At 46.5% G+C, this 70,900-nt stretch overlaps 3 long non-coding RNA genes and 1 other non-coding gene across 5 annotated transcripts; all 4 read right to left on the reverse strand.

The window, feature by feature from the left end:
* Positions 1–18,682: 18,682 nt before the first annotated feature.
* LOC120705192 lies at positions 18,683–21,797 on the reverse strand. Its single transcript, XR_005687830.1, has 2 exons — positions 21,652–21,797; positions 18,683–19,009 (listed from the first exon to the last, which is right to left on the reverse strand). It is a non-coding gene; the product is annotated as an uncharacterized LOC120705192 (long non-coding RNA).
* A 5,497-nt stretch (positions 21,798–27,294) lies between these two features.
* On the reverse strand, positions 27,295–33,329 carry LOC120703757. Its single transcript, XR_005687221.1, has 3 exons — positions 33,101–33,329; positions 30,414–32,681; positions 27,295–27,501 (listed from the first exon to the last, which is right to left on the reverse strand). It is a non-coding gene; the product is annotated as an uncharacterized LOC120703757 (long non-coding RNA).
* An 8,913-nt stretch (positions 33,330–42,242) lies between these two features.
* LOC120705193 lies at positions 42,243–43,141 on the reverse strand. Of its 2 annotated transcripts, none has more exons than XR_005687832.1 (3): positions 42,991–43,141; positions 42,669–42,739; positions 42,243–42,377 (listed from the first exon to the last, which is right to left on the reverse strand). It is a non-coding gene; the product is annotated as an uncharacterized LOC120705193 (long non-coding RNA). The 2 variants fall into 2 exon arrangements; XR_005687831.1 differs by having other exon boundaries at positions 42,248–42,438.
* Positions 43,142–52,386: 9,245 nt separating this feature from the next.
* LOC120705379 lies at positions 52,387–52,493 on the reverse strand. Its single transcript, XR_005687959.1, has one exon. It is a non-coding gene; the product is annotated as a small nucleolar RNA R71 (small nucleolar RNA).
* Positions 52,494–70,900: the final 18,407 nt, after the last annotated feature.

Consider the following 70,900-nt stretch of genomic DNA (forward strand, 5'->3'; position numbering starts at 1 on the left):
TCCCCATAATCTGCCAGGGGCTAGGGCGTAAGACAGTAAGACATACTCGTGCTCTATCTAGAAGACATGCCTTGTGCCATATTTTCTCTGTTCCATAAAAAGTGCAATTCTGTAAAAAAAATCCACAAAGAGTGCAATTCTAGAAATCGAATCTCAACTACCTACCTAATTAAGGGGTCAGATTTGATTTGCATGCTAAAACTAACTTTGTTTCTCTATTTCTCTCAACACACAAGTTATCCATATCATATAGGAACACATTATTTCTGGCGCCATATCAACATCCACTAGGACAATCTATTTATATTTTGAACCAATTTTCTGTGAATGTTACCATGCAATCACCTTATTGTTTTTACTTTCAAATTTCACGTTAAAATTTTGTTTAAAAAATTCCGCAGCAACGCGCGGAGTATTACATAGTTTAACAAAACTGTAAAACCAACTGAAACCACACGTTACCACAGCCCGAATATCTCGTCAGACATTAAATATTGCATCGAACGATCGGTCGGTATAGTGGTGTCGATCGGTATAACTTTATACCGACGCTAGTTAAAAACGACCTAAAGGACCGGTACGGGCGACCAGAGAGGGGGGAATGAATGGGAGCCCTTTAAAAAATTCTTTTCGATGAGCACAAGGCCTATGTCCCAATTGCCACTCCAATACACCTCTCTTCTAACCGCCAATGTGATACAAGCTAACTCGTGACAAGGTTATCCTATGAACGGTTAGAAAAAACTCGACGTAAACCGACAATTTACCAAAGCGCCGAAGCAAGGATTCACCAAAATGCCGGAAAAACGACACAATGAGGAAGCAAACGTACTGTGAATCACTTTAGCAAAGCTACCAAGAAAACTTCATTTGATCAAGCATGCGAATAGCAAAGCTCAAACACACGCTAACGCAAAGCTTGTCCAAAAGCCAATTAAGAGTCTCACCAAGAATACTAGCACCAATCACTATAAATGAGACAACTTAGCTAAGCATGTAAAGGCCTAAAGGTACTTAGCAAGATCAAGTAGTAGTTAGCTAATTTAATTAAGCATGCAGCACCATTGAGCATTCGTGACAACAACTAATTAAATAGTTAAAGCAATGACAGCAGGAAATAAATGTGAGTGGAAAAGAAACAAGTCATACTGAGTAAATTGCTATTATAGAACTCCAAATAAGTGACTTCGCTAAAATAGAATCCGAAATATTGGCACTTCGGAATAGATGACATTTTGGCTATTTTAATCTCATTTGCAATACTAACTGCATGCGCTGCAAATTTCTTCTTGGGCCACGAGCCTGTGAGCTGCTCTTGCCTTGGGCTGCCGTGGCGCTCCTTCACAGGCCCTGCTGGGCGCGCACCGGCTCCTGGACCACGTGCCCTGCTGCACTAGTGCCTCTCGCAACTCGCTTTGGGCCGCGGGTCCCTGCAACGTCTCCCACTTGGGCTGCCTGCCCCGCAGGCCGAGTGGCGCACCTCCGTAGTGGGCCGCGAGCTCGCTGGCCCAGCACCTCCCGTGCGCGTGGCCGTGAATCTTATATATCTTTCGGTAAATTTTTTCTACTTGTTTGAGATTCGTGCAAATAACTGTAACCATTGGATCCAACCAAAACTTAGCTTTCTCTCCCTCTCCCCTCCTTCTCCTTCCTCTCTTCCCAGCTCCTCCCGCGCTCCGCGCGGCACCTGCAACCTGCCGCCACGCGGGCCTTGCGCACCGCTCGCCCCGTGTGCTGCTGCGTGCCCCGCTGGCCGCCGCGTGCGCCACGCGCCCCCGCAAGCCACGCGCCGCTCGCGCGCCCCTGCGCCGCCGCCGCGTGCCCCTGCGCCGCTCGAACGACCCTGCCGGCCACGCGCGCCGCCGCAGGCCACGCACGCTGTCGTGGGCCCCTGCGCCGCTTGCACGCCCCTGAGTCGCCCCCCATGCCCTACGCCGCTCGCGCGCTTTAGAGCGGTCGCCGGTGCCGGGGAAGAAGGTGAGAAAAAATATTGATGTTCAACATTTTCAAACTACTAGTTCAACATTAGAAAATACTAGTTCAACATTTTAAAACCTTTGTGTGGACTGAAGGCTACTGTTAATGAGCTTTATTGGGCTTTATAGATGGTTGGCTTATCTACATGCCGAAAGACATATACAGACATATAGGGACCCCCGCGCGTGGCTGCTCGCAGCTCACCGGCTGCTGGCCGCGCACCGCCGGCGCCGGGACTGGCTGCCTGTACGCTGCGCGTGGTGCAGGCTAGCGTCCCGAGTCACGTCCCCGGCTGAGCTCCCCACCACCCTGCGCAAGATCAGAGAAAGGAAAAGAGGAAAAAACGAGAGGAACTCCGGATCTTCAATTCCAAATTACTTACTCAAATCACAATGAATCGAAACGAAACTTGAGCAATAAATTCGCAACCTCAAGAATTGACAGATGCAAATAGAAAATTGCGAAGAGACTGAGTATAGTCCGCGAATCGAAAATCACAAGAAAATCCACCAGAAAATAGTGAGAAAAAATGCTTAAGATTGATAGGATGAACACACAATTCAACTCAAATCAAAAGCCCAGAGGCCACGAGGAGGGAAGAGCCTCATTTCCCAATAATTCGTAGCACAAATCTCTCAAAAATCCATCTCAAATCTCTAACCTAGGTGGAGAAGGAGAGGGGAGAAAAGAGAGGAACAAGAGAGGAGGAAGGAGGGGAGCCACCGTGATCTGTTTGGCCGACCAAGTTGAATGATTGCCTATCCCCCTCTTCTTATCCTCCAAGTCTCCTCTAGAAGACAAAAATATCCCTACGCTATTAATTACAATATAGAAACACGGGAAGAACACGCCGTCTTCATGACTTCGCTTCGTCTCGACGCAAACTTCGTGATGGTGCCATGTGCCCTCTGCTCGGACCTTGACCGCGCCATGTCCACTTCCGGTTTTGAGGCCGAAACCAGTCAAACCTGTCTCTCCCGGTTTTGATGCCAAACCGGTCAAACCCTCTCTCACACTGCCACACGACATGACTGACTCTCCGGTTTTGAGGTCAAACCAGTCAAACCGCCAATATCGACGTGTGTCCGACCTCCTGCTGAGCCTTGACGCCTTCAAGTCGTTCGTGCGCGCCCGCCGCACGGGCCGCCTATGAAACAGACCGGGTTCCCGAAAGACGAACCCAAACCTCTGTATCGTCGTGATAGTCCCTGTATCAGTAGCTATCACATACTTAACCCATTTCATTTGAATATCACAGACATAACTCGCGTTTACAACATCACATGAGTTTATTTATTACATAATCCGAAGGATTGTATTACGAATCTCAGAGTACAAGCCCCTTGGGCTAAAAGAAAACAATCAGAAAGCGGAAACGATATCTAGTCTTCTGGGCAAACATCATCTTCACGAATCCTTTCCACAGGCAGCTCGGAGTGTAGCTCGGGCCATCCTTCACATCTTCTTTCTACATCGTCCTGTCGACTCCTTCACTCGGGTCCTGCATCTATCAGGCTATCCCCAAGGACGGGATAGGTTGACGTCACCATCCGTATGCAAGCTTTATGTGGATGCAGATGGTATAAAAGATAATGCCAAGGATAGGCTATGGTTTCCTATGCAAGCAATATAAGTCATCCAAAACACCTTTCAACACGGGCAGCTCCAGCATCCCGGACTCCCGGTCTCCTATCTTCCTCTACCAAGTATCTCAACCCTGTTTCGGTGCGGGAACTCCCTCTCCCCGCACCTCAGCTGCTATCCGAGCAGGAAAAGTAGACTAGAGGGAGGTAGAAAAGTATATGTGGATCTACCTACAGTGTGGTGCCAGATCCAGAGTTGTACATGACCGAGTACGCGGCTATACGTATAGTTTTCACCTTGCAGGGGCTGTACACCTGTACCCACTCGCCCCGAATCTAGCCGGAGATCAGCCGACTTTCTCCGAGGCACCAGTCAACGAAACTAACGGTTACGGCACCATCCTACTCCCGGTCTGGGGCGCGTCCTCCCGCAGTAGGTCGCCCGGGGCTGTGAAGCTATCTAGAATGGAATCTCCATGGATCTTGCGATCGGGGGCTAAAGGGTCCTACCCACTCCCCCTAACACTGAAACACTCTCCTCCTGCAGTAATGGTGTCGCGCGTAGCTAGCTCGGGCTGGGTCCCCCCTCATAAAGGATAAGTGGTGTGCACATTTGACATAGTTTCATCACCAGGGCCACAAAGTCAAGTCCTTAATCCCGCAAGGGCGAGCTTCTTCGTCCACAGTTTGCATTCCGTAAACACGGTTCGCGATCGGCACCCATTACATGTATCGCCACCTCAACTCCTCAACTCATGTTCCCACGGGAACAGCCTTGCACTCGCCACAGGTGCTCGTCACCCATCACAGGTGCTCACAGGGTTGTGCCCAACACACAACCCCCAGCTCCCAACCCTAAGGTCGGAGAAAGGGTCCGCTCGCCCCGCTGTAACCTATCACCAACTCCCATATATGTGGAGGCATCTTCCAGCAAGCAAGGACTATCACATCATATATTCCCATACCCCAATTCTCACTCATAGTAGCAATAGCATGCATCAATCAAAGCTAAGTACGGGAAACAAGGAATACAGAAAGTAAATGGCCACGCAAGCTCATCTCATCACTCAATTTGGGAGCGTAGCGTATCTAGCAAGCAATGCCTAATAGGTATTCAATCGTGAATGGGCATGAACCTGATAGGTCTTCGTAGTCTTCCTTGATCTTTGTCGTCTTCTAGTCGTCCGGTACGTCCTTCTGGGTCCTTCGGGTGTCGAGGTAGTCCTTCTGGATCTTCTGGTCATCCGGGACGTCGGTCAACTCCTCCACATCAGGACCTAATCGTAATTACATATAAATACAAGGGCCAAAGTGCAAGAATGCACAAAACTGATCAAATAAGATCCAACTCACAACAACAAAACCTATTCTAACGCGTAGATCATGATTTTAGAAGAATTATGAAACTGGTTTCATAATTTTCGGAGCCCCGGTTGAATTACTATGATTTTTTCTATGATTAATCCATTTTCTAAAATTAATAAATGATTATCGGAGAAAAGAAAATACGTAGTTAGCCACGTGGCAGCCTCTGGGCATGCCACGTGTTGGGCTTATGTTAGCACGACGTCAGCACGGAAGTCAGCCACATGCTGACATCATCATGGATGTTGATGGCATCAGCATTGACTTGGTCAACGTTGACCAGGTCAACAGGTCAACTAGGGCCACGTCTAGGGGTCAGCTGGGCCCACATGTCAGCCATGCTGCGTTGCTGACTTGTACGGCCCACACGTCAGGTTGGGTTTAAAGAAAAGGAAAGAGGCTACAAGGGTTAACGGGCTCAAAGGTGGATCTGGTCGGTTCTCTCGACCCAACTTGGTTCGGCGGCTCGGCTCGATGAACTGGGCCGCAGAACGGGTTTCGGCCCCTCTTTCCTTCTTCTTCTCTTCTTCCTTTCTTCCTTTTCTTCTCTGGCCGACGACTTGGGCCCACGTGGCGATGTCTTCCTCTGATTGACAAGTCGGGTCCGCTTGTCGACGACTGCTGGATATGCTGTAGCTCCACCCAGATCCGGTGTGGTCACTAAGGCATGTGTGTGTGTGTGTGTCCGGAGGAGTGTGTGTATGGGTGTCGCTAGGGTGTCTGACGGGACAAGGCGGCAGTAGCGCAAGGGCGAGGACTCGGTCAAGGCAACACAGAGACGGTCCATGGCAAGGATAGGACATGGCAAAGGTACAAACAGAGTGGCTCAGATCGTGTGTGTGCACATGCGGACTCCGGCACTTGGGAGCCGTGGCGGGACCAGGTCGCACACGCAAGCACCGGCATTCCGGGCTACGTGGCGCTACGGTAATCGGTAACTGGAGCTTGTGGTCTAGGCTGGAACGGTGATGGTTTGGTGGCGTGTACGGTCACGGTGCCACGACAAGGATGGGGCATGGCGACGGCGTCGAACTTGGCCAAAGGGTCCAACTTGACGACAAGGCTCGAGGGACACAGGCAAGCAAGAGGGGCTTGTGAACGTCGCGAACGTGACATCGCGGTGGTGTTTGCGATCACCGGGCAGGGCCACGGTGAACGACGACGTTCAACAGCGAGGGTGAAGCCGAGGTCGAGGCGAGACATGACCTTTCGGTCGGCAAGAGCTAGAACGGGGCAAGGACAGGGTCAAGGCTTGGTCCGATAAGGCTTCGGTGTGCGTTCACAGGCAGAACGCGGACGTTCTCAATCCGTGGATGCGACAAAGGCAGGACAAGGCGAGAGCAACGACGAGGGTGGTAACAGGGTCACGGCTTGATCAAAGCATGGGAACGGGTCGACGAAGCGACGGCTCCGTGGGCGGTGAAGGAACACGTCGAGCAAGGAAAAGGGCACGACTAGAGGATCAGCTTGGACGTGCGGTGGTGAACCGAGTTCGTGCCCACACTGACTCTCGGGAAGCCGAGACGTGGCGCGGCGAGACAAGGGCCAAGCGGGATCAACAGGCTTAGTACTGGTGAGGCTCCAGCGCGTGTTCACGAACGAAACGCGGGCGTTCCCGGTCCATGGCGACGTGACGGGTCGGAAGTGGCACAAGGCCAGAACAGGGCAAGGGAAACGAGGCGGAAGTGGAACGCGACGGTGGCTCACTAAGCGTGGGTAAAGAGAGATCAGGGAAAGACGGTCTAGGGAATGCGCGTTCGTGTGTTGTGCTCAGCTAAAGGCCATATGGACATGGGTGTGACGCGAACGCGACATCGTGTTCGCGTCGGGCGGTGACCGCGGACGGCAAGCCGGGACGCGGCGGTCTGGCTTGGGTTAGGATAGCACAAGGGTCCAGGGCGAAGCCTTTGGTCGTGGAACGGCGTGAACGAGTTCGGAACACGACGTTCGGGCCAAGAGCGTGTGCGCAAACGTGTGGAAAGGGTTGCCCCCAAGGTGTTCGACATAATGCCCCAAAGGGCCAACCTTGTCGCGAACGTGATTGTGCGGCGACGTTTATGTCCCAAACGGTATGGCATGGCTAGGCTCATCTACAGCTAGGCGTGTGCGTGCCAGGGTGCTGGAAATGGTGCGGCCTTCTGGCCGGGACGTCACTCGTGCGTGTGCGCGCGGCCACCTGGCGTTCCAGGACCGCGACACGACGCCGGCGGGGCAAGGTATGGCGACGACATGGCTGCGGGTTTGGAACGCGGCGCGTCGGGCTCCTGCACAAACATGGGATAGGTGGTCCTATGGCTCGACTACGAAGGGTTCATCGACGGCGTTCGCACTCGTCGGCAGCACACGGGATCGGCGAGGGGCTGAGCAGGCGGGGCTCACCGTTCGGGCTCGGAGGAGGACGACGTGAGGCAGCGGAAAGGCAACGCAGCGGAGATGCGACGCCGTGTCGTGCCGTGTTGAGTCGTCAACGTCGAGGTACGACAGCGGCTTGGCTCAGACATTCCCTTGAACAGGTTGCAGGCGCTTGGTCTTCTTCTTCTCCCTCCTCATCTTCTTCTTCCCTAGGCTCCTTCCTCCTTCCTGGGCGCAGCGCAGGGGTCGTGGGCAGTCGTTGGTGCTCAGAGACGCGCGGGGGCGCGGCCATTGGCGCCGGCCGGCGGCGAGGCTTCCTCTCCTCTTCTCTTCTTTCCTCCCTCCCTCCCTTCCTTCTTCTTCTGCTCCTCTGTTCTTGGCGCAGGGCGACGACGACCACGGCGTGCAGGGGCGGCGTCCACGGCGGACTGCGCGGTAGGGCCGACCGGCGGCCACGGGGAGCGGCCATGCGGCCACGCGAGGCGGCGGCGAGGAGGCTCGGCGGCCTGGCTGGGCGACGCAAGGACGACGGCGGCCGGTGCGGGGTTGAAGGGCAGCGACGACGAGGTCCAGCGGGGCGGTCTTTGGCTCGCGGTCCTGGGCGCGGCCGCGCGCAGGGGCGCACGCACACCGGCGCTGGGCGGCGGCGGCCACACAGGGGAGGCAGGTGGCAGCTGCTGCTGGACAGGGAGGAAGGGAGGTAGTGGTGCGGCTTGGAGCAGGGCTCGGTGGCGGGTCCTGGCGGCGCTGGTGCGGCAGCCATCAGTCGCGGGCCCGCGCGCGCACTCGCGCGTGCGAGCGGGAGGGCGACGGCGTGCACAGGGAGGTGAGGGGGAGAGGTGGCGGCGGCTGTGGGGTGGGAGAGGGATTTGGTTAGGGTTAGGGTTAGGCTTAGGCTTAGCTTTATAGGGAACAGATTGGGCCGATTGGGCCGGATCAGGCCGAGATGGGCTTGTCGCTGTGCTGGGCCGGTTGGGCTGGTTTCCTTGGGCAGGTTTTGGTCGGGCCAACGAGTTAGGTATTAGTATTTGAATTTAAATTGAAGGGCTCACTTCAATTTAAATTCCACACAAGTTCAATCAATGAAATAAATCCGAAACGAATTAAACAAGATTGATGCAATAAATCCGGGTAACTCCAAATATTTCTCACACTAGCAAAATATTTTCCTTAATTCAGACAAGGTTTTTAATTACTAGGAATTTTAGAGAGGAATAATTCTTACTTATATGAAATTATTACAGCACTGCCACAATTTTTTTTTGAAATTCACATTTTTTGACTTATTAACATTTCGGAAAAATCCGGGATGTTACAGCCTTCTTGACTCGCCATCGTACTCGTCGACTTGGCCGACACCGTCTTCATCACCATATACTCTTGCTCTTCCGTGCACCGTATGGACCGCCCATAGCTTGGCACGGCCTTCTCGGATTCCTCGGTCCAGGCCTACTCGCATTCACCCTTCACTGTTTTGGTCCCTCGGCATGAACCTTTTATTTCTCCGAGCCTAATGGCGTCCATCCTTCACTACAGTCCTTCAGCATGAATATTTCACCCGATCTTCACCTCGCGCCGTCGACCGCCATGCCGTATTCTACACCTGCACATCACAAGCTAAGAGATATATCAAATTCACATAATATTGTCAATCATTCATCATTCAAGAGTGACCACTATTGGTCCTCACGACCTATAGCATGGGTCATATAATTTTATATCGACCACTAATGTATCGGTATAGAGGCTTATACTAACCTTACAGTGTCTGCGACGAGGGGCTGTGGTACAATGCCATCGGAGTTTTTTTAGGGAAAACCCATCGGAGTTAGCGCAAGCACTTTTTTCTGAGTGGGGGTTAGCGCAAGCACTTGAACGATGATGATGAGCGCAAAATTGAACGTAAGGGAGGAAGAGATGGTCTTTGCTCCTGATGGACTGGGCCCATACTCAGACCTAGATGAATGAAAATGACCTCGGGGGCCAGAAGAATCTGCCAGACCACATGGGCTTCCCAGTTCCCACCATTTGGAAGGCTTTTTGATCGAGCCACATGGAGCCTCCTAGCAAGATCGTTTTGGAGGCTCAACATGGAGTCTAAGCTAGTCGACAAAGAAAAATTGTAAGAGCCTTAGAAAAAGAATTTGACTAACATACAACCGGCCGTACAGCTGTCCTGCTTTTGCATGGAAAGCCTGGAGTACACCGCACAACTCAAGTTTCCTTTTTCCATAATAACAAGTTGCTGCTACTTTTTTCCGGCGCGTGGACATGCACTGGGCAGAGCGCATGCTAGCTGGATGGCCTTTTTTTTTCTACTAGAACAATACTGTCATCCATCCTGTTGTAAAATGCCACTGCTTCACTAAAAAGACAAAATTGCCAACTCCATTCATAAACAACAAGAATAAGCTATTTTGCCAAACATTTTTCAAAACACCTTCAACTTCACCGGAGAAGCTGCTTCAAAAGCCATTTGAGGAAAAGGTGAAGCTATGCCAAATGGGCTCTAAGAAACCAAACCTCACACAGTTTTAAAAGCCTAAAACAAACACCTAGAACTAATGGTTATGCAGAGACGGTCACATGAGCACGAGCATCACTCAAAATGAATTTAAAATGAGGAATTTATGGCTAAAACAAGGTTTCGGGGGCTTATAGAAACTAAACTAATAAGAGCTAAGCTTAAAGAAACCAAGGGCTAAAACATAAATAAACCTTAAACTCGAGGTGTAGCTTGAATACAGAGAGGCTAGGGACTGTGGGTTCAATTTTAGAAAAACTCAAGGGCTAAAATAGAAAAAAGGACATTTTGTAAATACTTTTGGACGGGGTTGGATTATGGGTTTATTTTCACAAAATAAAGGGGCCTTTTGTAAAACAGCTAGGACTAACAGGTATGGGATTGGTTTGACTCAGTTGGATCAGATCTTATATGTTGGATCAAGATATGACGACGCTAAGCGTGTCGGAGGGTCGGGCGTCAGTGGCACCGACGGCGAGCTAGCACGATGGCAGGTCGCCGGAGTTGGCCAAAATCGATGCTCCGTCCACGGTTTGAAGCGGGGTTTGACCGAGGAGGGAGAGGTGATTCCGGTATGGTTCTGGTGGCGCTGCGGCGACCGGAGGGAGGTGTGTGATGGCGAGGGGCATTGCGGTTGCTCCAGCGAACAATCGCCGCGAGATAGAAGAAGAGAGAAGGAAAAGGGGAAGGTGAGGATGCACACCATGGCGCAAACCTCTGGGACTGCTCAAAGACGGCGAAAAGGTCGCGTAGTGGTGGATTGGCAGCGCGGCTGAGAGTTCGAGCGGCGACGTTGTGCAGTGGTGGAGGTGTGAGGAACGGGGATTGGGGAAGAGGCGAAGCAAGGGTTGGTACGTGGCTTTTATAGAACAAGAAAGGTAGAGGAGAAGCCGGCGGAGGAGGGGTAATGATGGAGCCCGATCATGGCTGGCCATGATGGCCAAAATGATGGCGGCGTCCATTTGCGGTGGGAGAATAGGAGGTGGGAGGTGGAGCTAGTGCTCTATTGAGCATTGAAGATGAGTAAGGGAGGAGTGCTGCACGGAGGGGTAATGCCGGAGGGGCGCACAATGTGGATGGGAGATGGGCGACTGGAGGGAGTGCTACACGGAGGTAGGGGATGACCTTGACGATTGGTGTTAGATAGAGGACAGGGAGGCGGGAAGGCTGCTATGGTGTGCTGGGCCAGGGGTTGGGCCAAGCAGAAGGAAAAGAGTGAGGGGCCGCCAGGTTGGGCCAGAGAGAGAGAATGAAGTTGGGCCAGCTGCTGGGCCAAGCGAAAGAAAAAAAGAGAGAAGAAGAGGGGGAAAGGGAGTGGGTGCGGGTCAACTCAAAAGGGAGGGTCTGTGCTGCCTGGGAGGTAAAGGAGAAATAGAGGGTGTGCTGCCTCGGAGGGAAAGGAGAAACAGAGGGAGCGAAAAAGAAATTTTTGAACAAAGAAAATGCAAACAAAAACATTTAAAAAACTAAATCAAATTAACTCAAACAAAACATATCGCAACGGCATGAGTGCAATCAAACACTTGTTGATGCTCGAATTATTTCAAGTATTGTTTTAAATTATTTAAATGTCAAAATTTATTGCTAAATTTATTAAATGCTTAGAAAGAAAATCTAAACCGGCAACCATGTTGCTTACATTGAGTTTGTGATAGAATTTTGGGTATTAAAGGGGGGAGTTTGAAGGTGGTTCGCCTAGCGCATGAGCACGGGCCCTGCTCGGACACAGATGAAAGGAAGATGCCGGGCAACACGCCTACGGTCCGCCGGGGTTGTTGGTGAGCAGGGGTGAAGCTACGTTGACGTGCCTGTGCACTGGCACCAGGTTCAAACGATTTTTTCCACTGTTAATGCTACTCCCTCCGTTCCAAAATATAGGTCGTTTTGGTTTTTTTGATTCATAATGTTTTCTATGCACCTAAATATTACATATGTCTAGGTAAATAACAAAATATATGAATCTAGAAAAATCAAAACGACCTATATTTTGGAACGGAGGGAGTAGAATTTACCGGTGTTTAGAACACAGTGCTGAGTTGTGCACGATGGTTATTTGGGCTCGAGCTTCGCCCCTGTTGATGATGGAGTGAGAGACAGCTGATTGGAGGCAGGTATGGTACAGGTAAAATAGAGGCAAAGGCAGATTACTAAACCCAGTGGCTTGCTATTAAAGTTAACTATAATAATATGTCTGGACGTCGAATAATAAATTGACTAGAATTGTAGTGTTTTCTTGACAGAATCACATTTTTTCAATAGAGTACAACAAAAGACACCTTCTAATGGACTCCTAAGCCACATTCTTTCCTAGGACTAATTCAATGTGTAGAGTGTTCCTCACGCAAGTTCTGAATTTCAGCCTTTATGGGTCCCACGGACAAGAGAAAACCCGTTTTATTCATCCAAGCCATCCATTGGAAAAGTGGCCTATGACATTATGAGGACCGCAAGCGACACGAACCGGCCGGATGGAGTAATCCGTCAAACAAATGAAAATGTAGTTTATGAAATTTGACCAAAAGTCCTTGATGTACTAATTCCTGTTACAAGCAACAAATCCTACTTGATTTATTCAAGTTTACAGACATGGAAAATGCAATGTCTTTCAAATGTGTAGAACTAGAATGATCGCAAAGGAAACGAGAGTATCTTCTCAAATTTTATGGGGAAAATTCCTTGCATGGCCTTAGAGAAAATAGCACTATTTTGTATGGCCCTAGAAAAATAAAGTTCCTTGCATGGTCTCTGTTTTATTTTCTATCCCCTGTATAGCCTTTCCGTCACTTCCCATTAGATAATTCCGTCAGCATGACGGAGCCCAAGCCGGCCGGCCGATACCTCCGCTTAGCTGCCAATACGCCACCAGGAAAGTCGCCGCCGCAGACGCGGGGGAAGCCGGCCGCGCCGAGGAAAGCCTTCTCCGAGCACCGCGGCCGCAGAATCGCATGCATTCCTGGCTCCAGTGCTTCGCTAGCAGCTCTCCTCCTCCTGTCTAATCTGAGCTCCAGAACAGCGTGTCTGCTCCTCATCGATCTATGTTCCTCTTTGCACTGCTTCCAAATCCAAGCAGCTAGCCAAGCACATGCACCAGAGAGAACCGGACCAGGCCGTTAGTCGCGTGCCGACCGTACGGATGGCAGCAGGGAGATGGATCCTCTGAAGCGTCACGGCGGGCGCGGGTGCTGGGCCACCGTCGCGCGAAGCCTCCGCGGGGCGTGCTTCCGGTCTGTGGCTACGGCGGTGGGGCCAGACGGCGACACCGGCGTGGCCAAGACCAGCCACTAGCGTCGCGCCGGCAATGGCGGCGGCAGTGTGGGCGCTCCTGCTGTTTGCGGCGGGCGGTGCAGCTGCTGCTCCACCTGGCCGCGCGTGCTCGCCAACACGAAAGGTGCGCGCGCCCTCGCTCTATCCGGCTCGCTTGCTTCGCCTCCGAGTTGCTCCGGACTTGGCGAGGGGAGCTCCGGCGCGGCGTGACCGTCGCACAGGTGGCGCTGCTGAGGAGGCAGGCGCGGAGGGCGAGTGTGTGCGCGGCGAGGAGGAACAGAAGGTTGAGGGCGGCGAGAAGCGCGTGCTATGGGCACGGGGATAGGAAGAGGAAGGCAAGGCGGCCGCGGCGCCGAGCACGGCGAGGAGCAGGGCAGCCAACGGGCCTGCATCGCGGGGGCGGGGACTTGGAGTGGACGGCCGTCGGGCTCCGTGCGGTGTTGACGGAGTTTTCCAACAGTAGGTGACGGCGAGGCTAGACAAGGGATAGAAAATAAAACAGAGGCTACATAAGGAACTTTTATTTTTATAGGGTCATACAAGAGAGTGCTATTTTTTCTAGGGCCATGCAAAGAATTTTCTCAATTTTATGAGTTGTGTAGAATCAGGACGAGCTCCCGGGTTCACAAGTGCTAGTGACAAGAACGTGAGAACGGACTGCATGATGGTGGACAGGGGTTGTCCGGATCTGCAATAAAGGTCAAAACCACGCTCGGATTTAATAGATTGAAATAATGCCACACAGAAATCAAGATATATTCCTATGATATAGTTAACTGTAAGAAAATTATTGATGCGCCTGAATTAATAGAAAGGTTTCATCTTTAGGTTCGGCGCCATCCCATGGGCGCAGCTATACATCACCGTGGAAGCGGCATCCATCGCCAGAAGACAGGCTCATGCGATCCACCAATGCTCTCCTCCACCCCCTCGCCACCGCCAAGCTACGACGCCTGCTCCGCCGCCGCCCTCTGCCACCACCGGCCCTAATCTTTCTCTCGCCGCCACGCTGCCTAGCACCGTAGCGCCGCCTTCTCTCCATCCCCACCACCTCGGCGGGAGTGCTGCCTCGTTCTTCGCTGCCCAACCCGCCACCACCAAAGGCCACCCCTGAACCCTCCTCTAGGGTTGGCGGCCATTAAAGCCCTAGCAACCCAGAAATCTAAGTTCCGCCGCCACCCTCCACCACTCCGGCCGCCAGCGACCTCGCCAGTGGCACTAGCTCCCCCCACCAAACACCCCTCGCCAGCCACCCCCTCCCCCTCTCCTAGCTCGTCGCCGCTGCTCCCCCTCCCCTGGCTCGCTGCCGTCGCCCACCGGAGCATGAGGAAGAAGAAGGCCCTTCATGTGATGGATTCAAGTTTTGTTGCGCGAGCGATATATAGCCCTCACGCCATCCCGCATGCAGTTTCCAACGGCTCCGTGACCCAGCTAGATCGGTTGGCTCGTAAGGATAATGAACTGAAATCAAGTTTTCATTCGGAACACCTTGAGCTGACCCATTTGGCTCATAAGCCAAGTAGTGTTAACTTATAAGATCAAATGCTATATTTTTACCAATATATGATAGTTTAAGCATGCTGATAATATTTTAAAAGTATAGCGGATGATGATATTATGGAAATAATAATACAGATCAATATATAAATTGGGATAATATAGACATTTAATTTGGAGAATCAAAATTAATTAGATCATATTTGACTTGCAAGTTAAATGATATATTTATTTTAGACAAATGATAATAATACGAATATATTAATATAAATTTGATCTTATCATATTTATGGAGCCTCATGAACCAATCGAACAGCTCACGAGCTGGCTCGTTAAAATCGAGGCTCGGTTGCGTTTGTTTGAGTGGTCCAGCAGAGCTGAACTAAGCCGAGACTTTCAACAAGTTGAGCCGACTCTCAAGTCTCAATCTTTTTCTACCAGCCTAATAAGAGAGGATAATGGACAGAGATAGGAGTGAGAAGCCAGGAAAAGATGAGTTGAAAAGACAGAAGAGAGGCTAGTTAGTTTTTAGTGCACCTCTCGTATTCAAACTATTTACCGTCGATTTAGGCAACTGGTCCTGAAAATGGTTATAGGTCCAATCCTCTTAGGTGACCGGGAAATGGGTAGTTTTTGGGTCGATCATCTAAGAGGACCAGTTCTGAAAATATGCGCCATTTCTAGATCTAGTTCTAAGGTGTGACTAATCCTTAAAAGAGAGGTGTTTCCACAAATTATTTTTGGAGTATTGGAGTTTACAAAATACCTTTTGTTCTTAGTACTTACCATAGACAGGGGGGCAATGAACTGGTGGGCGAGCTGCAATAAAGCTGCTTCTACATAGGAGTGCCAATAGACTGATGAGAACGGAAATGAGGAGACGAATCCGGCAGGGGCAGATGTGAACTGGGCTTTTGCTGGGATGCTCGGAGGAAGGTGCCTCCGGCCGGTCAGCTCGCCATGTCTTGCATTGCACGGGTCATCACTTCTGACTTCTGAGTTATCTCCAATAATACAATGTAACGTTCGCCACCAGGTCCACGACTCCACGTTGCTAATGACCTTGAAATTTCTGACGGCCGGCACCAAGGCAATGGAGGTCACCGGTCAATGTCTCCTATCCTAGCTCTTATCACCCTGTTCTTTAATTGCACAATCATTTCGCTTGATTATATGCTTTGCTCGCTCTCTTGTTGGCTGTTCAGACTCAGCAAAGGCAACTCAATCTTTGGGAAAGCATTCCATTCACCTCAGTGCCGTAGTCCCCGAGCAGCCTTTGATCATTGCCAATATATAGATCATCACCTAACATTATGGTCTTCAGGGATGGTTCCAAAAGTTACTTAGGAGTTAAGACAATGGGCCTATTTGGATACGAGGGATAATCCTTAGCCCTCACCATTTAGTCTCAAATTAACCCTCATGCATCCAAACAAGTGGGCTAATATTGGGCTAAAGTGAATTACCCCCCCCCCCCCCACCCCAATTCTTAGCCCCTCCAAGGGGTGCTAATGTGGCTGATTTTAAGGTGTATTTAGATCCTGTAAAAATTTGGATGAAATTCACAATAACAATTTTCAACCAAAGATTAGAAGGACCAAACATGATCTAATTATAAAACTAATTACACGAGTGGACGAGAAATCACGAGACGAATCTATTAAGCCAAAATAATACGTCATTAGAGATTTTTACTGTAGCATGACATTGTCTAATAATGGTCCAATTGGACTTAAAAAATTCGTCTCTCAATTACATTCAGAGGTTATGGATTGGATTTTATCTGTTATCGATATTCAATACTCCTAATTATTGGTCAAATATTCAAAATTACTGTAGCACTTGAAAAATTTTGGGATCTAAACACACCTTTACATGGGCTCCACAAAAAGATGAGTCTGCACGCACACGTGTGAACGATAGAGAGGGTGGACATTAGCCCACGGATCCAAACAGCCCACCTTGGACTAATCCTTAGCCTACTAATTCAAAACTAAATATTAGTCCTCAAAATTAGTCGTGGGCTAATATATATTCCAAACAGGGCCAATGTGGTTCTGTCTCTAGGACACTGTGTAGCGGCTGAAAGGACCATGCTACTCATAGCTTCCTCTTTCTGCGCTGGGCCTGCAATGGCTTCATCCTAAGATTTGCAGGGGTTTATTTGTAAGATGGTCAAGACACAAGAAAAAAGACAAAATAGTCAAAATCATCCTAACCAGTCCAACTTCATCCTTGAATGTAACGTGGCACGCCACGTAGGCTACTTCAATCACCACTCAGTCAGTTTAGGGTGTGAAATACCCTTTTTACCCTCCATACAAAAGGCAGGTTTAAAAAAGATACGGCGGGGAGCCATTTAGTAATTTCCAGTGGCTTCTCATCAAAATCAAATATAATAATAGGTCCGATATCCTACTATAACAAATCGATTACAATTGCAGTATTTTTTGACAGTCACATCCTATTATTTGTGGCTTACACATCCGTCGGCTGATTTTCCTAGGACTAATTCAATGATTAGAGTGTGTGTCGTACAAGTTCTTGTAAGGAACATGGCCCTAGGCCATTGTTTTCTATTTTGGTGATTGTGTGGCAATATGATTATAGGACTAACGAGTTTGTCAAGTGAATAACATGGGTCCCAAGGATGAATACAAAGTCCTAGCAAAACAAAAAAAAAATGAAAAATCAACTCAAAAGAATGATTATTTGGACAAGTATTGACAGACTAAATCGGCCAATGCTATATAGGAACATATCATAGATATACTTCGAAGGTGTTTGTTAGGTCCAAAGATATAATGAAAGCCATTCAAATGATGAAGTATGAAAAGACTAGTAAAGAAACGAAGCAAACAAGCAGAACATTGACAGACCTGTCAATGCTCATGCTGCACATTGTCCATGTCGACCGGTTGAAGCATGACAGATGCATTTGACAGACTAAATCTGTCAATGCTCATGCATCGGTTAAACCAGTGTTGGTGCATTGACTGTGCTATTGTCTAGAAAGCTTATTTGTGCTATAGGGGAAGTCTTTGAGGGACCAGTTAAACCGACACTACGCCAGTACAACTGACCATATATGTCAGAGTTTCAATGGTTAGTTCAAGCCATATGTGACCTGTTGAACCAACGCACAGGCACTGGTTTAACCGACGCTACCCGCAGAAAAGCCCCAACAGCTAGTAACGGCTCTATTGAGTTGGAGGGCTATATATATGCCTCACCTCTTGTCATTTGAGGTTGTTGGAGTCCCTAGAAGTCACATACACACCATAGAAACATCTCCAAGCTATCTATTGATGAAACACTTAGGTTTAGCACAAGCTTTGTGAGTGAGAGTGCTAGACTAGCTCAGGTTTGAGTGAGAGAGCAAGGTATTGTGCCTGTGCTGTGCTTGAGAGTCGCTCAAGCTTGTATCTCGGTGTGTCGGCCATTCTTGGAGTCTTTGTGGCTCGCTAGAACACCTTCGACCCTCCAGCTTAGTGTCGAGTGGCATCGATGACTTTGTGCGGGGGACATGAAGACCTCCATTCTTCGTGGGGAAGCTCTTTAGTGGAAAACGGGACCAAGATGACTGGTAACTTGGGTAAGCCTTGATGGCATTGCCTTTGTGGCAAGTCAAGTTGTTCTCGAAAGAGACTTGGTGGCCCGAAAGCTATACTCTTGATTGAGTGCTTCCACAACGTGGACTAGGGGTGGCATTTGCCGACCGGTACCACGGGATACATCTTTGTGTCAAGAGTTTGCTTCCTCTCATCCTGTCTTTACGTTTCCACATTTCATATTGCAATTTGTGTGCCTTTACTTTCTTAGTGTAGATCAAGCTAGAATTGGCTATAGGTTGCAAAACTTTTCTGGGATGAGGGTTTCACATTAAAAGATTCGTAGTTGCACATGTAGATAGTACGCAATAGTTTAATTTTATGTGCAAAATAGTTAGAGCCATAGGTTAAAGTTTTAGATTGCTTAATTTACGCCCTTTTTCTCCTAGGCTACGAGCACCCGATCACTTTCAGTTCTCAAGTTCAGTCTTCGTGGGTGTCCCATGGACAAAAGAAACTTGATTCATCCAGGCCATCCATTGGAGGCGGTCGACATTGTGAGGAGAGGAAGCGACCGAATGGACTAATCCATCAAACAAATGCACTGTTATACATTCATACGTAAGTATGAAATTTGATCAAAAGTCCTTGATATACTAATTCTTATTACAAGAAAAATATAGCCTACTTGATTTGATCAACTTTACAGATATGGAAAATGCAATCTCGTTGAAATGTACCAGCATTAACAGATCAAAGAAAACAACCAGATAGTCTACTCAAATTTTATGCATTGTGTATAGAATCAGGACGAGCTCCTGCCTCCCAGGCTCTCAGATGCTAATGACAAGAAGGTGAGTATGGATTGCACGATGATGGACAATGGTTGTGCGGATCTGCAATGAAGGTAAAAAATTTTGGCGCCAATTTAAAAGAAAAGGAAAAATGTTAGAAAAATCAAGATATATTCCAATGACTAGTAGTTGTTAGCTGCAAGAAAATGATTGATTTGATTGTAGTAATAGAAACATGTTTCTTGTTTAAATAAATCTTTTATTTTACCTGGAGCTATTTTGTGCAATTTCATATAGTGTTCACTACCGGAATCTAGATGTTTGCCGTGTGCCAAGGACACACGACAAAAGCCCAAAATGCACACGGCGAAATTTTCGCCGTCGGCCGCCCACGGCGAAGCCCCGACGGCGAGCAGGCTGACGGCAAACTCCAACTTTGCCGTGTGCCATTTATCGGGCACACGACAAAAAGGTTGCCATGTGTATTCCTCGACACACCGCGAATTAAACTTACTTGACGCCGTCCTCCACGGCAACGGAGCTGACGGGCACTTCGCCGTGTGCCCTAGGGGCGGCACACGACAAAGAGAGGGTTTTCGCCGTGTGCCTATTCTAACACTCGGAAAATTATTTTTGGAAAAATAAAAAAAATCCCTCATGGCCCACGGCCGCCGCGCCGCTGCCGGCTCCGGAGCACGCACCCTGGCCACGTCGCCGCCCGCGCAGCCACCGTTGCGCCGCCCGGTCCCTGATCTGCGCGCTGCCATCGGCTCCGCGCCCGCTGTGCCGCTGCCCCCGTCCGATGCACTACCGCCGCCCGGACCCCGGCTTGTGCGCCGCCGGCAGCTCCGGGCCCGCCGCGCCGCCTGGTTCCCGTCCGATGCACTGCCGCCGCCGTGCAGCCCGGCCCCCGGTCGGTGCGCAGCCTGCCAACCGTCGCCGCCTAGACCTCGGCTTGCACGCAGTCGCCGGCCCCGCGTCCGACACGCCGCAGAGCCCCCGGCTGGCGTACTGCTGCCGCTGCGCAGCCCGGCTGCTCGCTCCGCACCCGCTGCTCACCTTGGCCCTTGGCCACTGGCTGGCACCCGAAAGAGTGAAGGAGAGAGACGGTGAGAAAAAATGAGAGAGAGATGAGGCCGGCAGTTTGATTTGAGAGAGAGTGGGGATCCGGCTCATATTCTTTGGACCAATAGGAGAGCTCCATTTCTATGCTTTGGATTGATGACGTGGCATGCGTGTTTCTTTAACTATTTTCCAATGCATTTTAATACAGTCAAATAAGCTTAAATAAAAAAAATTATAAACTAGAATATTTTAGATCTCATCGAGCACTACAACTTTCATATATAACTTATTTACATCCGAAGTAATTTGAACATTTTAAAATTTAAAATTGGAAAGATTATAATGATATTTTAAAGGACAAAACAATTTCAAATAGAAAATTTTATAACTCCAAAGTTTAAATTCTTGTCGATCTCTACAACTTTGGTATGGAACTTATTTACATCCGAAGTCAATTGAACGTATATAGCTCAATTTCAACGTATATTACTTTATACGGTTTTGTTTAAAAAATTTAAAATGTTCAAAAAGTTACAAAAAATTAACTCAAATTTGGGATAGAACAATTCTGGTTATCTGGTGCACATACAAAAAAATTGATGTATAATATAAATTATAGTATAAATTCAACTAGAAATGTGAAGGACTCATTCTCATCTCTACTGATCTTCTCCGGAGATTCTTCAGTTTGTAAGCAACCTGCGTGACAATTTGTGCGAAACCTTCTCAAATTTTTACCACAACATCCACGTTTGAAATCAAGATAAAGGGCGTACCCAGTGCCGTAGGCTTCCCGCACTGTGCGGGGTCTGGGGAAGGGTTGTTTTTAATTCCCAAGCCTTACCCACACAAATGTGCAGAGGCTGGGGCTCGAACCCGGGACCTTCCGGTTACAGACGGTAGGCTCTAGATTTTTTCTAGAATTTTCAGACTTCATTTGCTTTTTCTAGAATTTTAAAATAATTAGAACACACAGTCATGTTCACAGTTCCTGACTAAGATATTCAAAATTGCTTACTATTTCCTTGAAACAAACTCAAAATGAACTCACTAACATAAATATTATTTTTCAATTTATTTTATTTCACTATTCGAAACACTTACAGTTCAAATTTGCCTTATCGGTAAAAAATTTGTTTAATGAAATAAAATGACTAAATATACTAAACGGATAGAGTAAAATACGAAAACTTGACACGGAACAGCTATAATAGTGTATGTGTAGAAAAAAATGTTAGCAATGGTAGAATTGAAGTTTTGTGCAAAAGTTTGCCGTATTACACATGACAAAATGGCATGCTTTGTCGTGTGCCTTCCTTGGCACACGGCAAAGCACCACCTTTGCCGTGTGCTAGTAGGGGCACACGGCAAACCATGATGGCTGACCAATGTCCGTCGGGTTGTCAGCTATTTGTCGTGTGCTTGGGGTTAGGCACACGGCAAATAAGATCTTTTTGCCATTGTGAGTGTATGCCGTGTGTTTTATTTCTTAGCACACGGCAAAAAGGTTTTTTACCGTATGTTTGTAGTGCGCCGTGTGTACCACGTTTGGCACACGGTAAAAAGTGGATTTGCCGTGTGCCCGTGAATTTGCACATGGCAAAATCGCAGGCACACAGCAAACTATCGATTTTCGGTAGTGGTTACAACTAGCTTACAAAATACCTTTTGTTACTTACCCATGCCAGGGCTGCAACAAAGCTGCTTCTACATAGGAGTGCCAATAAACTGAGGACGAAAATGAGGAGACGGATCCGGCAGGGGCAGATGGTTGATGACATTCTTGCTGTTCTGCAGTGTCCTCCGCGAGTTGGAGATGCTGGACTCGGCGTGTGCTCAAATGACTGCGGTCTCCTGCAGTATGCTCACATATAGAGGAGCTTCGGTCAAAAGTGAACTGGGCTTTTACACTGAGACGCTGAGGAAGGCGTACGTGCCTCCGGGCGGTCAGCTCGCCGCGTCTTGCACGGGTCATCACTTATGACTTCTGAGTCATCTCCAACTAGGTGATCCGTTCGCAGCATTTTTGCTATGAGGACGAAAATAAGGAGACGAATCCGGCAGGGGCAGATGTTTGATGACATTCTTGCTGTTCTACAGTTCGTCTGCTTCGCGAGTTGGAGATGCTAGACTTGTCGTGCTCAAATAACAGCGCGCTTTCCTGCAGCATGCTCCCGTATACAGGACTAACAGGAGCTTCGGTCAAAGACTCAAAGTGGGTAATGGGCTAGCTTTTACTAGGATAGGGAGGAAGGTGCCTCCTGGCGGTCATCAGCTCGCCGTGTCTTGCACGAGTCATCACTGAGTTATATATATATCTCTAATAATGTAATGCCTGCAATAGCAAATTAAAGGGCAGTTCAAAGCTAATAAGTAATGCCAGTGTGGCTGAAAATGACCATGACAATGACACCTCCTAATGCCGGCATCAAGGCAATGGAAGTCACCAGTCAAGGTCTCGAAGCTCTTATCACTTTGTTCGTTAATTGCACAATCTTTTCGCTTGATTATTTCCTTTGTTATCTTGTTAGCTGTTCCGACTCACGAAAGTCATGGCATGCTTTGCAAAAGCATTCCATTCACGTCATTCCAGCAAGCTCGACATGGACCGCGCGGCCTTTGGTCATTGCTCGTGCCTGATGGGCAGCAAGGCGGCGGGGTATTATTTTTTACAACAGCTAAACAATTAATTTATACTTTGATTATAAGATGTTTCATCGAGGTTCAAACCTTTCTAATTAATTATATTGTTAGTCCTTCTGCTTGGTATCTATATATGCATCATCCATGTCACCTATTTTTTTTTCATTTCATCATTCATATTATTACTCCTTAGCCTCACATGCCAATAGCAAAAAAGATTCAGTTGGGACAACAGATCATACCTAACATTATCATACCTGTTCAGGAAGCCACATTTTCGTGGTGTAACTATCACTTGTTGAAATTGCATGGACGACAACATCTTCTATCTATTATACATATATTTGAGTGTTACAAAAAGCCACCACATTCACTAAGAGTGGCTACAAATTGCCACGTTAATTACCACATTAATCTAAAAAAAGAAGAGTTTGTACCGTTGGATTTTATGAAGATCTAACGGTATAGACTAAATCAAAGAGTCCATACCAAATATGATTAATAAATATATAATTTTAGAATTAAAAAAATTAAGAAAATTAAGACTCAATCAAACAGTCCTTACCAACTGCGATAAGTAAATAGCCAAATTTGGAATTAAAAAACTATCACAAGACTAAAGATCCACATCATACGAATATATAGGAAGTACCTTAATTCGGAATAAAAAGAGAGGCAAGCACTACATTGTGTGCCAAAGACGAAAGATGAATGTAAAAAAACTTATCTATTTCTGAAAGGACTTTTTTTTTATATAAAAGCGATAAATTGGCCCATGTCGCTCTGATTATATATGGATCATGCAAAACATAATCATGACAGTTGGCTTATGCACCAGAATCTGAAACATATATGAGACATTCAGGTGGATTTCTTATCTGAAACATATATGAGATATTAAGGTGGTCATCTTTGAATGATGAATGATTGACAATATCGTGTGGATTTGATATATCTCTTGGCTCGTGATGTGCAGGTGTAGGAAGCAGCATGGCAGAGGTGAAGGTCACATGAAAGATTCATGCTAAGGACCGTGGTGAAAGATGGACGCAACTAGGCTCGGAGAAGCGAAAGGTTCATGCCGAGGGACCAAGACGATGAAGTGGGAATGGAGTAGGACTGGACCGAGCGACCCGAGGAGGCCGTGCGGAGCCATGGACGATCCACATGGTGCACGAAAGAACAAGAGTACGTGGTGATGAAGATGACATCGGCCAAGTCGGCGAGGACGATGGCGAGTCAAGTAGGCGGACTGTGCGGCGGGCGCGTACAAACGACTCGAAGGCGTTAAGGCTCGGTGGGAGGTCGAACACGCGTCGACATCGGCGGTTTGACTGGTTTGACCTCAAAATCGGGGAGTCAGTCACGTCGTGCGGCGGCGTGCGAGAGGGTTTGACCGGTTTGGCCTCAAAATCGGGGGAGACGGGTTTGACTGGTTTGGGCCTCAAAATCGGGGGCGGACTTGACGCGGTCAAGGTCGGGGCGGAGGGCACGTGGTGCCATCACGAAGCTTGCGTCGAGGCGAAGCGAAGTCATGAAGGCAGCGTGTCCGTCCGGTGTTTATATAAAAAGTTGGACGAATCTGCCCCTACATGGGCGGTTATGTAACTACTAGTGTAGGTGTATTTCTGTATTCTGGAGGAGACTTGGAGAATAAGAAAAGGGAGATGGGCAGCCATTCAATCTGGTGGATCAGTTCCAGTCGCCCCTTCTTTTCCCTCTCGGTTCCTCTCTTTTTCTTCCCTCCCCTTCTCTGCCTAAGGTTAGGGATTTGAGATAGATTTTTGAGATATTTGTGCTACGGATTCATGGGAAAGGATGTCCTTCCCTCCTCGTGCCCTATGAGATTTTTATTTGAGGAAAAAGTCTATATCACCCCCCACCTATGGGGGTGGACTACATAATCCTCCAACCTATGAAACGGTCTATATCACCCCATGAACTTTTCAAAACCGATCAAATTACCCATAAAACAGTTTTGAAAAATTATAGTAAATCATAAAATGGAAAATCCAATTATATTAGACTCCAAATGAGTAGATCTACACAGTGAACATATAATATGGTATGCTTTAGTATATTTTTTTGTTGTAGCTTTAGATCTATGCTTTTTATTCATAGCTGTAAAAAAATATACTAAATCATACTATATTATATGTTCACTGTGTAGATCTACTCATTTGGAGTCCAACATAATTGGATTTTTCATTTTATGATTTTTTTATTTACTATGTTTTTTAAAAATACTTTATAGGGTAATTTGACCGATTTTGAAAAGTTCAGGAGGTTATATAGACCATTTCATAGGTGGGAGTTATGTAGTTCACCCCATAGGAGGGAGTGATATAATTTTTTTTCCTTCATTTGAGTCGAATCGTGTTTTCATCCTAACAATCCCGAGCGTTTTTCTTTTTCTCTATTTTCGGAGCTATTTTGGGTGATCTTTTCGTTCTTCACTTTTGGGCGCATTTTGAGCCGAATTTGGAGGGGGGGGGATTTGTTGCTAGTATCCTTGTGAACATCCTTGGTGTGACCCCCATCAAATCTTTCATGGATTTTCTTCGAATTTGAAGTTTTCCCCACTCCATTCGCTGTGCTGTGGCTGGTGGCTGATACTAATTTGTTGTAAGAGAAAAATACTGATGGCTGACTGGTGGCTGGTGCTGATTTTATGTGAGAGAAAAATACTGTTGGCTGGTTGCAGCGAATAGAGCGGATCATGTTTTTGGACGGAGCGTTCGGTTTTTCTCTAGATTCGCAGCGAATACTCACTATTTTTGCAACCTTTCTCTTGGATCCATAAGTTTTTTTGGTTGTGCATCTATGGACGAAATTTAGTTTGGATTCGTTGAGTATTGCGACTTCAATTTCCGTTTGATGTCCGGTCTCCTCGTTTCTTCCGCTCTTGTTCTTCTCTGTTCGTGCATCCAGCGGAGGAGCGCGTGCGCGAGGAGCTTCACGCGGCCTTACCCAGCGCGCAGCAGCTCTCTCGGCGGCGCGCGGTGTGCTCTGCTAGTGGCCGCAGCGCGAGGCACAAGGGCAGGGCTGCCGGCGGCGGCTAGCACAGCTGCCGGCAGCGGCGACGGCGGCCTGCAGTGCGAGGCGGCGGCTGCCGCAGGCGCTTGCGCAGCCAGCAGTGCATGCGCATCGCTCGTGCTGCCCGCAGGCCAGGTGGGCCGGCGAGCGTGGGCAGCAGCCCACGAGTGAGGCAACCAGGCCTCTGGCCAGCAGGCCGGCAGTGCTGCAGGTGCACACGGCGCAGGCGCAGGCCTTTGCATTGGGCGAGCAGGCCACTCGGCTCCCTGGATTGGCAGCCCAGTGCAGGCAGCTGCATGCAGCTCATGCGTGAAAGGTGAGCAAGCAGTGAGAAGGCCCGGGGAGCATTTTGACTTGTCTGTTATTCTTCTATGCATGCTTAGTTATTTTGCTTATTTAATTAACTAATTAGTATTTGAATTAGCTCATATTTAATCCTTTCTTGTGCTTGATCATTCTCGTGCTATTCAGTGCTTTGAGCTTTTTAGCGTGACCTTTTAGCTTGTGTTAATTAGCTAAATTTGTTAGTCTTTGCATGCTTAATTAAAATGACTCTTTTATAGTATTTAGTTCCTATCTTTTTGGTGAGTCATTTAATTGGTTTTCTGATTATACTTTGCTTCCACTTAATTTTGAGCTTTGCTAATCATCGTTGATTTGAGCCTCGTCCTTTGCATCGCATCCGCATTGCCTGAGCCGATTGCTTTTCGCGTGCTTCCGCTTTGCGTCAAGCTTTTTCTAACCGTTTTTAGGGTGAACTCCTCATGTGTTGGCTTGTATCACCTTGGCGGTTAGAAGAGATGCGTCGGGTTGAATTCGAGACATAGACCTTGTTCTCTTAGAGAATTTTTAAAAAATCTCGTTCACCCCTCTGGTCGCCCTTCAGCTTATCATCAAAATTAAATATAATAATGGATATGATGTCATAATATAACAAATCGACCACAATTGCAGTGTTTTTTTGACAGTCACATCTTTTTATTAGCGGCCTACAGATCCGTCAGCTAATTTTTCCCTAGGACTTCGATGAGTAGAGTGTGTGTTGTACATGTGCTGAAGTTCAGTGTTTGTGGGTGTCACATGGACAAAAGAAACTCTTTTATTCATCCAGCAGGTCATCCATGGAAAAGTGGCAGTCGACACTGCGAGGAGAGGAAGCGACCGAATGGACTAATTCGTCAAGCAAATGCACTGTTACATAAGTATGAAATTTGATCAAAAGTTCTTGATATACTAACACTATGTAAAAAATGACCTATAGTGACGTGCACAAAGATGACGTCACCTTTGTTATCTGGATGACGCGCGAAGAAGATGCACGTCACGTTTTACCTCTTGGTCACCTTTTACCACTATGTAAAAGAAAATATTTTTTTGATTTTTATTCACACTGCAAATATTTTATTTTAACACGCAAAAGAATGATACCCGTCACCTATGTATTGACATAGGTGACAGATTAAGAGTACCATAGGTGACGGCTCATACTGATGCCCGTCACCTTTTACGTATATATGTGACGGATTTTTGCCCGTCACTTTTCTGTTCTAATCAATGACGATGTATAGGTGACGGGCGCGATGTCCGTCACCTTAGGGAGATGACGACCGTCACTATAGGCCTCTTCTTACATAGTGTAATTCCTATTACAAGAAAAATATAACGATTGATTCGACTTTACTGACATGGAAAATGCAATAATCTCGTTCATATTTATATTAACAGATCAAAGGAAATAACCAGATAGTCTATGCATTAATCAGGATGAGCTCCCGGGTTCCCAGGAGTCAGGTGCTAATGACAAGTAGGTGAATGCGGACTGCACCATGGCGGACAGGGGTTGTTCGGATCTGCATGAAGGCAAAAATCATGGCGCGGATTTAAAAAAAAAGTCAGAGAAATCATTCCAATTATTAGTAGTTAACAGCAAGAAGATTATTGATGCGGTTGAAGTAATATATAGAAACATGTTTATTGTTTAAATAAATCTTTTATTTTAATGGAGCTATTTTGTGAAATTTCATGTAGTGTTTCAGACGAGGTGGATAAAAAGTTTGGGAATTTATTTTGCAGTGTCATATTTTTGCCAGCCCCTAGAGCTTTTTCTACCACGTGCCCCTAGCTTTTTCCACCAGCCTAAGAGAGGGCAATGGGGAGAGATGGGAGGGAGAGGCCAGTAAAAGATGAGGAGTTGATAAGTTGATAAGTCAGAAGACAGACAAGTTAGTTTTTAGTGCACCGCTTGCATTTAAACTATTTACCATCGATCTAGGCAACTGGTTCTGAAAATAGTTAGGAGGCAACTACATGGAGAGATCTCTCCACATAATTTCACGTGGGTCCCACACTATCTTCTTCTCCACCGCCTTTCTCTTCTTCCCCATCTCATCTTCCTCGCCTCCTCCAGCCGGTCCATCCCCACCCCCACACACACCTCCACCGCTCGCGGCGGGCGGCGACCCCGCCGCTCCACTCGCGTACCACCCTCACCGCACCACCCCGCCCACCCGACCACTTCCACCGCTCGTGTAACGAACATGGCACCATTTATACCATTTCGAGTGATTTTGGTGATCGTATGACAACGCAATCAATGAGACTAATGGTTTTGTTAAGTGAATATTTCTAGATCCCAGGGATGAAGTAAAAAGGCCATGCAAAGCAAAACACGAAGAAAGAACTCAAAGAAACGCTGAATTGGACGAGTTCTACTGAAATCAGTAGCACCGGAAGAACCGATGCCTATAGCATCGGTGCATCCGATGGTTGTCGGAAGATCCGACGCCCTGGCTTTGGCACAAGTTTGTGCGCCTCTGGAGATCAAGTGAAGAAAGAAGTGAAGCACCGGATGAACCGACGGTGTCAAGAGAGACATTGGTGCATTTAATATACTATGTTCCAGAGACGATGTCAAGCGCACAGGAGCCACGCCTTCAGCACCGGATGAACCGATGCCCCATCGGAACAAGCGTCGGTGTAATGATGTCAGTAAGGAGCAACGGCTATCTGCGGATCAAGTATCACCGGAAGAACCGACGACTAAGCATCGGTTCAACCGATGGTCCCTGAAGGTGCTGCGACCTTGTCAGAGAAGTCAACGGTTAGTTCAAAGCGCAGAGTGACCGGAAGAACCGATGCACTATGCACCGGATGTTCCGATGCCTACGCAGAAAGCTGCTAACGGCTACAAACAGCTAGTTCGACTTGGAGGTCTATATATATGAGCTCCCCCGGCCATTTGAAGTTTGCTGGAGTTGCTGAACATCCCACACACACCCAAGAACATCTCCAAGCCATCCAAGAGTATAAAGATCAAATCTTTAGTCCTTAGCACAAGCTTTGTGAGTGTTAGTGCAAGGTTAGCTCTTGAGTGAGTGATCAAGCAAGGTTTAGATCCTTGTGCTGTGGTTCTAGAGTGAACCATCCTTGTATCTCGGTGCGCTGGCCTCCTTGGAGCTTTGGTGGCTCGCCAGCAAGTCAACGACCCTCCGGCTTGGTGTGGAGCGGCGTCGACGATATTGTGTGGGAGACGGAGACCCCTCCTTCGTGGGCAATCTCCCTTAGTGAAGATCAGGATCAAGGTGACCGTGATTGTGTTCACGGAAGAGACTTGATTGCCGGGAAGCGATACTCTTCGTGAGTGCTTCAACAACGTGGATGTAGGGGCACCTTTGTGGCAATCCGAACCACGGGATAAATCCTCGTGTTAAGAGTTCGCTTCCTCTCATCCCTCTCTTTAAGCTTCCGCATTTCATATTGCAACTTGTGTGTCTTTACTTTCTTAGTGTAGTATCTTGCTAGAATTGGCTATAGGTTGCAAAACTCTTTTGGGATGAGGATTTCACACTAAGGTGAACCATAGTTGCACATCTAGATAGCTTGAATTAGTTTAAGTTTTGTGCAAACTAGTTGGAGCCATAGGTTAAGGTTTTAATAGAGCCTAATTTACCCCCTCCCCCTCTTAGGCTAGAGCACCCGATCACTTTCAGCTCGCCCTCGCCATCGACCCCACACCCACCAGGAGGCCTCCACCACCTAAGACCGGACGGCGCCATCGCCAACTGGCCTCGCCGCCCACACCCCACCTCCTCCGCAGGGTCGTCCGTCTCCCATGGTCATCCCTCTAAGGCCGCCGGCCATGGAAACTCCTCAACCCCGAACCCGCAAACCCTAAGGCCGCCGACCTCCACTGCCACCCGTGTCCGGCGGCGACCCACCGTCGGCTGCTCCACCCACAACTCACCAGTGATGGAGTCAGGGGCGGAGCCAGAAATTTGTTTTTTTCATTATTAGGAGGGGCCAAGCATGTTAATTTATAGAAAAATTTAATCAAAATTCAAATGTTCAATGGAAATTTGGGGACCATAGGGGGGGGCAGGCCCCTGCCCGCCCCCCTGTCTACGCCCCTGGATGGAGTACTCGTCGGAGAAGTCCGTCTTGTTATCTTTCTTTTCCCATTTGTTACCTTCTTTTCCCTCCCCTTTGTTTTCCTACTGTAATGGGAGGGGCTCTTGCTTTAGTTTAAATCCAGAGGCCTTTCGATGCAGGATTTTCGAAATGGTTATAGTTCCGACCTCTTAGCCGACCGGCTTGCAAATGGGTCCATTTTTAGGGTTGGTCATCTAAGAGGACCAGTCCTCAAAATATGCAACATTTTTAGATCTGGTTCTAAGGTGTGACTGATCCATAAAAGAGAGGTATTTCCACAAATAGTTTCGGGCGTATTGAACTTTACAAAATACCTTCTGTCCTCAGTACTTACCATGGCCAGGGGCGCAAGGTGGGCGAGCTGCAACAAAGCTGCTTCTATATAGGAGTGCCAATAAACTGAGGACGAAAATGAGGAGACTAAGACGGCAGGGGCAGATGTTTGATGACATTGTTGCCGTTCTACAGTGTGCTCCGCGACTTGGAGATGCTGGACTCGGCGTGCTCAAATAATAACATCGCTCTCCTGCAGCAGCTCCATCACATATATAGAGGAGCTTCGGTCAATGAGTCAACTGTTCTTTTATTACTGAGATGCGGAGGAAGGTGCCTCCGGGCGGTCAGCTCACTGTGTCTTGCAAGTAAAGGGTCATCACTTCTGACTTCTGTGTCATCTCCAATAATTAATAATGCCCACAGCAAAGGACATGCAGTTCGAAGCTAACGGCAGGTCCGCGTGCTTGAATGACCCGGAAATTTCCGACGGCAGCCGGTACCAAGGCAATGGCGGTCACTACTCAAGCACCCGGTTCTTCTTCTTCTTCTTCTTCTTTTTGAGATTCTGCTCACCCTGTTCTTCCACTGCACAATTCACATGATTCGTTCATGCACGCTTTGAAAAAGTATTCCATTCACGTTATTCTCGCAAGCACAACACGGACAACAATGTGAAAGTATATTGTTTTACACCAACTGTTCTCGAATTTCTTCATAGATGTCAACCGTTCAATTATTAAATAGACTTGTATATTAGTTAATAACATGCCAAGACAGTCCACCAATTACCAGACATCCCTAATATTTTTAATCCAAATTAGTATATCATGTCTTGTTGGATTAGTTCCATGTCACCGATTGCTTGCGAGACAAGAGAGAAGGCAATATTTTGTCTTCACCGCGTGCGATGTATTGTGGACCAAGCCATTCGTGGTTTGACTAGGACTTGGTAAAATCGGATGGAGGGCACCATTAGAAGGTGCCTTTTTCTATAGACTATAAAAAAAATTGGCTTTGCTGAAAGACCCTACAATTCTATGGGAATTAGCTGGCTCATGTAATAATATTTTCTACTCAAATTGGTCACTAAACACTCATGGAAGACAATTGTACCATATGCTTGCCTTTTTCTCCAGGAGTGACCATTCACTACTACCTGAACTATTTTCACCACCGGTTCTTAAAGGACCGGCAGTGATAAATTTTCATCGCCGGCTTCAAAAGGAACTGGCGGTGAAAACGGCTCGTGCCACACACCGGCGTCATTTTCACCACCGGTCCTAACAACGAATCGGCAGTGATAATAATTTTCACTGCTAACCCTAGCCACGCGGTCCCACAGTGAAAATTGTACATTATATATCCCTCCTCCCTCTGCTCCATCTACCCGAGGCCACCAATTCTCACATTTTTTCTGCCATTTCTCATCAAATTGGCCATTGGAGGAGAGTATTGCAAAGAGAAGTTCAATGTGCAGCCGGGACAAGAATCATAGATGAGAAGTTCTCACAATTTCAGATGTCTATGCGGGTAAGATGCCTTGACTTAACCAAGATTTGTTGTCAAATGAACACTATATATGGATTGCAATCATTACTACAAAACCAAAATTATAGACAAGTGGTAAGTTGTTTATAAACATGTTTAGCCACTCGTCTAGCTGTGATCCCTGGCCTATTTATTTCACATGTGCAAAGTGAACACCTATGAAAAACGATTACCATATATATAGGTAGTACATTTGTACCGCTTTGGTAATTATGGGGGTATCTATGTCCAATATCAATTTGGCTACAATTGTATTGTAATTTTGACATTGTCACATTTTCTTGATAGGGCACAGCAAAAGACGTTCTAACGGTGTCCCCAGACAATTTTTCCCTAGAACTAGTTAATTCGATGAGTAAAGTGTGCCTCACACAGGTTCTAATGTTTAGTACTTCAGTATGGGTGTCCCACGGACAAAAGACAACCCGTTTTATTCATCCAAGCCATCCATTGTAGAAGTGGCGGGCAATAACATTATGAGGAGCGGAAGTGACATGAACTGGATGGACTAATCCGTCAAACGAATGCACTGTTGAAAGGCCTTGATATACTAATTCCTATTACATTTATTCAAGTTTACTGAAATGGAAAATTAAATGCAGTCTCTTTCAAATATGCAGAATTAGGATGAGCACATATATTGGAAACCAGATAATCTTCTCAAATTCTATGCATTTTGTACAATCAGAGGATGAGCTCCCCGGCTGCGCTATCAGGTGCTAATGATGACAAGAAGATGAGAACGGACTGCACACTGGTGCACCGGGGTTGTTCGGATCTGCAATGAAGGTCAAATCACGCCACATATTTCTTTTTAAAAGGAAAAATGTCATAGAGAAATCAAAATATTCCGATGGTATAGTTAAATATAAGAAAATTATTGATGCGATTGAAGTAATGGAAACACATTTCCTGCAGTACTTTTGTGAAATCTCAGATAGTGTTTACAGCCTTACAGGTAAAGTGGACAGAAGATAGGAAATTCACAGGCTCATTTTTTTCTAAGAAATGTGAATCAAGATAGCTTAGTTAGATCTTTTCTAGGGAAACTGGAAACCTACCCAACCCACTAGGACTTTGGTGCTCACATTTTTCCAAAGTTGTTCCATATGAATCGTGTTTCAGAAAAAAAAAACAAATCATTCTCTTTTTGCCTCAAGGTACACATACAGGATCAGGAGAGTATTTACTTACCACCACCACTAGGTGCGTTGGGGTTACGTGCAGTAACGCTGCTGCTGCTGACAAGGAACAGTAAACTGAGGACGACAATCAGGAGCCGAATCAGGCAAAACCATGTGGTTGATGACATCGTTGTTCTACACTGTGCTCCACGTGTTTTTTTTTTTTGAGTATTGGGAGAGGGCCGAAGTTAGCAACCAAAGGGAACACCTAGCGTGGCAGACTAGGCGTGCCCAAATGACAGCACTCCACAGCATCTACGGACAAGTTCACCTATATATAGAGGAGCTTTCGATCAAAGTCTGGACTGGGCTTTTAATGGGGATATGCGGAGGAAGCTGCATCCGGGATCAGCTCGCCGTGTCTTGCACGGGTCAAGTCTGTCTTCTCCAATGACACAATGCCCGTTTACAGGGACAGTCAAAGTAAAAATGCCTGGTCCGCCGCGTGGCTGGATGAGCTTAAAATTTCAACGGCCGGCATCAAGGCAATCAATGGCGATCACTAGCCAAAGTACACAATAGCTCTTGTCACCCGGTTCTTCTAGTACTGCACAATTCACACAATTCGCTGACGCTTTGAAAAAGCATTCCATTCACGTCATTCTCGCAAGAACAAGGACAACAATGTGACAGTATATTATTTTACACCAGATTTTCTTGAATTTTTTCGTAGATGGATATCAAATGCAATAATAGGTCTAGTGTCATATCTATTATCTTATTATTTGGCCAACAAACGGAGCCTCCACGTTCGCTCTCAATGTCTAGAAATTTTCATATTAATCGGAGAAAAATAGAAAAAATAAAAATTACCCACCACTGCCATTATGATAAAAATTAGCCTAAAATACATGTGTACCCAATTAAAAATCACCCACCAATACCATTATAAAAAATTAAATATAAAATACCATTTAGCTATGTATCAGTTACAAATATGTACTATTAATAAAAACTAAGGCTAACAACAATCAATCAAAATAAAATAAAAATAAGAATAATTATCTACATAATATTATTAAAGCTCGACAAATCAAATTGTTATTATAGGTAGATCATAGTTGAATTGTTTTAATCGACAATAAGACATAATTTACAATAACGAACATGATGATGTATGGTAAAAAAAAATAGTATAACCTTTAAGTAAGGATACAACGACATGCAAATTGTTTAATTTTCAATCTTATTATTTGGCCAACAAACGAAGCCTCCACGTTCGCTCTCAAGGTCTAGAAATTCTCACGTTAATCGGAGAAAAATAGAAAAATAAAAATTACCCACCACTGCCATTATAATAAAAATTAGCCTAAAATACATGTGTACCCAATTAAAAATCACACACCAATGTCATTATAAAAAATTAAATATAAAATACCATTTAGCTATGTATTAGTTACCAATATGTACTATTAATAAAAACTAAAGCTAACAACAATCAATCAAAATAAAATGAAAATAAGAATAATTATCTGCATAATATTATTAAAGCTCGATAAACTCTAAAAGTTTAGAAATTCCCACGTTAATCGGAGAAAAATAGAAAATAAAAATTACACACCACTGCCATTATGATAAAAATTAACCTAAAATACCTGTGTACCCAATTAAAAATCACCCACCAATGCCATTATACAAAATTAAATATAAAATATCATTTACCTATGTATCAGTTACAAATATGTACTATTAATAAAAACTGAAGCTAACAACAATCAATCAAAATAAAAATAAAAATAAGAATAATTATCTGCATAATATTATTAAAGCTCGACAGGTCAAATTGTTATTATGGGTAGATCATAGTTGAATTGTTTTAATCAACAAAAAGACATAATTTACGATAATGAACAGGATGATGTATGGTAAAAAAAATAATATATCCTTTAAGTAAGAATACAACGACATGCAAATTTTTTAATTTTCAATCTTATTATTTGGCCAACAAACGGAGCATCCACGTTCGTCCTCAAGGTCTAGAAATTCCCACGTTAATCGGAGAAAAATAGAAAAATAAAAATTACCCACCACTGCCATTATAATAAAAATTAGCCTAAAATACCTGTGTACCCAATTAAAAATCACTCATCAATGCCATTATAAAAAATTAAATATAAAATACCATTTAGCTATGTATCAGTTACAAATATGTACTATTAATAAAAACTAAAGCTAACAACAATCAATCAAAATAAAATGAAAATAAGAATAATTATCTGCATAATATTATTAAAGCTCGACAAATCAAATTGTTATTATAGGTAGATCATAGTTGAATTGTTTTAATCAACAATAAGACATAATTTACGATAATGAACATGATGATGGATTGTAAAAAAAATATAACCTTTAAGTAAGGATAGAACGACATGTAAATTTTTTAATTTTCAACACTAGCCGCGCAAATGCGCGGGTTATACGCCTAGTTATAACAAATCGGCAAGAATTGCAGTATTTTTTAATGGAGCCCGTCAGCTAATTTTTCACTAGGACTAATTCGATGAGTAGAATGTATGTCGTACAAGTTCCGAAGTTCAGTACGTCTTTGTGGGTGTCCCATGGCCATGGACAAAAGAAAACCTTATTGTTCATTCAGGCCATCCATTGGAAAAGTGGCAGTCGACATAGTGAGGCGGAATCGAAGCGATCGGCTGGACTAATCCATCAAACAAGTATGTATCATTACATTTACTTACGCAAGTATGAAATTTGATCGAAATTCCTTGATATACAAATTCCTATTACAAGAAACATAGCCTACTTGATTTATTCAAGTTTACTGACATGGAAATGCAGTCTCGTCCGAATGTACCAGCATTAACAGATCGATCAAAGGAAACAACAAGATATAGTCTTCTCAAATTTTATGCATTGTGTAGAATCAGAGGATGAACTCCCGGGCTCTCAGGTGCTTAATGACAAGAAGGTGAGTGCGGACTACACGATGGTGGACAGGGGTTGTTCGGATCTGCAATTAAGGTCCAAAATAATGCAGCGGATTTTAAAAATAAAAAATGCCATAGAAAAATCAAGATATATTCCAATGACGACGTATAGTTAACTGCAAGAAAAATTATTGATACGGTTGAAGTGAAAGAAACATGTTTCTTGTTTAAATAAATATTTTATTTACCTGGAGCTAATTTATGAAAACTCATATAGTGTTAAATGCAAGGTGCACTACGGGAACAGGGGCTTTACCGACGTTAGGTTCAACGGCGAGTTGCACGTGACGGGCACGTGCTGCTCTTTGCCGAGTGTCTTTCAGTAGGCACTTAGCAAAGAAGATGTTTGCCGAAGTGCCCCTATTACATCACTCGGCAAAGCATTTATTTGCTGAGTGTTTTAGGTTTGTCGTGATTTTTTCTGTCACACTGGGCAAACAACTAGTTTGCCGAGTGCCCCTCACGGCAAAACTCCGGGCATTCGGCATATCAGTTTTCCGGTAGTGGCGAATAATAAGAAGTTAGGGAATTTGCAGTATCATTTTCTTAAAAAAATGCGAACCTAGATAGCTCAATTGGTTAGATCTTTCGTAGGGGAACCTATTTATTTGGGTACTCACATTTTTAAGAATCTATTATCTTATTATTTGGCCAACAAATGGAGCCTCCACATTCGCTCCCAAGGCCTAGAAATTCTCACGTTAATCGGAGAAAAAAAATAAAATTACCCACCACTGCCATTACGATAATATTTGCCCAAAATACCCTTATGCCTAATTAAAATTAACCCACCACTGCCAGTAAAAAATAAACTAAAATACTCTATATCTTATTTATATGAATTGCGGTAACTTAAGTCATGGAAATAGAAAACTTATTTGTACACACGGATTGGGAAGATTAAAATATGAAGCAACCACTTTTTGAGCCTACAATCCAATCGATCTCATATGTACAGATCGTTGAGTGTTCATCTTGACCAAGTTATAGCTTAGCCGGATATAGGACACCAGAGTCGCGACTAGCAGGAGCAGTAGTCCATGACGGTTGTGAGTTGGCCCAGAAGAGTAATAAGCAGTGTTGTTATCAGGCTTGAAGACGGTAATCACATGTAATTGAGAGACGAGCGACTGGACGAAGTAACATGTTGAGCAAGACGATCGAGAGTTCGAGATAGCGTGCGGCAGTAGCAATACAAGATATGATAACAAAGATGGAAAAAATCACAAATTGTTTATTAAGCAAGCGTTCAGAGGTGCACAATACACGGTGGAGAAGTACTGCGAAAAAGAATTAAGCGAGATAAAAAGTCATTTTCTATTTTCCCAATCTCTATTGCTAACACACTTGCTTCTTTATGTATGTTCGGTCTCAAGACATAAATAATCATGCTAATAAAAAAAATCGACCACTACAATTATGATAATATTAGCCAAAAATATTGCTATGCCTAACGAAAATAACTAATCATTGCTGTTATGAAAACATTAATCAAAAATACCTTTAGCTACCTTCTTTGCAATGATACCTCAAGTTATGTATAAATTATCAACTTATATTATTGATTAAAAAATAAAGCCAGCAAAAATTATTTAGTTAGAATAGGAACAAGTTAAAAGAAAAGAGAGATCGACCAATGGAGATAGTAATAGAGCCCTAACAAAAAAACTTATGACAATATATCTACATTTAAATTACTTTTAGGAACTAGACATAGAGTGCGATAGTAAAAGAACAACATAAGGGAAAAGTATAAATTTATAATAATAATAATAATAATAATAATAATAATAATAATAATAATAATAATATCAATATATATAAACATTTAGATTCTCGATAGTAGCCGCGCAAATGCACGGGCCATCTCACTAGTTTGTTAGTAATTCATGTTACGTCCGCACTATTATTCTAACATTATGTAAAGAAAATGTTAAGAAAATAAATCATTCGTTTTTCGCCTCAAGGTAACACAGGCTCGGGATGGTATTCAGTACTTATCAGTTTGGCAAGGCGGTCATGAGAAGGCACCTGCCGTAAGGCTGTTGACAAGGACCAATAAGCTGAGGACGACAATTAGGCGTCGAATCAGGCAAAAGCATGTGTTTGATGACATTCTTGCCGTTCCGTGAGATGGAGAGGGAAGAAGTTAGCAACCAATAAAAGTGAGCACTAGCCTGCTAATAAACTGGGCGTGCCCAAATGACAGCGCTCCACCAGTATCTATAGACAGGCTCACCTATAGAGAGGAGCTTTCGATCAAAGTGTGGACTGGGCTTTTAATGGGATACACGGAGGAGGAAGCTGCATCCGGGCGTGGTCAGGTCAGCTCGCCGCCGTACCTTGTGCCGGTCAAGTCTGACTGATCGCCAATGATATAATGCCCGTTTACAACAAAGGGCCGAAGTAAAATGCCAGGTCCGCGGGCCTAATCGACCTCTTAAAATTTCCGAAGGCCGGCATCAAGGCGCGGTCACCAGTCAAAGTCCACAGTAGCTCTTGTCACCTGGTTCTTCCACTGCACAATACGCATGACTCGTTTACGCTTTGAGAAAAGCATTCCATTCACGTCATTCTCGCAAGCATGACAAGGACAACATTTTTGCAGCATATCAGTTTACACCAATTCAACTGTCACTACGGACACAGGTGGTTTGCCGAGTGCCCACCCTGGGCAAATATAACCGAGAACTGAGGATCTAACCGAAAAAATTGAGAACCGGAGCCGAACCGAACCGAAACTGAGAATTTCGATTCCTCTTCAGTTCCTAGTTCTCAGGAACTGAAGAACTCAGTTCGATTTCAGTTTCTGGGCTCGGTTAATCGAAGAAAAGTCCATGACAAATTTAGCCCAATTGAGCTGAGTTGCTCAAGGCCCAAGCCCAACAAGAAACCCTAGGTAATCCCTCCCACACTCCCACTCCCATCCCCATCCACCTGAGCAGCCGCCAGCCACATCAGCGCCTCCTTGGTCCTGGCTGCCGACGCCCCCACGGCCTCACGAGCGCACCTCCACTGCTCCACCTCGGGTCCTCCGCCCGGCCGCCGGTACCTGCCCCGCCCGGCGTCCGCTCCCCACCGGCCAGCTCCGCGGTCCGCGCCGGTACGCCACGCGCCCCACGCCCCCCACTCAGGTCTTGGCAGGGCGGCGGCGGCAGAGCCCAGCCGCGGAGGCAGCTTGACGGCGGCAGCGCGCGGCCCCGCTCCCATCCCGGCGGCGCAACGCAGCTCCCTCCACTCCTTGGTGCTCGAGATCTAGCGGGTGAGGGGAGGGCGGGCGGGCGGCGGTGGCCACCTCGCTGGCCAGCGCGTGCGTGGCGGCGGCGGCCACCCCGACAGGCGCGCGGCCAGCGCTTGCATCTTGCGCGGCTCGACGACGCCGCTGTGGCCGGTGGGCCGGCGGTCCCCTCCGCCTGGAATTTTTTTTATTTTTGTTGATTTGGAAACTGTGTTCGGTATTTCGGTTATAACCGGAACCGAAAAAATCGAAACCGAATTTGCTCGGTTCCTATTTCTGAAAATAACTGATCGGTTTCTATTTCTAAGAACCGAATTTGTGTAGAAACCAAAGAACCGAACCGATCGGTTCGGTTAGAACTGAATGTCCAGGCCTACCAGAAACTCAGCAAATGACATTTTACACTCGGCGAAAGGGTTTGCCAAGTGCGGCACTCGACAAAGAGCACTCGGCAAAAAAAAGTGACGGTGAAGCCATCTTTGCCGAGTGCCTTTTCTCGAGGATTCGACAAAGTTTTGCCATGTGCCGGTATGCACTCGACAAAATAAAGTAAAGCGGCCGGCCAAGCGACGGTTAACGCACTATGTAGGAAAAGGCCTATAGTGACGGGCGTCATCTCCCTATGGTGACGGGCGTCATCTCCCTATGGTGACGGGCGTCACTCGTACATTGTCACTGTTTAGAACAGAAGAGTGACGAGCAAGCCCGTCACCTATGTGACAAAAAGGTGACGGATAATAGTCGACAACCATCACCTTTCTTGGTGACCAGACCTCCCGTGTGAGGTCTTCGACCGTCACATTTGTGTACTCCAGGTGACGAGCCTTTAACAAAACCCGTCACTTATAAGTATGTAGAAAGTGACGGGCTTCAGTTTAGCACCATCACCTTTTTTGGTGACCAAGCCCCCTATGGGGTCTACGACCGTCACATTTGTCCAACATATGTGACCGTTAGCTCACGACGCCCGTCACCTAGGATTCTAGATAAGTGACGGGTTGTGCTTTAATGCGCCGTCACCTAGTGAGTATACAGAAGGGACAGGATTGGTTGTTGCCTGTCACTTTAGAACCTGACTCCTGCAAGCTGATATTTGTTTTCTGGCTGCATCCTAGAGCACAGTTTGGATTTGGCAGCCTTTTTGTTGATCCAGCAAACACATAGAATAAAACTCAATTGATATCTCATAAAACTTACATAAGAAACAACCACTAACTGTACATGACAAACTATATATTATATCTCTACACTACAAATTAACAGTACACATATACAATAATCACATGAATCGAGAGTACGTCCATGAAAGAATTAACAGTACACATATACAATTATCAGTTCAGCTGCGACAGTGGAAGTCACCTTTGTCGCTTATGACATCTACAAGCAAGAAGGAGGCAAGCCTTTCTCTAATAGCCGAGAGCTGCTTATTGTTCAATTGCTTGTCCGGATGACCCCGCACGTCCTAGCAAAAAGTGACAGTCAAATAATGAGTGCTTGTACGACATATATATATATATATATATATATATATATATATATATATATATATATATATATATATATATATATATACCCTGGGTATGGAATAGTTATTTCATACCCGAGCCAATCTCTGGCGCGCACCCGAGCGCGTTGCTCGCGGCCGCCTGCTCGTGTTTTTGGTTTTCCTCTGTGTTAGTGGCTCAGTGCGGTTCCCTGTTGCTACGAAGGTGCAATTTTTCCCGGGGGCTGGGATGGGTGTGACGGTGGTTACATCTTATCCACGGGGGCGTTTGATGAATTCAGTGCTGAAAATCGTTTGTCACAGTAAGCTAGCGGCGGACAAAATTATGCCATGCACGTGCCCTGATGTGACGACTCATCCAATTCCATTTGTTTCTATCGACGTGTGGATGCGTCAGCTCATGGATTAAATTATTTTTTCTTTACAATACCAACCGTGATACATCTGCTCATGGATTAAATTAATTATTCTTTACATCAATGACCATGAAAAAAGCATACATTGGTTGAATAAGGGCACTAACAGATCTGCTTCATGGCACCAAATTTTACGATTTGGACTTGCAAGAAAAACCAGAAATCATACAACTAACTAGGTAACTATAATAAAAAAAGGATTAGCATCCAGAAAACATAAGGCACAGTACACATAAAAGAATTTACATATCTTGAATCAAAGAATCTAGCTAGTGATTGATTGGCATACTAGTGACGAAACAAACATGCCTATGCTGACCTTCACTTGCATCAGGCATGAACATATGATTTTTTTTAATCCAATCAGACCATAAGAAGGGTTAGGATTCTTAGGAAGGATCACACTACAGGCGTTCAAATGGTTGTAGATGAGGATGTGCTGTTCTTGCCTTGACAGCATGCTTGCTCTTATCTTCCATCAGGCATGAGTACTTCCATCTTAAGATGCAGCAGCACCAGTGCATCCAATTCCAAGGGCTGAAAAAGATAGAAACCTGAATTCCAGTTAGTATAATAGAAGAACACACTGTCAGTGTACTCTGATTTACATGCCCTGACTGAAATGCACCCTAACCTTTTGTATGTACACTCTATCAGTTAATTGCGTACTGCAAACACTTGCTGAAAAGCACCAATCTTTGTTGTGGTTTTGACATAATTCTTAAATGCATATAATGATTAGTGGCAAGAAAAAACAAGGAGCAGATGAACCCCGTTAGTGTATTTGCTGACTGGCACTTCTAATTCAAAATCAGAGAAAGGCCTAGTAATAATCCTGAATACACGTGAGAGGAGCGTGACCACCTCACCTGAATCCAAAAGAGGGGCATTACGGTCAGTGCCACACATAATCTGAATCAAATTTAGTGAAGCATTCAGAAATTCAGGAAAGTGAAGTCCCTTTTGAGTACACATAAATCTTGTTCCTGCCCTCATTGCTGATCTCCACGATGTAGGAATGGTGCAGAGAAAATCAACGTTAGCATCCCCAGCTCTCCGCTGCCTCTCGTTTCATCTTCCATAACACATGCATCAAGGCAGCTTTAGCCACCAGTGGCCACTGGCTGTTGCCGTCGCACTCGCCATGCACGCCAGTGGGAGAGGTAAGTGGACGGATAGAAAACCTGGTTGCCGTCGCACTCGCCGTGCACACCAGTGGGAGAGGTAAGTGGACGGATAGAAAACCTGCACCGTGATCTCAAAGTAGAATGGGTGAGTTCATCCATAGGTATAAGGCGAAGCTGCTGGTCAGATATTTTGCACGCAAGAAACAAGGGAACAGGGAAAAGGATCACAACGCTACAGATTTTACCAAGATGCGACCTAATTTGAGCTACAACCTCCACAAATTATCGGGATCTCTGAGCTCAATTGACCAAAACAACAAAAATTGATGGGAAAGGATAGAAGGGGACCTTGAGCCAGCGGGGGTTCCCAGCGATTCATCAGATTGAGCGTCGCCACCCAGGAGCTAGAGTAAATCTTTCTGCAAAATTGAAGAAAAAAGGAATTATGTCTAAGCTTTGCGCAGTGGAGACGTGCCTGCTGTGGCTTGCGGGAGATTTGACGGGAAACGGCGGTGCGCGGTGACGGGAGGGATAGCAAACTTGGGGATGTGCTGCTACACTACATGACCCTGCTAATGGAAGACCTCGAGAGCGGCGACCATGATGTTCAACGGGCGCCGCGAAATTAACCGTAGGAACAGCAAGGGACCTTGTGCCAGCGGGGAATCACCTGATCCGAAGGCAGGCTGAGGAGGATCGACGGCGACGGGAGGACGGATCGGTCTCGTGGAACAACGACGGGAGCACTAAGCGGTGTCGCGTTGAATGCGGGGACACGCAGGGGTTGGCCAGCAACCGGCCGCGGGCGGCACCAGTACCCGGATCGGCAACGGGAGGAATGGCGGAGCAAAACGGATCGCGACCTTGGGAAGAAAACTTCGGGAGAGGACGAAGCCCCGTCGGGAGGAGGGTGGGGCGCCGGAAGGAGGGAGCGCCCCGTCGGGAGGAGGGTGTGGCGCCGGGCGCTCCGAGAGGATGAGAGCGGAGTCGCCGGTGCGAGGGTGCGGCTCCGAGGCGTGGATAACCGAGATCGCGGTGCGGCGCCGCCGATGAACGAAACCCGAGCGGGCGGGGGGCGGCGCCGAGGCGTGAACCGGCGCTGGGGCGTCGAGTTGAGGGAGCGGCGATGGCAGGGTGGTGCGGCGCCGCCGGGAACGGGGAGGTGCGGCGCCTGGGAGAGCTGGGCGGTTTGTCGTGGGAGATGGGGGAGTGGGCGAGCTGGGCGGTTCATCGTGGGGGAGGGGCGAGGCCGGGTTGAGGCACGCGGGGACGAGCGCAGGTCGGGTGCGCAGGGTGCGGTCGGTCGGGTGCGAAGGTTGGTCCGATTGGTTGGCTAGGGTACGGAATAGCTTATTCCATACCTAGGTACTAAATAGAGCTAATATATATATATATATATATATATATATATATATATATATATATATGTTGATGTAGCAAGCGCTCAGAGATATATTTGACAAAGTCTTACTTTTGCTCCTTTAAGGGTTTTGAAACTTGCAGCAAGGCAGATCATGTGGTATGCAACATAGAACCCGCATTCATTTCCAGGTCCTTGCTGCATGCATTGCTCAAGATGATATATACTGTTAGGACAAATATATTATTTAGTGAAATCATGAAAACTTAGTATGCAGGCGATCAGAGATATACCGGAAAATCGGTCACATGCGTCAACCTGGTTTTTGGAAGACAGTGCTCGGTTCGAAAGGTGGAGAAAGCACTGCATTAGGCGTTATGGATGTCGTTAGCTGCAAATTAAATAGGTGACAGGCTCCAAATGAGAAGATTGCAAATGTGGTAACTCAGAGATATAACTATCAATAACCGCCTTGATGCTGGTGTAGTCTCGTTCTCCCAGAGTGATGCCATCGTCGCCGCGTGGTCTTACGGAGTCCAAGTACCACACTATTTACCACTTCGGACAGATGACAACTAGGAGATAGTGGGTGCCTGTGTGGTGCACGGCAAGCAGACAACCTGGTGCAGACTTCAAGACCGTTGAGATGGCAGACTGTACGTGCTGCGGATCCGAATTGATCACTCTGGCAGAGAAATCCTGGGGTTCAATGAACACAATACCAAGCTGACATTCCTTTGATGCTCTGACCAATTGCCTACGTACAAATACATTAGTTTTCAGGAAGCTGACATAGGGTTAGCATTACAAAGTAACTAACAATGACAGTGAACAATCTTTTGTGCTATATATACTCACAGTGTCAAGCAACGGATGAGGGAGATGCCCAAGGCATCGAGGTTGAAGACGTTGTACAGATCAGACCAAGAAACGGAGAAAAAACCAGGCCCACTGTGCAAGTCCTCAGCCTTGAATTCACCCATGATTGCCGTATTATCATTGTCCATGGCATGTGTGATGTAGTGGTTGTGGAGTCCCTTGGTATTCACCCCTACAGTGGCCAGATCTAGCTCTGACAACATTGGCTTGCCCATCTCAAACTTGGAGTGAGTAGAAGTCCATACATTTTTTGCTGGTTCCTTGGGTGCCGCCTTACCCTTTGATTCCGTTGCTTTCTGTGCTGGTTCCTTGGGTTCTGACTTACCCCTTCCCCCTTTCTTTGGGGTGGCTGGTCTCTTTTTCTTTGGTGTGGGGGGAGGGTCGTCGCATGCCGCAACATCTATCTTCACATATTCAGGATCAGGTGTTGGGGTGCGTGGCCGCTTTTGGGCACCACTATTTGACGACCGACCAATGGGCGGGATGAGAATACCACTTTTCTTTCATTGGATCCGCATAGTACGGGCATCCCCCAAAGTAAAACTGTGGGCTTCTGGCAGCGGGATGGGCAGAGCGACATCCTTAGCATTTTCGTGGACAAAATCAATCTTGACCACGACATACCCATCCTGCACTAGCACCGTGTGGCATTCCTTGTCCCCGGGTTGCACAATCCCCTGTGCTAGCTCAATCAACAAAGTTGAGTAACTTCCAGTTATAATGCTGCAGGGGGTTGGAACATTATTGAGCCTGTCAATTGTGTCCGGCTCATCAAGTATAGGACCAATGCATTTCTTGTGGTCCACCATGCTATGACGACTAGGGGAGGGGGGTCCAGGGTTCGGCACACTGCACTGACTGGGGGAAGGGGGGTTAGGCAAGGCTGCTTCTTCTTCTTCTTCTTCTTCTTCTGGTACTCACTGTTCCCTCCTTGGAGGCGAAACTGCTCTTGCCACGGGCCGCAGCTAATAATGCTGCATCAACATCTATCCCCACTGTCCTGAGTGTAGCAAATATATTATCCTTTATCTCCTGTTTCAGTCGGTCGGGATCCACAGCAGATGACCGTTTCTTTTTCTTCCACAAGCCTTCATGTTCTTTGCCGAAGGCTTCCTTCCAACCCCTTGAACTGGAGACTCCACGCACGCGACTGGTGTGCTCTGGCGTATCAATGGCAGTGGAGAGGATGTCATGTTCTCTTACACCGCTCTCATGATCCTTCAGCTCGATCACCCGGTCGGCCAGCCTCTTGGCACCGTTGCTACTCCAGGTGATTTTCCCGCTGGATGGTGTTGGACCAGCCCTGGCCCTTAAATATGGCGCTGATCGCCCAGGATACTGTTTCCAAGGGTTCTCTGACCCCGCCTCCTCCATTGCCTTGTCCTCTTTGCTCCACCTCCCCTTCTCTTTCCCAGCATAGTCCTCTGGGCCGAGGCAATGGTTGTCCGTGATCCTAGCACGAAGCTTCTTGAAGTGCTCACTCTCCTCTTTGAACTGCTCCGAGGTGGCAGTCTCCACGAACATCTCCCAATCTTGATGATCCAAGTGCTTGTGCAGCTCGAAGGGCTCTTTACCTTCATTGACAAAATTTCGTACCAGATTGGACTTGAAGCTCCTGTGGAGCTTGGCGATTGACTTGCATGCCGCCCCTCTGACATAATTCATCTCTGTCTCAGATGTGCCCTCAGGAAACTGCAAGTATTGCTTCATGATATCGAACAAGCCCTGCCGCACGGGCTCATCCAAATCCTCAAAGTGGACATTGATTCCAACCCTTTGCCGTGTGATTAATCCACAGATCAGTCGCCAGCATTTCATTGCATCATCATTTGTTGGGAACCCTTCACTGTCGAAGCCTACGACTTTGATGATGTCATTAGGCCACTTGGTTTGTGCTCTTGGCTTCCTACGCTGAGAGGTGCTACATGCACCTGTTTGTGCAGACACTTTTGGTTGAAGATTCAGCACTTGGTCAAGTTGTGTATTTGAATCGGAGGATCTAGTTTCCAACATGGCTGCTTCCACTGATCCTGCAAAAATAGGCAGTAAATTAAACCATGATGATCCAATTAAAGAGGCAGCAAATCTATCACATCATCATTTGCAGAAAGAGGCAGCAAATTAAACCAAAATGATCCAATAATACATAAAAATGACCATAGACATAAAAGATCAGCAGCACTTGCATGTCAACTATCAAAATTATAACATAGAAAGGCATCAGAAGAGGGAGATATATGTTTGGATTAACTAACTATCCATTTGCCAATCCGATATCACTCTCAAGAATCTATGAAGAGCTCAGCCTCGAAAGGCAGAAGCACATGCCACAGTACTCCAGCAAGTGTACATGCCATATGCTTCATGCCTTTCAAGGTTGACTTGTCCATGGCAAGTACTCAATCTCTCAATTTTATTTGGCAGAGGTGGCAATGTCTGATTCACTCTCCAGAATCCATGAAGTGCTCAGCCTCAAAGGGCAGAAACAGATGTCACACACCAGCGAGTGTACATGGCATCTGTTTCATGCCGTTTGAGGTTGACCTGTTCATGGCAAGTATGAATCTCTCAATCTCTCAATTTTGTATGGCAAATGTGGCAATAAGATATTCACTATTCCCATATCTTCATTTGCCTCTAATTGCAAAAATAGACAGCAAATCCAAGCAATTCAGACTGATGTTTCGGACAACAAAAATAGACAGCAAATCCAAGCAAATATATGACAGCAAGAACAATGTTGCCTGAAGACGACGATGAGCGTGACGGCATGACCGGCTCTGGATCTTGCCCGCTAGCGGCGGCTGGGCTCTGGATCTTGTCTACACGACGGCGTGCCCAGCTCTGGATCTTGCCTGCTGGCGGAGGCTGGGCTTTGGATCTTGCCTGGGCGACGACGTGCCCAGCACTGGATCTTTCCTGCAGTCGGCTCCTCGGCGATGGCGGGCGGGCGTTGGTGGCCGCGACGGCGAAGAGGGCGGCGCGACCGGAGGAGGCGAGGAGGTGGGCCTGCGCGATGGCGAAGAGGGCGGCGCGACTGGAGGAGGTGAGGAGGTGGGCCAACGCGACGGCGAAGAGGGCGGCGCGAGGACTAGAGGAGGCGAGGAGGTGGCCCTGCGCGACGGCGAAGAGGGCGGCGCTACCGGATGAGGCGAGGAGGTGGGTGTGACCTAGGGTTTGAAATGGGAGGCGTAAAGAACTACGACTAAGGGGGATGGCTTTAAGTCCAGTTGGAACTTAACCCAGGTGACGGGCGCGGAATGTAGCCCGTCACCTTTCTATTAGCTTTACCGTGCAAAACCTGAAGATTGTTTCAAGTGTGGCCCATCACCTACGTCTTAGGTGACGGGCTATGTCCAGTTGAAGATTGTTTCAAGTGTGACCCGTCACCTTTCATGCATGGGTGACAGGTCACACAGATGTCGCCCGCCACCTATGACTAATAGGTGACGGGTAATGCAGTTACACTTGCACTTACAGAAAGCAATTCAGACTACTGTACATTGCTGTTGCACTTACACTTCCAGAAAACAAATTCAGACTGCTGTACATTGCAATTGCACTTACACTTTCAGAAAGCAAATTTAGACTGTTGTACATTGCAATTGCACTTACACTTTCAGAAAGCAAATTCAGACTGTTGTACATTGCTGTTGCACTTACACTTCCAGAAAACAAATTTAGACTGCTGTACATTGCAATTGCACTTACACTTCCAGAAAGCAAATTCAGACTGCTGTACATTGCAGTTGCACTTACACTTCCAGAAAGCAAATTTAGTCATATTACATCAAAATTCAGACAACAAGCAATGTACATTACACTATAATTATTTGGGACATCAGAATTCAGAAATTCACCATGTTACACTAGGCTTCTTTATGTCCACGTCCACGTCCACGTCCATGCCCACGTCCACGGTCTGAATTTGACCTTACATGGATTTTTTTTGTTATGGTCGGTCCGCAGGTACGGGGTCTTGTCATTGGCATTTAGGCGGGGGAGCTCACAAGTTGCAAAAGGAGGGATTTCATCAAATTGATTAAACTCCTCCTCATCCACCGCATTATGCACTCCAACGATCCTTCTCTTGCTAGGAAGGACAATATGTCGCATCGTCCTAACTGTATCAGGCACATAAAACACTTGCAGCACATCTTTTGCCAAAACAAAGGGTTCTGTTTTGTACCCAACATTACGAAGATCAACGCTGAAAAACCCATTCTTGTCACGTGTCACTCCCTGTGACCCTTGAACCCATCGACATTTGAATAGGGCAACCTTGAATTCCAGATAGTTGAGCTCCCATATCTCCTCTATTTGATCATTGTATGGGGCCTTTTGCATGTTGTTATCATAAGCATCAATGTGGACCCCACTGTTTTGGTATATGCTCTTCTTGTCCTGCTTGACTGTGTAAAATGTGTATCCATTGATATCATAGGCCTGATATGTCATCACAGTGAATATGGGGCCCGCAGCTAGTTTTTAATATCATCATTCGGTACATTGCTTGCTGCCACATGGTCTTTGAACCAATTGTTGAACTCTTTCATGTGCTTTTTGGCAACCCAACCTTCACCTCTCCCAGGATTTTCTTGTACGATAAGCTGTTTGTGCTTGAGTACATATGGCTCCACCACCTCCATGTGTTCTAGGACAAGAAAATGGGCTTGATCGTACGTTTTCCGTTCCGGATTCATAGACTTCTTGCCCAAAGTCCCAACCCTATCCAACCTCCCTTCATGTCTTGAATGAGGCACTCCAATTGGGTTATTTGGATCCAAGTAAGTCATCGACCACTCAACAGCCTCCTCGGTCCCGTATCGGCTGATGATATTTCCCTCCGAATATTTCCGATTATTTACGAATGACTTCAGGATACCTATGTATCTCTCATAAGAAAACATCTGGTGGAGGTAAGAGGGGACAAGGTAGTGTATCTCCTGTACAAGGTGAACCGTGAGGTGAACCATAATATCAAAAAATGTCGGAGGGAAGAAGGCCTCCATCAGACAAAGTGTCTCATGTAACCGTCTGTCTAGAGCTGTCAGCAACTCATCATCAATGACCTTTTGCACTATGGCATTGAAGAAGAAGCAGAGGCTCATGACTGTCTCACGAACCTTCATAGGGAGCACATTCCTGATTGCTACAGGCAGTACTGATGTCATAAGCACGTGACAGTCATGAAACTTCATCATGGAGAAATTCAACTTTCGTGCTGACTAGACTGGCAAAGTTGGAACCGTATCTTGAGGGAAATTTTACACTATGCAAGAATTGGCATAATTCTTTCTTCTCTTTTCTAGACATTGTGGTGGCGGCTGCAACAAGGTCTTTTCCATTTTCTGCTTCTTCGACGTAAAGCTCAGGACGAATGCCCATCTCTTCAAGATCAGCTCTGGCATTCTCATGGTCCTTTCCTTTACCCTTTGTGTTCATGATTGTTCCGACAAGGCTCTCACAAATGTTTTTCTTTAAATGTATGGTATCAATTGAATGTTGGGTGTTGACGGCCATTATTTCATGTTCTGGCCGTCAACTTCTCGGAAATAAATCGAGCTTTACACTATGTTCCATTCGTATTTTATTTTATTCTAATAAGTTCCACAAGTTTTGGATGAGTTTTGATTTCAGGTGAACACATGCCAAAAGGGGACGAATTTGGGCAAAACCCAGGCTGACCGGCCTATCCTAGGCCGGCCGGCCTAGCACCTCCACACACCAAGCCACGTACTTGATCCAGGGGCAATGTGACATGTTTAAGTACATCTGAGCCGAGGATTGAACGTCGGTTTGATCGTATGGACCGAAAGGCTTGCACAAGGATCAAAGGACCCATAACTCAGTGCAAAGCCATGTCCAGGTCAGCAATCCACACCCTGGAGTAATCACAAGAGTCAAGACACAATGTCGGTGGAATGGAGGGCCAGCACGAGCCAGAGAGAGGCCGGCCGGCCTGGCCTTGTCTGCGTTCGGGCAACGCAAGCTACACCAACTCTAGGAGGAAATCACAGACGTTCACGCAAAGGCGGTGGCCAGATGGCCACAATCCTAGGCCGGCCGGCCCCACCTTGCAGCCACACAGGCTCCGGCTTCACGTGGAAGTTAAGCTCAATTGTCACAACTGCCTTCAACCGACGGCACGTGCTTCACCTGCTCAGAACCGACCTTGGAAGGCTATAAATAGAACCCCCATCCATCACTTGTAACACCCACCTTGGAGCTCATTTCTCTCTTCACTTTCTAGAGTAGGATTAGTAGTTTGGGAGTTAGAGTCGAGTCGAGCTTGCTCGGGATTCCGGAGTCCTCGGAAGTCTGGTAAAACTCTTGTATCTTTCTTTCGAAGTTATTAATATAAGTTATCTTCTCTACTTTTCTGAGTTAGCTTTACTTTCCACTTTCCTTTATCTTCTTGAGTCTGAGTGTTCAGCTCGAGCGCGGAAGTTGTATCCTTTAGCTTAGGCTAAGCTATCTCTCTGATAGTCGGGAATTTATCTTACGGGTTTTCTCGCCCGGACTAGAGTATCTCAAGTTTGTGCTCTAGGTTGAGGGGAATTTCTCTCGAAGGCCTCGAGAGAAATCCTAACACCGAGTGCAGACGTGGTGTCTGAGCTTAGTGTTAGCTAGAAAGTGTGTTCCATCCCACGGTACCGTTGTGGTAGTCGGCAGGTGGCGACAGCCCTGTCCGTCCCTCGTAGTCCACCACGTTCGGGTGTTTTCATAGCAGTAGTGCCGACTGCCGTTGGACTCCCTTCTCATCCCATTCTGAGTCCTTCTCTGAGGCCGCCGAAGTAAGCTCTACCTTCCCGAAGATTAGTTCGATAGTTAGTCTGATCTAGAGAGGCTAGCTCGATAGTTCAGAAGTGTATCAGGTGTCTTATCTCGCTCGTTGTCCTCCCAGCTGCTACATCACACTAAGGAATTGAGTCTCCGTGTGTCACTCGGTCAACAACTGGCCACTTATCTTATCTTATCTTGTATCTAGTTTACCCCCGTCTAGTTAGTCGGTTGATTAAGCTAGTACGGTTATCATTCGATTTACGATATTCTTTACCATAGTGCTTCCCTGAGAAAAAATGCGGTACCTTGGAATACTCCATGGTGAAGTGCTACAGTGGTGATTATGGGCACTTGCAGAATTAACATTCTTTTGCAGTATAAGAAACGCCAACAAGCATTTTTGGCGCCGTTGTCGGGGAAGCAATTGGCTAAAGATATCGTAAATAGTCTGATAGACTTTATTAGTTTGTCACCGCTAATCTTAGCGGGCTTACCATTGCTCTGTCTATCTTTTTGATTGTTGTAGAGCAGTGCATGACCGATTTTGACCTACCAAGTAACTTCAATCCGAATCCAGAAAGAATCGGGAGAAACGTGAGACGCCGCGTCGTCCCACCTCAGAAAAGACTTACTTGGTCTATCAGTTTGCCATCCACTTCAGCCGCATCACCCATGGCTCAGAAGTATCTTCGTCAGTTCTCAGCCCCGTCCAGCAGCCACATGCCCGGTCGATTGAACCGAAAACAAGCCGGCAATGACAGCTTTGAGCTGAAAACTGGACAGGTGAACATGGTTCAAGCAAGTCCGTTCTGTGGAAAGGCATCTAAGGATGCCAATGCCCATCTCCAGAACTTCCTGGAGGTGAGTAACACCATCAACCCCAAGGGTACTATGATGGATGTCATCCTCCTTCGGCTATTCCCGTTCTCACTGCTAGGGAAGGCCAAGACGTGGTTTTACTCCAACAAAGAGGCTTTCAACACATTGGAAGCTTGTTCAAATGCATTCCTGGCCAAGTATTTCCCAGTGGGCAAGACCAATGCCCTCCGGAACAGAATCTCCGGTATCCAGCAATTACCTGATGAAACCATCCCAGAGGCCTAGGAGCGTCTACAGGAATACATACAAGCATGCCCACACCACGGCATGGAGGAATGGCTGATCATCCAAAACTTTTTCCATGGCCTGAATCAGTAAGCCAAGGACCACATAGATGCAGCAGCAGGTGGTTCCTTCCTCTCTCTCAATGTTGCGGGAGCGAAGATGCTTATTGACAAGATAGCCTCCAATCAGAGTTGGAGAGGTGACAAGCAGCCAGCCCGTCCAAGGGGCGTGCATCAGATCGACAGCGTCGATATGCTGGCTGCCAAGATGGATCTTCTCATGAAGAAACTGGAATCTCCACACATGGAGGCTAACCAGGTTTCGGAGTCTCGGATGACATGTGAAACATGTGGCGAGACTGGGCACTCGGGCACGTCGGGCCCCTTAACTCAAGAGGACGCGAACTTCGTTGGCACCAACAACAACAATCCCAACTCGGGATTTCGTCCTCAGCAAGGTTGGAACTCAAAGCCCAACCTCCCCTTCGGAAATCAGCAACGTATGAACTTTAATAACTTTCAGCCTTCATTAAAAGACTTAGTTTATGGCCAGAAGCAAATAAATGACAACATTAGCAAGAAGTTTCATGCTAATGACAGTTTTGGAATCCTTGGCCTCACGACTAGAGGGCTTTAGTTCTGTCATCAAGAATCAGTTGAGCTTTAACAAAATGATAGAAACTCAGGTAGCTCAGCTAGCCTCATCCTGTCCTAACACTAACACGGGGAAACTGCCTGGGCAACCGGAAGTTCCCTCAAAAGAGAACGTTAATGCGGTGACTACGCGTGGAGGTAAGTCCACATGAGAGCCACCTTTCCCACAGGATGCAGGAACCCGGCGGAAAGCCGTATCCGCCAGCCATGCCGATGCTGAAGAAGAAGAGCAGGAGGAGGTGTCGACTCCAACACCATTGCAGCCCAGGAAGACCCCGTGGAACCCCCTAGAACTCCACGAGATTACCACGACACAACTGCCTTACCGTTTCAGGAATGGATAAGGAAGCCGGTGGCCGACGAACAATTCGGCAAGTTCGTCGAGGTAATAAAGAAGCTATATGTGAACATACCACTTTTTGATGCTATGCAGATGCCTACGTATGCCAAGTATATCAAAGATATTCTTGGAAACAAGAGAGTGCTGCCCACCACCGAGGTCGTGCATTTAACAAAAGAATGTAGCGCCGCTATACTCAATCCTCTCCTAGTGAAGAAGAAGGACCCAGGCTGCCCAACCATCACATGCTCCATCGGGACTCAACATTTCTCAAACGCTTTATGCGACTTGGGAGCAAGTGTTAGCGTCATACCCAAGGTAGTATATGACCACCTTAATCATCATGCGCTTGCCCCTACTGCCATGTGTTTGCAGCTAGCGGACCAATCGGTTCGCTACCCCGCGGGAGTAGCGGAGAACATTCCGGTGAAAATCCGGAATTTCCTCATTCCCGTAGACTTCGTCGTCCTCGACATGGAAGTTGACACCAAGACACCTCTCATCCTTGGAAGGCCGTTCTTGAGTGCCACAAACGCAAGTATTGATGTGGGAGCCGGAGAAATTCAGCTCAACATCAATGGTCAGAAGTAGACGTTCGCCTTCAAGCCGAAGGTCGAACAATGCTCTCAAGTCAAGGCAATCAACCGGAAAAAGAAATCCGATAAAAAGCCGGAGAAGCCATCCATCCCACCTATCGAAGCCCTCATTGAGTACGTAGAAAATCTACGGATTCAAGAGGAGGCGAAGCAAATTAAGCTTCACAACTACAGAAATGCGAGACGAAGGATTCAACGTAAGAAATTTCTAGAATCACAAAAGAAAGAGGTCGAATCAAAACCCACACCCAAGAAGGTGTGGCGGAAGAAAGGGTCGTCGTCAAGAACTCCACCCAACGACGACAAACGAACCAAAGAGAAGGAGAGTCCAGCTCCGGACTCAAAACCCGAGCCCGCGCCATGAGGTTCATGGTACGTATCCTTCATTGCATTGCATATAGGATAGTTTAATTTTTCTTGCATACACTTTACTCCATTCCTGCATAAGCATATTTGATTTTGAACCAAACAATGTTTAATTTCCGAAAATCTGCATTGAAAAGAACTTCACAAAAATTTTCGAAAAAAATTTCGCCCACATGCTAGGCCGGCTGGCCCCAACTTGTCTCGTTTCGGCCAGGAGCAGCAGGGAATCGGAAGAATTGTTTGCACATGGAGCAAGGGACAAAGCGCAGCGTATTGAACGTGCAGGTGCAGGCCGGCCGGCCCCATTCAGGCCGGCCGGCTCTCCTCCTCCATTCGTGTCCCGTCACCACCAAAAGGGAGCACCAGCACCTGTAGAGCTACGCCGTAGACCTTCGCCGTGGCACGTTTGCCACTATGGGAGGCCGGCCGGCCTAGGGCACGTTTGCCACCGTGGGAGGCCGGCCGGCCTGGCTTCTGCGCGCCGCTATAAAACCCGGCGACGACGACGTTCCTCGACGCACCACATGCTCAGGTTTGCATGCTCCAGCCTGACCACGAGCTTCTCCTCTCCCTTTCTTGAGTTCCTTTGCTTAAGCAAGCTCTTTTGAGCTAATCAAGTGGAGAACTCAAGTGCTATCTCAACCAAAAACAAATAAAATTCAGTAGTGTTTAGTGAAGTTCATAAACCAGAAAATACCAAAAATATTTTCCTTGAATAAAGTCATGGAACTCTGAATGACAAACGTTTAATGCCCCGCAAGAACGACTAACCTTCCTCTTAATTGTCATATCCTTCGGGTATTGTGTGCTAACATTTTGCAGGAACCATGTTCGAGAAGGCTAAGGAAAAGATCAAGAGGACGTTCTCGAAGAGCTCGAGGAGTTCACGGAGTTCATCTTCCTCACGGGATAATATGTCGGTCGACTCTGGTCGCCATACAAATGTGTCCCGGGAAGAAGAAGAACCTCCAGTAGTCTCGAAGACCCGACTCTGCATCAGGATTCCGACGATGGTCGAACAGATCACCGTCAAGAACGACTACGAACGGGAGGCCCTGGAGCTATTGAAGAAGTAAAATTTTGGCCATGCCAAGAGGTTCGAATCGCGCTTCCTCATGAAGACGGGACTCAAGCAGGACATGAACAACGCCCTCACCGGCGTCGGATGGGAGAACTTCGCCGACATTGTTGAGCCAGGTTCGCAACTCTTAACCATGGAGTTTCTGATTTCTCTTGCCGTTGAAGAAACCGGTGCTGAAACTAAAGTTCATTTCCGTCTCTTCAACGAACAATTTGAAATGAAATTAAAAGACTTTAGCATCGCGTTGGGCTTTCATAAAAGATGCATCCTTGACCCCAATGAACTTGCTAAGAAACATCGTTATGACCGAAACTCACGGTGGAGTGCAATATCAAATGATTCTGTGAGTAGCAAAAACAGCATAGTCTCCATCCATAATCCTTCCCTGAGGTTCCTAGCCATGTGGCTTGCCATGGTCGTGCACCCTCGTGAATACCTTCGCCTCTGCAGCTTGCCCGAGTTGCAATATTTGTACACCATGGCGAAGCAAATCCGCTGCTCTCCAGTCAGAACCATGCTCGCTCACTGGCAGAAGATGATCTCCGGCAAAAGTCCCATCGATATGACCTCCCTGGTCACTCGCACTGCGAGGTACATCAGTGTGATGAACAATGTCGAGGTCACTTTCATGCCAGAGACCGAGGCATGAAGGTACGAGGTCAGCCTTGAGCACTTCATGCAGGGACACATGATGCACGAAGGGCCCGGAAACTCTATCTTTATGTGTTACCCCGGGTACGATAGAGAGATCGAGCTTCCATGCCCTAGACTCTCTCTCTACGCGGTGAAAAGCCTAACCTTGCAGATGGAGAAGAAGGAGCCCGCGCAACGGAGTGTTGCTGGTCCACAGACAAGAAGCAGAACCCGGCTGGACCAACAAGCCGGAGCAGGACCATCACATCAAGCACCCTCGGCCCCCACTATTGCGCAGCCCGGACTGTCTACTCAGAACATGAGCTTCAAGCAAGCATATGGATACTATGCTTATGGCGACCCGACCTTGTTCTAGGCCGGCAGTAGTGGGTACGCCAGTGATCAAGGACCCTACTACCCCGCAGGTATGCATCCGTCTTATGGTCCACAGGTGGGTCCTTCGGCATAGCACACAACGATCTTGCAGAGCATCTCCAACCTCTCGAGCCAGATCACCAACCTTGGCACACAGCAGCAGCAAATGCAGGAGACCATAGCACACAACGCCGAGCTGACTCAGCAGAGCTGGGGGCTGAGATCGGCCATGCATTACGACGTCTCCAACTTGTTCAACCACATGGGGCTGGACCATCAACCATCCCAGCCGTACTATCAGCACCAGCAGCCCGAACAAGAGGACAATGACGATGAAGACGAGGAAGTGGAGGACTCCGATGTGGAGGACTAAGCTTCTTCGAAGCTTGGGGGGGGGTTGTACCGCCAGGTAAGTCACCACATCCCGACCGTTTTTCAGTAGCCATGCCATAATAAGTATGCATATAAAATAATAATATTAATAATAATAATAATAATCTCTTATGAGTGGAAATCCGTGTAAGCTCTCGCTTTGGAAATGATGTATAGTTGCTCTGTTCATGCCTCGTATGTGCCTCATTTACAACGTTTTACTCTCCTAGGACATGAGCTAGTTGGCACATTTTAGTTCCACTAAAAAATGGTTGAGTGGAGGCATGAGTTTAATTTCTAAAGTCTAAGTTGTTGCGGGATTCGAGATAGCCCAAACCGGATTTAAAACTGTTTGCTCTAGTAGGGAACCTCTCGGAATCTTTTGAAAATTAAATTTTTGGTGAAGGTTTCCCACATGGTTATAATGACCCATCCAGAGCCTCTCATGCTATATAAACCAAAATGAGCTATCTTGTATTATCATGAGCTTTGCCAAACGGTGCGTCCGTCAAAGAAATGGAACTTGCCATCTGCCGATCAATTTCCTTCATATATCCATCGTTTGCTAGCCTCAAATGTCTGGTCTGTCAACCACGCATTCCGGGATTGGCGTCCACCGCCAGGCATCTTTTCCCCCGCAGTCATACACCCAAAGTCTCCACCATATACCCAATCATCCCATATAAGGTCTTCTCATCATGAAACTCCAAAGTTATTAGAGTTATTTCAGCAAAAGAGAGAGGGGATTATTCTCTAAAAAAATAGAGTTGGAAATGAGAGAAGAAAATCCCACTCTCCCAAAGAGTTGCAAACAAGGAGTTCAAATAAAAGACCAAATTCCCTTTCCTAAACCTGAGTTCATCTCCCTCCATCTCTTTGAAATCCCACAAGATCGGAATTTGGTCAAGTTCCAATCCTTCATGGATCACCATTTAGCTTGGCAATATAGGTAAACAAGGTATGCAGCACTCTCCCTACCTATAAACTTCACATATCAGCCTTAGAAGTAGGGAAAAGAGGGTCAAAACTCCGACCCCATGTGAGGATCATACACCTTGAGTGACTCGAGAGTACCATTGGGAAACCTGAATTTCTTTTGAAAAGTCTTGAAAAACTCCGAGCTAGGAACCTGAACGAGCAGCAGAAAACATTCCGGTGAAGGTTGTTCAGTCCTTCAACCGCTCAAGGCCAAGGGATGAAAACGAATACGCCCCATCCTCTAGAACCTTAGGTATGAGCGAACTTACTCATAGTACATACGGGACGAGTAATATGCTGTGCACAGGGTACCTGCAAGGTGTGAACATTGATGCAACTCCTGATCCACCGAGCCTCAGTTTGAGCTTTGCTCGAGGATGAGCAAAAGTTTAAGCTTGGGGGGGCTGTTGACGGCCATTATTTCACGATCTGGCCGTCAACTTCTCGGAAATAAATCGAGCTTTACACTATGTTCCATTCATATTTTATTTTATTCTAATAAGTTCCACAAGTTTTGGATGAGTTTTGATTTCAGATGAACACATGCCAAAAGGGGACGAATTTGGGCAAAACCCAGGCCGACCGACCTATCCTAGGCCGGCCGGCCTAGCACCTCCACACACCAAGCCACATCCTTGATCCAGGGGCAATGTGACATGTTCAAGTACATCTGAGCCGAGGATTGAACGTTGATCGTATGGACCGAAAGGCTTGCACAAGGATCAAAGGACCCACAACTTAGTGCAAAGCCATGTCCAAGTCAGTAATCCACACCCTGGAGTAATCACAAGCGTCAAGACACAATGTCGGTGGAACGGAGGGCCAGCACGAGCCAGAGAGAGGCCCGCCGACCTCCCTTAGGACCGCCGGCCTGGCCTTGTCTGCGTTCAGGCAACGCAAGCTACACAGACTCCAGGAGGAAATCACAGACGTTCACGCAAAGGCGGTGGCCAGACGGCCACAATCCTAGGCCGGCCGGCCCCACCTTGTAGCCACTCAGGCTCCGGCTTCACGTGGAAGTTATGCTCAACTATCACAACCGCCTTCAACCGACGACACGTGCTTCACCTGCTCAGAACCAACCTTGGAAGGCTATAAATAGAACCCCCATCCATCACTTGTAACACCCACCTTGGAGCTCATTTCTCTCTTCACTTTCTAGAGTAGGATTAGTAGTTTGGGAGTTAGAGTCGAGTCGAGCTTGCTCGGGATTCCGGAGTCCTTGGAAGTCTGGTAAAGCTCTTGTATCTTTCTTTCGAAGTTATCAATATAAGTTATCTTCTCTACTTTTCTGAGTTAGCTTTACTTTCCGCTTTCCTTTATCTTCTTGAGTCTGAGTGTTCAGCTTGAGCGCGGAAGTTGTATCCTTTAGCTTAGGCTAAGTTATCTCTCTGATAGTCGGGAATTTATCTTACGGGTTTTCTCGCCCGGACTAGAGTATCTCAAGTTAGTGCTCTAGGTTGAGTGGATTTCTCTCGAAGGCCTCGACAGAAATCCTAACACCGAGTGCAGACGTGGTGTCTGAGCTTAGTGTTAGCTAGAAAGTGTGTTCCACCCCACGGTACCGTTATGGTAGTCGGCAGGTGGTGACAGCCCTGTCCGTCTCTCGTAGTCCACCACGTTCGGGTGTTTTCATAGCAGTAGTGCCGACTGTCGTTGTACTCCCTTCTCATCCCATTCTGAGTCCTTCCCTGAGGCCGTCGAAGTAAGCTCTACCTTCCCGAAGATTAGTTGGATAGTTAGTCTGATCTAAAGAGGCTAGATCGATAGTTCAGAAGTGTATCAGGTGTCTTATCTCGCTCATTGTCCTCCCAGCTTGTACCTCTCTAAGAAATTGAGTCTCCGTGTGTCACTCGGTCAACAACTGGCCACTTATCTTATCTTATCTTGTATCTGGCTTACCCCCGTCTAGTTAGTCGGTTGATTAAGCTACTACGGTTATCATTCGATTTACGATATTCTTTACCATAGTGCTTCCCTGAGGAAAAATACGATACCCTGGAATACTCCATGGTGAAGTGCTACAACGGTGATTCTGTGCGCTTGCAGAATTAACATTCTTTTGGGGCATAGGAAATGCCAACATGGACTGCTAAGAAGTGCCAATACTCAACTCCCATAGAATGGATTTCTTATTCCAGATCACTTCATCATGACCATCATCATCACCTTCATGATCAACTCCACGTTTCCGTTTGCTGAGAACTGCTCTGACATCCTTAACCTGCTTGTACACATCACTCCCTGAGCAATGTGGTGGAGGATTTCTTGTCTCCCTTGTACCATCAAACTATTTGTCTATGTTTCGGTATGGGTGATTCTTCGGAAGCCATCGTTTGTGGCCCATATATGCAAATTTGTTCGAGTTCTTCAGCCTCAAGGAACATGTCTCTGACAAGCACTGGGAGCAACCTTGACCCTTCCTTTTGCTCTGCCCGGACAAATTATGATGAGCCGGATTGTCACTGATGGTGGTCATCAGCATAGCATGCAAAGTGAAGTGCTTATTGATGATAGCATCCCTAACCTCCACACCTTCCCAAAGGACCTGAAGATCTTCGACGAGGGGCTGGAGGAACACATCAATTCTATCACCGAGTTGTTTCGGTCTGGAGACCAATGTTGACAGCATGATATACTTGCGTTTATTGCAAAGCCATGGGGGGAGATTCATGATTGACAATAGAACAGGCCACGTGCTATGTGATGTACTCACGTTTCCATATGGATTCATTCCAATTGTGCTCAGGGCAAACCTGATATTCCTAGGATCATCACCGAACCAGCCATAGGTGTTATCAAAATAATGCCATTGAGCACAATCTGCAGGGTGGTGTAGCATTTCGTCTTTATTACGTCCCTCATCATGCCAACGCAACAACTTTGCCTCCTTCTTGTTTGCAAACATCCGCTGCAGTCTGAAAACCAGAGGAAAGTACCAGGCAACTTTCCTAGGAGTCCCCTTCTTCTTCCTCTCATCCATGGTGTCCTCTCCATCATCACCACCATCCTTTCGACGCTTGTACCTCGACATTCCACATTCAGGGCAATTGTCCAGATCTTCATTCTCTCCACAAAATAGGACACAATTATTCTAGCATGCATGAATTTTTTCAATTTTCAATCCCACGGGACACACAATCTGCTTGGCCTCGTACACAGTATCCGGTAGCAAGTTCCCCTCTGGCAGCATATCCTTCAGGAGAAGAAGCAATGCTTTGAAACTCTTGTCTGTCCAACCATGAGCAGCCTTTAGTTGCAAAAGCTTCAGATCCCCAGTTACCCTTGAGTACTTCTCACAATGGGGATAAAGAGGTTTTCTAGAATCTTCAACAAATTGCTTATATTTATGCTGCTCAGCTTCAGTCATATCATCTTCTCCCCTGACGTCATGGATAATCTCCTCAACATTGTCGACCAAGGTATCAAACTGGTCGTCACTGAACTCCAAAATGTACTCCTCATTGATGTCATCCCTGCACCCTTCTTGATCACAGTTGCCTTGCCCATCTTAATCATCATCCATGCACCCTTCTTGAGTATCGGCGACCCATTCCCCCCTTTCGTTAGGCCCTTCCTCTCCGTGCTTATTCCAACAAGTGTAATTTGGTACAAATTCACGAACGATCAAATGCACATAAACCACTTCAAAATCAGAGTATCTCTTATCATTTCCGCAATCGAGGCACGGACAATACATTGTTGTTTCAGACCTCGCTTCCATGTTGGCCCTCGCAATCTGTATGAAAGACTTCAACCCCCTCAAGTACTGCGGACAACAATGGCTAGAAAGGCTCATCCAACTTCTATCCTCCATGTACATCCGCAAAACACAAGATTTTTTAACAGTTAATTGAACATCGAGGATGAGGTGATCGAGGAGGAGGGAATGGGGAGATTGTCAGACCCGGGACAGTGGGACTGCTCACAGGCGCAGAATGTTCTAGAGGAGGGAGTAGCACATGGATTTGACATACCTCTTTTACCTACCCGAATAGGAGTAGAACTAGTCGACATACTCGAGGACCAGCCAAACTCCAATTCAACCCGAATTCGACGAGTCCAAACGAAAACACTCTCCGAACTACAAGAGGATTTGGAAAGACTGCTAGAAGATACTAAGCAAGAAAATCCCATGGATGAGAAAGATTTATCTTCCAGCCACTTCCACTTCGCTGAACCAAGTCTTCAGAAGAAAAAGTCAAAGACCAGTTTCAAGAAAACCACTCACAGAAGGAAGCAGTCAAAAGGCATTTTTTCAAACATCGACAACATCGATGGAAAAATCGAACACTGCCTTTAGCTAGTAGAAAACACATTCGATGGCAAGACTTCCTATGAAGAATTCTCCAATCCTTGGGCTCTTAGTCCTATAGAACTAGAACAGGAACAAACATTCATCAAATACCTTAAAGAACTTGATGAACCAATCTCCAAAGATGAACTAGCCGAATGGTCAAACGACATTGATTTGTTCATGGAAGGATTATCAAACCCAGACAAGCTCAAAACACTTTAGGAACAATCCAAAGCCAAAAAGCTATGGGATGATTCACAAAACAAGTCTTCGGCTGAATTGGATCAGTACCTATTCGAGTCTCACCCTGCAGAAGACTCTGTTTCAATTGAAGATTACATGAGTCGCTGGTGCAAAGTCATTCAAACTCCAAATTCACCTACTCCACAAGAAAGTCTCCGCACGCCGCACCTATTTTCTACGGAAGAACGTGACAATTTGGACAAGTACAATAAATTCATAAACGAACTCTAAATCCGAATCGAAGGCGGATGGTCCCTAGCAGACACCCTCCCGTATGATGAAGACCTTCTTCGATTAACGATCGGACTATCTCCTCGAGCTAAGACAAACGAGGAATTCTACCCAGATTCGGATCAAGTCCTTAAAAAGAAACCGACTCTGATACAACCCGATTCGGATAAAAAGACAGAACCCGACAAGGAGTCAACTTCTACTATCACTACAAAAGGAGAACCACAGTCCTCAAATCAAAGGGAGAAGAGGGAACAACTCTCAGAATACAAAGAACTACCATTTCAGCAAGGCTTTCCGCTCAAAGAAGACAAAAAGATGAAAATTCCCGATCACGATCGCAAAAATTTCATGGCCATTCTTTCGGATGAAACAAACAGTAAGACCAATTCTATGGCGCTAGAAGACCTTGATTACGATGATTTCCTTTCTCAAGTAGAGGCGAGTGAAATAGTAGCAGCTGGCTACGAATTCCCTCCATCACCACCAGTCATCACGGTCACTGTCCACCTGGACAACAACCCGAAGAAGATTTTCAAGACGGAGCACCACCAACAGCTTGGCGACTCCTTTGACTACTCCAACAGCGACTTACACAATGTTATCAACATTGGTCGCAACACAAGAACAGTCATCATCAACAAAGAAGATCATGAAGAAGTCGAAGCCTACAGCCCGACATCCAACTTCAAATTACCCGATAACTACAGAGCAATACCTCCTCACCAATCGACCAAGCAGTCGAAGATCGATTCTACTCATCAGAAACTTCATTCAAAATGCCTCCTGCATCCCAAAGGAAAGCACTTGAATTTCCAATGCATCATCCTTCGCAAAGCACTCCGAGCACCTCCACCTTCTGCCGACAAAGACAAAAAGAATCAACACGAGCAAAATCTCTTTTGACAACCAAAGAAGAAAGAGCTAGTCGGATGGGTCCAACCACCTCAGGGCTCACCCCCGGTCTTACACCCAATAAAGGCTAGGAAGGGTCTGCCTGAGGGAGGTTCCACCCCCGAACTACTCGAAGAAAAAGTACTCCTCATAAGATAGTCGGTTGGGTCCAACGACCTCAGGGCTAACCCCCGGTCTTACACCCAATAAAAGCTAGGATGGGTCCGCCCGAGGGAGGTTCCACCCCCGAACTATCAACAAAAACAAGATGGGAGTATGATAGCTACTCGATCGAATCGCCTCAGGGCTTACCCCCGGTCTTACACCCAATAAAGGCTAGGATGGGTTCACCCGAGTCCCGATTCAGTATCCAAGCTACTCGTGTTGGCATAAGACAATCACTAAAGTAAAATATCCTCAGGGCCAACCCCCTGTCTTACACCCAATAAAGGCTAGGATGGGTCCGCCCGAGAAAGATTCAAGAATAAAGGAAAAATCAAGTGCTTCACAACTTGATGGAGGAGCGTATAAAGAAGTGTTCGTCGTCAAAGACCCTAGAGACAAGATATATACCTTCTTCAGGAGTTGTTACTGCAATCAGCTACATCGAATACCAACCTTTCTTTGTTCACTCAAGGTAAAAGGCACGGCGAATCGAGTAGCTAGGGCTAAGAGACACGAGCTCCGCGGCCCTAGAGACAAGTTCTCTACCATCTTCAGGAGTTGGCACTCCATCAGCTACTTCGAATACCAACCTTTCCTTGTTAGCTCAAGGTAAAAGGCACGGCGAATCGAATAGCTGGGGCTAAGAGACACGAGCTCTGCGGCCCTAAGGAACAAGTTTCCTACTTCCCAAGAGGATTTTCTCGTCCATGAGACGACAACCCGTCGACTACTACGGTACTCGGCCTTCGGAGGGACAAGTACCCTATCTCCCAAGAGGATTTTCTTGTCCATGAGACGACAACCCGTCAACTACTACGGTACTCGGCCTTCGGATGGACAAGTTCCCTATCTCCAAAGAGGATTTTCTCGTCCATGAGACGACAACTGATCGACTACCTCGGTACTCGGCCTTCGGAGGGACAAGTTCCCTATCTCCAAGAAGAACAACTCACCTACGAGGTGATAATTTGTTGACTGCTACGGTACTCGACTCAAGATAAGACAAGATCTCCACTTCCCCAGAGGACCTAGTCATCCATGAGGTGATAATTTGTTGACTGCCACGGCACTCGACTCAAGCTGAGATAGGATCTCAACCTTCCTAAGAGGACTTATTCATCCATGAGATGACAACACGTCGACTACCACGACACTCGACTTCGAGAAGATACAAGATCTCTAATTCCTAAAAGGAATTCCCCATCCATAAGATGACAACTCGTCGACTTCTACAGTACTCAACCTATGAAGAGACAAGATCTCTATTTTCCTAAGAAGGAACTATTTTCCCACGAGATGACGACTGCTACAACACTCGAAGAAACAACTCAAGATAGCCAACGACAAGCTTCGTGAAAAGGCAACCAGCCGATTGGCCATCAATTAAAAAGAAAGTACCATACATCCGAATGCTAAAAAAAGTACTTCAGTGGATACGCATCCACACAAAAGCCAAAAGAATATTACAAACAAATGTTCAAGCCTCAGGCGCCGGCTCCAAGCCACTGATAACCTTATCAGTGATGGGTTTCATCTCCGCGACATATTCAGAGAACTTCTCCTCTGAACATCCAATGGCCACCCCATCGCCGATAAGAGCCAAGTTTGCAGAAGGAAGAAAAGATTTAACTAATCCTAAGGCATGAGCTAAGTACTCCCAAGATGTTTCGGAGAAAAAGCTGCTAAGTCGCTGGGGGGCTTCACGAAGATGCTTCAGCAGACTCTTCTCACCAGCTCCCTCCTCCTCGACCATGTCAACGACTACTTTAGCCGCCGCCTCAAGATCAGCTAGCTGTTGGGACAACTCCTTGATCTGCTTCATATCCCGGACCATTTGCTTGTCAGAGTCAGCATTGATCTTAGTCAGCTTGTCCACAGCATCTGTGTGACGATACATAATATTTTTAAGATCAGTCACCAGTTCATCCCTTTGCAACAACAAGCTTTTAAGCTCTGTCAAAGCAAGGAAAATATAAGCACAGAAGAAGCTACTCGAAGAATACGAGCATCAAAGAAGGAAAAGAATACCTTTCTTCTCCTTAGCAGCAGCTTTGGCCTTCTCTTCCAGCTTGGGGGCCTTATCCTTAAGAGCAGCTCCTAAGCATCGACCCAGGCCTCCAGAAGCCTGACCTGCTCTGACTGCTCCCGAGAAGACTTCTCAAGAGCAACTATCTCCTCAAGCCATCGCGCCTGGTCAGTTGTCAACTGGAGACCCTCTCCAGTCTGCCGAAGGAAGTTGGCTTGATCAGCGACTTGCTTAGCCAGATTCTGTCCACAAAACACAGTCAGGACAGAGTACTCGATAACTCAACAAATGCAATCGAGTTCAAAAAATACTTACAACAAGAGGAGAATGGCAGCCCAGAATCCCCTGGGCGACGGCAGTCGATCCTTCGACTGACTTCTCCACCTCCCGCTGCGGCGTCTCCAGCGGGATCAGTGTTGACGGCTCTTAAGTACCAAATTTAGGCCGTCAACTCCTGCATAAATACATAAAATGTAAACATCAACATAGTGGTAGGGGTTTATTACTGACCATTTCCATGAGTGTTGGTAAATATTTGTATGCAGGTGAATTAAGGGAGAAAACACACTTCATGAGCAGGGAATCACACTCCACAGATCAAGGCAAAATGCGCAACCAATCAGAGAACACGAGTCAAGCTCAATTGGATCAAAACAAGCCCATACGCCCAAGCAAACAAGCTTAGGACAGGCCAAGACCCATGGGGATTAGGACAAGGAGGCCCAGGATAGCCTGCTGGACGAAGCTGGGGACGGTTGGAGCCTTGGGCAGGCCGACCGTCCTACAGGTCGGCCGACCTGGCCCGTGGGCCCCACCGCCTCATCCAAGCCATGTGTCGCCTCCTCATAGGTCCCCTAGGTCGGTTCTTGGAGGATTAGCTACTGAATGACACCGTGCTTCCTGTCGCTCCCTCCTATATATATGAGGGGAGGGGTTCCAAATGAGGACACACCACCAAGTGCTCTATCAAGCCTCCGCTTGCATTAGAGTTGTGTTAGATTAGGGAGAGGGTAGAGGTACTCAGGAGGGGCGCCGGTATTCGGTGCTATTCTCCATTTTGTACCTTTACGAGAGTGAGGGAGTAGTTCGGGAGAAGTGCCGGGGTGTTGGCATTCTGCTCCCAGCTTGTACCTCTACGGATGCTGCTACATTCTTCGGTATCTATTAAGTATTCGTGGTTCCTATCTCTAGTATTTTACTTGGTATAGTAGATGCTAGTAGTGCTTGTAGTTGAGTGAGATCAGTTCTCTTACTTGCGGGTTCGTCGCTCTGTATTCATACATAGTGCTGTAGTTTGCTATGGGTTGACATACGTAGTTAGACCACAGTAGTAATCAATAGCATAGACGTGGTGTCTAGGCTAGGGGTTATCCTTCATTTGCCTTATATCCCACGGTTTGTTAGAGGTAGGCCATAGGTGGCGACAGCCCTATTGGTCCTTCGTAATCCTCCACGTTCGGATATAGCGTAGAGCTGTTGGCCGGAGTCGACTGGCAGACCAGTTGTAAGCCGGTGCCCGAAGCGAGTATTGTGCCCGAGAGATCGACCTTTAACTCAGTAGTAGCGCTATCTTTGGAATCCTCTCTATCCTTCTACCTATCTTGGTGTGTCCTTGGACCGATTAGAATAGAAGAGAGTGCACACACATTCCCTGTGGATTCGATAACCCTTGGAATACTCTGAGGTGAAAGCTACAATGATATCCATGCACTTGCGGATTTATTCGTGATGCTAAAATACCCAACAAGCTTTCTGGCGCCATTGCCGGGGAACGGTTGCTGTATCTTTCTTCGAACCTAGTCGTCGTCATATCATTTGCTTTTCTTTTCTTCTACCTTGACCCCCGCTACCCATAGAGGAGCTATCCTTTAAAAGCTTCTCTACCTTACGGGATTTATCCCGTATCATCTTTAGTTTTCTTTCTACTATCTTTACCCCCGCTATCCATGGAGAAGCCATCCTTTCACAGCCTCTCTACCCCAAGGTGCGAGTTCAATGAGCCACCATCTTCTTCCACATCCGGCTATAAACCTTGTCCCGACCTTATCGCTATGGTTCGGGAGCTTTCCTTCTCTGGGTTAAGTAGCGAGAACCCAGACCACCATCTATGAGAGTTCGAGCAGCTTTGTTCACGCTTTGCCTCTGCAAGCATGAAACAAGATGTCCTCCAATGGATGTTGTTTCCCTTCTCTCTTAAAGGGAAGGCAGAGCAATGGTACACGTCTTAAACATATACCGGAAAGGGCAGCTAGGATTCCTTGAAGATGACATTCTCTATCATCTTCTTCCAGCAGAATGAGAAGGAAACTTTAGGCGCAACCTGGGCCAGATTTTCGCTCCTAGTGAAGTCCGACCCTACCATGTCGCCACTCTATCCTTTAGTCCTTTGGAAATTTAAGAGGAGTCTTGGTAAGGAATCCGCCGATCATCTCAACTCAATCACCGGAGGAGTACCCCTCCATATGTTTCCGGTTGAGGCTAATAAAATCCTAGATTATATTGCCGAGTATACCTCCTTGTCAGCCGAGTCTGATCCTCTCCAAGAGGAGTGTGAGTTGACCCATGAGGATCTCTAGCGGCAGAACCCTATTCTTCATTTCCCATATCCTCAGATTCAGCTGTAGAAACCTCGCCCGAACCAGGAACATCGGAGGGAGAAAAGATTCACCCACCGAAATTCTCTTCTAGATTCGAGGATGAATCAAAGGGAAACCATAGAAACGCCTCGAATCTCATAGATACCCATTCAGGGAAGGAACTCTCCTCTGTCCACACCGATCAATATGGAGATCTATTGACAGAACCTTCCCTTAGGCCTACAGTACCTCCTTCTCCTCCTGATTCCCGTAATGAAGCACTTCTCGAGGAAGCCATGAAGGAGGATTGGTCAGATGGAGAGAAACACTTTTCTGAAGCAATTTGGATTAGCTCACCCTCCACGATCAGTCCTTGCTCAATAAGGGGAACCACTGTAGAAGCCCACATTAAACCCATCATGGAGGTTAATGTTTTGCCATGGCACTTAGCGTACACTCTTTTGGGCAATGTTACGCTAAGACCATCCGACACGCTCTTAAAGAGTTGTCCCTCGGGACACATCCTTAAATGTCGGGGGGTCGCAAGTGCTGTGCCGCTTATAATAGACAAGATCGAGACCAACTTAGATTTCCATATCTTCGATATCCTCGATTTTGATCTTCTCCTATGCTTCCCGCTTGAAAAACTTCTCGCATCTGAAGGAAGCCTAGATGTAATGCTTAGGAAAACTGTTTCTGCCACTGCTACCTCTTGCTTAGAAAATTCTATGGCGAAGTATTTTCCCGAGCCAAACCCGCTCAAGGAAATGATGCATGAATCTCCGTTCATACCCTCCGAGTCCATTCTCTCCGAGGTTGCAAAATCTGCTACTTCCGAAGAGCACGACTCGGAAGTTACCCTTCACTTTTGTGAAGACGAACGATCATTATCCCTCTTGAGCGAGTTTGAGCCTCTTCCCTCTGTCCCCGAGAAAGTTGTTCTCGACCATGATCGAGATTCAACTATGCTTTCCCACGATGAATCTCTTGAGATGGAGAATCGATGGGCTATGGAATTTTGTGAGGCGCTAACTCTGGAGTCTGATGAAAAGGATTCCACAAATGAGCATGGGACCGTCATCTTTGAAATACCATGCTCATTCAATGGAACTCCAGAGTTAGACATGCTTAGGGCACCATGCACACACGAGGACTGCAACCACCTTATGGTCCTCTTCTGTAAAACTTTCAGGAGGTTGGTTGTAGATGTATATGTTTATCGTAAACATTGCAGATTTCGTGGGTGCACCGTGGCACTAACCTTGTAGCTAGCTGCAACAATTGGTGGTGAAACAATGACCCACCACCAATGATGGCTACAAGGGTTCTCATGCTCGAGCTTATGACCACAAAAACAAAGCACTGCCGGGAGATAGCCCGGATTGTCACTTATTTATTTCCCTTCAATAAAAGCAAGAGCAAGTTCTAGGATGTATTTTTTCTTCGGGTATTTTTGGTCACTAACCTTTCCAGGAGAAGATCAAGAAGAATGACAGACAAGCAACACCTACGAACATGAGAGCTACACCAACTACAACCCCTCAATATGCCTTGATGAAGGAACAACTACAGAAGGAGACTTGAACTCCATACATTTGATGTTTTGCAAACTCCAAGTGTGGGGGAGGTATGTGAGTGCCCCAAAGTAAGTTCTTTCTCAATTCATATCTTGTTTTGGAATTGGTGTTAATTCCTGCATCTTGCTCTCTCTCTCTCTCTCTCTCTCTCTCTATATATATATATATATAATTTCAAAAAAAATATGAGAGGAATTGCCATGGTGTTAATATTGAGTTCTCATCAACAAAACACCATGGTAAGTACTCTCATTGTCCTGCTTTTGACATTAAACAAAGCCCTGCCGGGAGGTCGCCCGAGGATAGCCAGAGTAAGTCTCATGGTGAGAGTAAAGTTTAGTTTCAATAAATTCTGGAGCTCCCTGGTTCTTAAAACCAGCAGAGCTATTATTTTGTTTCCACTATCTCGTTGAATACAGCACCAGGTACAAGTACAAGTGTGGGGGTGATCTTTCAAGATCATCATTGTCATACACATTCGAGATCTCCCACAAGATGCATCACACAACATCGTCTGCACCAACATGACAAGAGACAAGGCAAGGACACCAAATTCAGCCAGCCACCTAGTGGTTTGGCTGAATCACCATTGCCTTGATCTCCACCTTCTTAAAAGAGCGATAGTATGTGCAATCTCTACCTCTCAACTCTCTTTGATTCATGAGCTTGAATGGTTTTTAAATCTTACTCTCTAGAATCAAACTCAAAATGAATCAGTGTATCCACCTGCTCTACATGTTTCCTATGGTTGGCTTGCATATGTTTTATTCCATGCTTATCATCTTGATGCTTGTGAACAAAAATCCTTAGGAAACCATGCTTATCGAAGTAGTTGATGTTTGAGATATGGTTTGGATGATATGATCTTCGCTCTTTATTGTTTAAGTGCTTGGGAAATTTATTCGAAAATTTGGAAAACCCTTTGTGAAGCTCCTCTTTGATATGCCAAAGTCCTACCAAAGCCATATGACGATACATCTTGAAAACCATATACACATATGCTGCTTGTCTTGCATTGAGCTTTGTCAAACTGTTGTGACCCTTGAGA

The sequence above is a fragment of the Panicum virgatum genome, chromosome 4K (assembly GCF_016808335.1).
Source record: "Panicum virgatum strain AP13 chromosome 4K, P.virgatum_v5, whole genome shotgun sequence".
Classification (NCBI taxonomy): Eukaryota; Viridiplantae; Streptophyta; class Magnoliopsida; order Poales; family Poaceae; genus Panicum; species Panicum virgatum.